Source organism: Mesoplodon mirus (genome assembly GCF_964341445.2).
Source record: "Mesoplodon mirus genome assembly, chromosome: 12".
In the NCBI taxonomy this organism is placed as follows: Eukaryota; Metazoa; Chordata; class Mammalia; order Artiodactyla; family Ziphiidae; genus Mesoplodon; species Mesoplodon mirus.
The window spans coordinates 21,478,693-21,550,781 of NC_138988.1; the positions used below are offsets into that span (position 1 = coordinate 21,478,693).

The 72,089-nt window shown below is 41.5% G+C and overlaps 1 protein-coding gene across 2 annotated transcripts; it reads left to right on the forward strand.

Moving 5' to 3' along the window:
* The first annotated feature begins 4,651 nt into the window (after nt 1–4,651).
* On the forward strand, nt 4,652–41,328 carry EOGT (EGF domain specific O-linked N-acetylglucosamine transferase). Of its 2 annotated transcripts, none has more exons than XM_082637930.1 (16): nt 4,652–4,813; nt 8,381–8,604; nt 9,983–10,083; nt 10,676–10,784; nt 12,939–13,033; nt 13,392–13,496; nt 17,399–17,505; nt 20,393–20,496; nt 27,189–27,281; nt 27,630–27,701; nt 27,848–27,934; nt 28,694–28,762; nt 31,342–31,403; nt 33,968–34,087; nt 38,465–38,567; nt 39,150–41,328. In XM_082637930.1, exons 1-16 carry the CDS (start codon nt 4,741–4,743, stop codon nt 39,294–39,296), a joined length of 1,671 nt encoding a protein of 556 aa, XP_082494056.1. In that variant the 5' UTR covers nt 4,652–4,740; the 3' UTR covers nt 39,297–41,328. The 2 variants fall into 2 exon arrangements, with proteins under 2 accessions (XP_082494056.1, XP_082494057.1); XM_082637931.1 differs by lacking the exon at nt 4,652–4,813 and adding an exon at nt 6,458–6,502.
* Nucleotides 41,329–72,089: the final 30,761 nt, after the last annotated feature.

The following is a 72,089-nucleotide window of genomic DNA, read 5'->3' on the forward strand; positions in this document are numbered from 1 at the left end:
GCACACAGGCGTCTTGGTGGCGGCAGCAGCAGCTCCAGCGTCCCACGCCTGTCTCTGGGGTCCGCGCTTTCAGCCGCGGCTCACGCCCGTCTCTGCAGCTCCTTTAAGCAGCGCTCTTAATCCCCTCTCCTCGCGCACCAGGAAACAAAGAGGGAAGAAAAAGTCTCTTGCCTCTTCGGCAGGTCCAGACCTTTTTCCGGACTCCCTCCCGGCCAGCTGTGACGCATTAGCCCCTTCAGGCTGTGTTCACGCCGACAGCCCCAGTCCTCTCCCTGCGCTCTGACCGAAGCCCGAGCCTCAGCTCCCAGCCCCGCCCGTCCCGGCGGCTGAGCAGACAAGCCTCTCGGGCTGGTGAGTGCCGGTCGGCACCGATCCTCTGTGCCGGAATCTCTCCGCTTTGCCTTACCCAGGTATGTGGGGGAGTTTCTTGCCTTTTGGGAGGTCTGAGGTCTTCTGCCAGCGTTCAGTAGGTGTTCTGTAGGAGTTGTTCCACGTGTAGCTGTATTTCTGGTGTATCTGTGGGGAGGAAAGTGACCTCCGCGTCTTACTCTTCCGCCATCTTCCCCGGAAATCAATACTTTTTTTTTTTAAAGCAAACAAAACCTCACAATGCTTCAGTAATCCAGAATTGTGATACAGAGAATTTACTCTTATTGCTGTCCAGAATTTATTCCCCATATTGACCTACTGCCAAGTAAGGTAAATTTCATTTTCAGTCCTCAAATAGTACTAAGCAAGGGATCATGGGAGGTTTTTCTGTTTGCTTAACATTAAACTCTTCTTTGACAGGTAGTGATGGGCAGAGCATGGTGGATAGAGGTGTTCCTTTCAGTTTTAGACAATGCCATGCCCATTTGTCTCTTTTGAAATGACAATCTTAATTTTTACAAAACATTATTTTTAAAAAATCTGTGGTCATAGGTGATAATAGGAAACAGTGCTTACTTTGCTATTGTTAAGGAATCCACTTATATGGGAACATAATCACTCATCCACTGTTCTGAAATCTAGAAAGCTCTGAAAACCAAATGTTTCTTTAATAAGGTTGTTGTCAAATCTGCTTTGGTAGTAAAGCCTGACCTTCACTGACTTGAGGCTATTACAGGCTTTACCTCACTTAGTGTGAGTATTCATGCATTTTGTCGCATTTTGTGTGAGAGTATGGGGTGCTGATCCAGGACACAATGAGGGTGTTAGGTGGTAAGATGGTGTGCATACCCTGTTCTGTTAAAAAAAAATCAGGAACACATACGGTACCAAGGATTTTGGAAAAGGGATTGTATGCTTGCACTTTATTTTCAAATAAGCTTTTTAAAGTGGATACCATTATTATCTCCATTTTTAAAATGAACAAAGGTTAAGTAATTGCTCAAGGTCGTATTGCAAATAAGTGGCAAAGTTGAGACTCTAATTTGTGCAGTTTGGCTCCAGAGTCCATGCTCTGAACCATTAACTATACAATGCTGTTTCTCTTACTGCTCTTCTGTAAAACCATAAGCATATAGATCAACTGTAGCATAAGATAAAATTTAGTCAAAATTTGCCTGCTTAAAATTTTAATACCTTTGATTTATGGTTTAAGAAGTTGGATATATCAGAGAACCAATAAGCTATATTCTGCCGAGAGTTCAGCATTTTGCTAACACTGTGAGGTATCCAAAATGCCAATATGTGAGTGGCAAACTTACAACCCATTTAGCAAACTTGTAGTGCAATGTAAAAATTATGATTATTCAAAATTTCAAAGTTACATAAAAGAGACAGTAGATAATGAATGCCATATACTTACTAACGTTTACTCTTTAACAGCATTCAATTTATGGTCCATTTTGTTTCATTTATACTTCACGTGTGCTTCCTCTCAACCCATACTATTTTGAAGCAAATTTCAGACATAGGACTTGATTATTATATTTAAGTCTGAAATGTTTCTGTAAAAAGTAACTTTACCTCATCAGCTATTTGGTTACTTGCATCATAATTCATATAGGAAAGACAGGATAAATCTGCTTCATTCTTTTCCTTTATTTACCAGTTCTCACAATTAAAGTTGGTTCCTTTCTATCATCCAAGATGAACAGCGAGGTTTTTTGGCTTGTGTATTTGATCGATTAGTTGGATCTTTTTGAATTTAATATTTAAATATGTTTGTGCTTCAATCCATTACAGTTACCCTATTGATGCTTTAAATTATTCTAGCTTTGGCCAGAGGGAACCTTCTCAAACTGGTTCCTGAGTCCTTTTGGTATGACCCTCATAGCCTTTGATTGCTTCCTTGCTTCCTCCTGTAAAATCTTCCAGGTTCTTCTAGTACATTTCCTGTCCCATATCTAAGATCAGTTTTCTATGGATACCCCAAATTAATCAATTTTTCTATGGAGCCCATGTTCCTTAAATGGGAAAGGGTGTACCGAGATCACAGTCTGGGCACAAGGGGTGCTTCTTGCTACAAGGTTGGTTGTTTCTAGACCTTTTCAACGGATGATGAAGGGAAGATTTGGGGGGTTTTTTGTTTGTTTTTAATTTATTTTTGGCTGCGTTGGGTCTTTGTTGCTGCGCGTGGGCTTTCTCTAGTTGCGGCGAGTGGGGGCTTGCGGTGCGCGGGCTTCTCATTGCGGTGGCTTCTTGTTGTGGAGCACGGGCTCTAGGCTCGCGGGCTCAGTAGCTGTGGCTCGTGGGCTCTAGAGCGCAGGCTCAGTAGTTGTGGAGCACGGGCTTAGTTGCTCTGCGGCATGTGAGATCTTCCCTGACCAGGGCTCGAACTCGTGTCCTCTGCAATGGCAGGCAGATTATTAACCACTGCGCCACCAGGGAAGTCCCTAGTTTTGGTTTATAATGTAAAATATTTACATGATTCTAAAGTCACAAGTATATAATGTATAGTCAGAGAACTTATCTTCTTTGTCCCCTATACCTATATTCCCTCCTTCCCCCATAGGTAATCATTTTAATGTTGTTATTCTATTTGTAAATAACAATTTATATACATAAATATATACAGATATATTCCCTTTCCTCAATAAATGATAGCATATTGCACATTCTTCTTCTCCTGTGCTTTTTCCACTCAATAATATATCCTGCAGTGTATAGTCATATTTCTCAAACCTCTTTTATGCCTGCATAGCTCTACATTGTGTGAATATACCACAGTTTATTCATCAGTCTCCTGTTAATAGACATTTGAGTTTATTGTTTAAAACTAAATTTTAACATTAATATTTAGGGAGGGAAATTCTATGTTAAGAATGGCTGTTACAGTACGATAGAACACAACCTCATGTTCTTAAAGCCCCATCACATTTTGTCTCCCCTGAGCCAGAATGACCACAACTTAATATTTAGCCATTTAAAATAGCACCATGTGCACCTCCCAACAGTTGGATTGGTTTGTCTGCTCTTGGAATGAGACTAACATATTTTTAGAAGCCTTTCTCATATATTGTTCTCATGCGTTCTTTAAAAAAAATCTATGTATCTATCTCTATATCTTTATCGCATATCCTTCAGGGGCAAACCAGCTTGTTTATTCATTTTGAATCAACTAAGAGGAAAGCTCTATTTCCTGTATGTGGCAAAATAGATTGGTGGCAAGTAAGCTGAGAAAGCACTTTTTAAAGTTGCTGTGCTTATTGGTAAGGGGTGGCAAAGTATGAAATAATAGAACAGTACTTCCTTTAGAGGCAGAGTCTTTTACATGAAGAGTAAACGAGTTAATACTGCACAGTGCTTTAGAATAATCCTTGGCACATGTCAAGTACCGTGTGTTTTTGCATTGCTATTATTTGAAAGAAAAAATCCAGATAATGTTACTCATTTAGCAAGTTACTAATGGAACTTGTTCTCATAACGGTATCTGAAAAATTATTTGAAGATTATGTAAGCCTTTGGAAACAAACTGTTGTATTTTCTTATGATCATAGCACTTAATACCGGTGATTTTATGTGTCTGAGCGTAAGTTTATTTTGATGATACCAACTTTGATCAGTTGAAGTTGAATCAATAATGCTCACCTTAACTGTGCTCTTACTACGCAGCATACTATGAGAACCGAGGGCGCCAAGAGTAGAAGTATGGGAGATGGGCGTTCAAATAATTATGATAAAATAATTAAGCAATTGCAGTTTAAATAATTATAAAATAATAAAACGATAAAAATCCAACTCCACAAAGCGGCATTTGATCTTGGTGAGTTTTCGGATAGTTACGAAGAGAGGCAAGAATATTACTACATAATATTCAAGGACTCCAAAGAATCCTCCATCCTCCGGTTGGCCACCATAAAGTGCTGCCAACTACGGGCAGGCCCCACGTATGAAAGTGAGAGCGGCAACTTCGGCTCTAATTAAGAAAACAGTAAAACTCCGCCTCAATGCAACGCAATGAGAAGGAAGAAGGGAAGGAGAGTCAGGCTTTCTACCCAACCCGTCCCAGGGTCCTTTAAGCGCCTTATCCCTTCCTCCCAAGGAGGACAGTTCAGTCTGGTTCTCTGGCCCTGGCGGGAGAACGCAGGGAACCGCAGACGGTGCCCCTCGAGCCCGGTCCCCGCGGACCTGCCATCGGGCCCCGCGCTCCCAGCCCCCGCCCGGCCCGCGTGGCCCGGCTTCTGCCCCGGCGGCCCCCGGCGCGGCGGGGGTCCGCCTCCCCGCGCAGGCCAGCCTAGGTGTCCCGGCGGCTCCCGGGCGCCCCCTGGCCCGGCTCCGGCGCCCGAGGTTTCCGGTGAGCTGCAGTCGCCGGTTATGACGACTCCCTCCTCCGGAGCAGCCGCCGCCGCCGCCGCCTTCTCCGCAGCCCCGGTTCGCCCGGCTCCAGGTGGGACTCGCCCCGGGGTCCGCGGAGCCTTCACCCGCGCCCCTCTGTACCGCGGCAGGCTGAGCGGGTCTCGGGGCCGGGCGCGCGGTGGGCGCTTCTGCCCGCTCCCGGCGCGGCTTCCCGGAGGGCTGGCGCCTTTCCATGAGTCCGCCTGCGCCTTCCCATCGCCCGCGGGCCGAAGAGGCGGACGTGGGGAAGCTGATCCTGACTCTCCCGACCCCGAGCGCTCTGCCTCTTCATGGCGACTGCAGCGGCGCACGGGACCCCGGGGGCCCTCTGGGCGCGGGGAAGAACGCCGGCTCCCCGGCCGGCGCCCCCTTGAACCGGGTTTCCCAGGCCAGGGCGGAGCCGCTCTCCAGGCCCCTCCCAGGCGCGCCAGGGACCGGGGGTGGGCAGTGCGGTGTTGGGTGTTGGGCGGCCCCCGGGGATCTCTGCGCCCCAAATCCCAGCGCAGCATCGAGGCCGCGGAAGGGCGCTCGCTGCTGACCCGGCCGCCCTGGTTTCACTGACGTTCTAGCAGACAGCTGGTGGACCTCACCTGGGCATCTCAGACAGACAAGCCCTTTCTAACCTCCTGCCGTGGAAAACTTCTAGCACTTGTCGGGGCGAGCAGTTTTAGGAGTCCTTGTGGGTGTCAGATGCGTTTAACTTTTCACCTGTCCACTGCCTTCTTTAAACTTTCGCAAGCTCTGTCACAGAACATCATCCCCTCTCACCCGTAGTGTTCCCTATCAGCCTCGGGCTTTCATGTCTCATCATCTTTCAGGCTTTTCCCTTTCCCCTTCTTAGGCCGGTGGAAACAGCTGTTTTGTGCTGAAGGAAAAAGTAGCTCAGCTGCTAAAGCTTCTATCTGCTGGGGAAGTGCGCCCTCCCATCCCTCAGAGGCTCTCGCAAGAGGACTCAACAGCAGAAGGGCTCTGCCAGGCCCCGAGGTTGTGCTTTCAAGCAGTAGCAGCCACTCCTAGTTTATGCAAGCGGCTGCATGCTCTCTGCAAAAGCCAGGTTTCTGATCTGAGTCTTTAGATTTTTCCCTTGACCTAAGCGTTACTCCTTCATGGATCAGTGGATTTAGTTATGGCTAGAGCTCAGTCCAGGACAATGGATTTGGATAACCAAAGGTCAAGACCTGGTCATAGCAGTGACCTATTTCCTGAAGGGATGAGCAAAGGATTGGCCATTCTGCCTGTTGAGTCTGAAAGCTCAGGTTGTAGTAGAGCCTAGGGAGCAGTTTGATTCGGTGAGTCGGATTACTTTGGTGAGAACCAGGCAGATTGTTTTCTCCTAGGAATGTTTTATCTGCTGAGTGTCCTGTTGGCCTGTGCCAGTTGGTGCCTGTAGAAAGTGGGTCATCTCCTTCCTGCTCACTGTTAGAATCTGTTCTGTTAAGTTGCTGTCTTGAGGGTTATGACCTGCAACCTTGCTTTCAGCAGTATGTATTTGTTAAGGCAAGGAAAGGGCACCTGAGCCAGGCCTTCTGCTTAAGGCGTGTCTCATTAAATGCCAGTCCCTCTGCTTACAGGTATATCTTGTTAAATTATCTTCTCTCTTAATATTTCCTTTAATTCAAAATATCAGCTGGATGTGAAAGTCTATTTTAACATCCTTTTAAGGTAATATGTTTCATTTCTGACAGATTTTAGATATCTGAAACATCACAACAGCTTCTTGGTGGTTCTCCGGATTAAAGAGGTAAATATTTTCATTATAATTAGAGTCACTGTTGCTATTAATATGTATTTTTAAATTTTGTGAAATTGCTATCAACTCACGGTTGGATAAAAGTCCCAACTAACAATATTAATTCAGGTGACCTTTATAACAAATAACAATATACTCCTTTTAGGGTTACCTAAAAGAGGCGCTGTATTTCCCACTCCAGAGGGGAAAGGGATTTCTTCTTGGTGTCCCAACTGTTTAGTTATGATTACTTGGCTTTGGGACTTGAGACCTGATTGAACATAGCAGTCTATTACTAAAGGCTCCATCTTCATCGCCCATAGTCAGTGAAGACTGATTTTGAACGCTGGGTTTTCCAGTGTTTTCCAGTGACAGCAGAACCTGCTGGGGAGCTGCTCATGTGTACCAGGGCTCTATCATCTGGTGGGAAGACCACTTTAAAAAAAATAGAGCAAATAAACCACTAAAGTGAACCCAAAATGGCACAATTATTATCTGTGAAATACAAGTGAAATCTGGTCTAAGAGACTTAGTCTTTCTAGGGTGAGTTAGAAATGCAGTAAGGTCCGTGACCATCGTCTCTTTTCACACTACTAAGGCGGGGCAGGGCGGGTTTAAGGGCACAGCCCTGAGGCAGACTAGGAAAACTCACTCCTGGAGTTTTCTTAGTTTTAGTCTTAGTTGTTAATAACGTAGATGTTATTATTTTTTTAAATATTTATTTATTTATTTATTTGGCTGTGCTGGGTCTTAGTTGCGACATGTGAGATCTAGTTCCGTGATCAGGGATCAAACCTGGGCCCCCTGCATTGGCAGCACAGAGTCTTAGCCACTGGACCACCAGGGAAGTCCCCATAGACGCTATTATACCCCCTAGAATGTAAGCTCCGCGAGGGCTTAGGAGTTTAGTTTTCAACTGTACGTTCCTTGCTGCATCCTGGTACTTAGAAAAGTAGCATATTCTCACATACTGCAGTGATTGTTAGTTTTTATTCAGCAGGTACACACTTGCTCGGAACCATTGTACTTCCTTTCTTCTCTCTTCCTGGCATGTTTTCACTGCTCCTCATCTGGCAGGTCTCAGCTCAAACGTTACTTAGCAACCCCACCCCATCCCATGTAGCTTTAAACATTTATTTAATAAACACTTAACGTAGCATTTAACGTGCCAGGCACATCTAGACACGTTACCAGTATTTAACTCACAACAGCCCTATGGGGAAGGGTTATTCTGATTTCCATTTTACAGATGGAAAAGCTGAGACACAGAAAGATTAAATAACTTGCTCCAGGTCAAACAGCTTAGGCTGCAGCCACACTCCAACCTCAGTGGACTAGCTTCAAAGTCTATATGCTTAACCAGCCTACTGTGTTGTGTATCACGTTACCTTACTTACTCAGACAGAGTCCTATCAAGGTCCTCCTCCCATCTTTGTAAATAAAGTTTTATTAGAACACAGCCCCCCCTTTCCTCTAGCATAGCTATGGCTGCTTTCCTGATAAAGGCCCTGTTGAGGAGTTGTCTCAAACACTGCCTGGCCTGCAAAGCCAAAAATATTTACTACCTGGCCCTTTCCAGAAAAAGTTTGCCAGCCCTCGGTTTATTTGATTCACAGCCTTTGTCATCATCTGAACTTATTTATTTGATTGTTTATGACTACTGCACTAGCTTGTAAGCTCCGTGAGAGCAGGGGTCCTTCCTGCTTTGTTCACCTCTGTATACCTAGCTCCCAACACAGTGCCTGGCAACAAGTGCACAATCAATATTTGTAGAGTAAAGGAACATTATTCAGTGAAATAGCGAAGTTCACTGTTATTGTGCTTAGCCCTTGACCCCTTCGGCTTTGAAAGGGTATGTCTTAATGAGGATGTTGTCAACTTGACCTTTAGGTTTGGAGGTTGCTATGTTCATGCTGCTTGTCTTTGGAGCATTGCTTCATGAAGTTCCCCTGAGTGGCCAAGACGAGGTTCCTCCCCAGGCTGATGGCATTCTGGGCGCCCCTCTGTTCAACTATGCCAGCCTCCGCCTGCCAGAAGAGCATATTCCCTTCTTTTTGCACAATAATAGGCATATTGCCATGGTCTGTAAGAAAGACTCGCATTGTCCTTATAAGGTAAATACTATTCTCTCCTTGTATATTTTTAAAAGGAAGCAATTTAGGCTGGTTCACTAGTTCCTCATTGTAACTTGAACCTGAAAGTAGACTTTAGTCTCTTGGTTGCAACTGTGGGTCAATCAGTGTTTGTATTTCATCTAATGCTTCTTAGTGACTCAACTTTGCTAAGAATTATGTCCCACTCACAAAGGTGAGATTTTAAATCTAAATCACTAGTAAAATAAATAGGCAGCCTATACTATGTGTATACTCTGTAAATGAAGTGAATTAGATTTGATGCAGCAAAGAATATCTAGTTAAAAGTAACTGGAGGATTTCACACCTCTCCTTAATCTGCACTTCAGAGGCTCTCTCAGCACTTCATTTTGGTAATAACACCTCCACCTCTGTCTCCAAATAATTAAGACTATTACTGCGGCCTTCCTTCTGTTTTAGAGTTGTTGGAAAGGTTTCAGATTGGAGCCCATTCAGACATCTCACGAGGCCTCAGAGATCAAAGCAGGGCATTGTGAGCCATTTCCTTTCCCATGGTGCTGGCACAGGAAGCATGCGGAGAGGCAGGGCTGGGAGTCAGATCAGGACTGCTCCCGGGGCCTCGCAGAACAGCATCCTAAGATCCCTGGCCGGCAGCAGCTGCTGTATCCCCCGAGGGCTGCAGAGGTGTGACATCTTCCGGAATCTCTGCTGATCCCTTCGGTTTAGTTGTGATTCTTCTGGTGATAGAAATTCCAATTTTTGTGACTCTCTAGGGACTGATTTTAGGATCAGTTTCCTCACTGATTTTATTAAGCTACTTCAAGAAACTCCAGTTCAGGGGAGGAGGTTAGGGGATGGATGGAGTGGGAGGTTGGGGTCAGCAGATGTAAGCTTTTATATATAGAGTGGATACATAAGGTCCTACTGTAGAGCACAGAGAACTATATTCAGTATCCTATGGCAAATCTTCATGGAAAAGAATAAATAAAAAAAAGGATGTGGGTATACATATATATATATGTATAATTGAATCACTTTGCTGTATGGCAGTAATTAACACAACATTGTAAATCAACTATATTTCAATAAAAAATTAACTAATTAATTAAGTTATAAAAACGGCAATTCAAATGATCTGTGGTAGTCTAGCTAAAACCCAGATTTTTGGTGGGAGGACAGACCTGGTGGGGGAGGGGTTGGTGATTAAGGATAATTGTTGTTAAGAAACTTGAAACTGCTTTTTTTAGAATTTACTTATTTCTATTACATGAATAAGTGTTATAAAACATGAAGGTTAAAGTTCTATAAAGATTTGTTTTCCTCATGGAAAAAAATCTGAGTCCTCTCTAAATGTCAGAAGAAGGTAGACAAGTCTAAACATATACCTCTTATGTTCCAGAAACACTTAGAAAATTTAAAGTACTGCTGGGGTTATGAGAAATCCTGCAGACCAGAGTTCAGGTTTAGTTACCCTGTTTGCACCTACGTGGATATGGGATGGTAAGTTTCTGGATGGAATACCTCTTCCCCTGTACTTTGTCTCCTTTCTCCGCAGTGTACGCTGAGGCTCCAATCCCCAGCTAGACTCTTTTGGTATTAGATAGTAATTCCTTTAGATATTAATTTGCTTACACAGTCATGAGTTCAACTGTCTCCCACTGGGACAGGAATATCTCTCATTTCCTCTGCCAGAGAGAGAAAACAGTATGGATCACAGAAAATATTTTCCCCCAGCATATGCTAAGAAGATAAATGGATGGTTTCCCTTGGTTCTGGAGAAGAGAGTTAAGTATAATCAGTATTTCCAACACACGCAGGGTTCACGGGGTAAAGCAAATACAGTAATTAACAGTTCATTGTCTTCAGCTCCAGATGATCTTAACTTCATACCTTTCCATTTTGTATTTTTATTATATGGGAGTAAGTCTATAAATAACTTATTTTGGTTACTTCATGTAGTGAGGGATAGATTTTTAAATTACGATAGTTTACTTAAAAAAAATGACTGACTTCTAGCAATTTAACACTTAGAAAATTTAAGGTCCGAAAAAGTAAAAAGATGAATATCACAGAATTTTTTGTTTTCTAACAGGACGGACACTCTTGAATCAGCCCAGGAAATATTCTGGAAGCAAGCTGACTTTGGGTATTCTGGAGAGCGGCTGGAGGAACTCCATGTGCTCTGCCAGCCAAAGGGAATGGTGGGTGTTTAACCCCTTCATAAACGAGTGTGTTTATTCAGAAACACCCGTAGTATTTATTTATTTATTCATTTATTTATTGAAGTATAGTTGATGTACAATATTATATAAGTTACAGATATACAATATAGTGATTCACATTCACACTTTTAAAAGTTATATTCCATTTTTAGTGATTATAAAATATTGGCTATATTCCCTGTGTTATACAAGATATCCTTATAGCTTATTTTATACGTAATAATTTGTATCTCTTAATCCCCTACACTCATAGTGGTTAGATCATAATATAAAAACAAGATAGATGGCACTGTGAAAGGAATCCCTCCCTCTCTGGTCCATTGGCATCGATAATACCTGCCCTGCCTATCTGCTATACTGTTTGTGAGAATCAAGCCAGCAAACATACAGAAAAGCGTTTTGCAAGCTGCAAAGTGCTAACAAACACAGAATGGTGAGGGTGTATCATGTGTCCCAAACTACTTGCAAGGGCATTTATAAAGATGTAATTTATCAACCTATCTTCTTTAGTATATGTTGGGGGGAATAATTCTAAACCCAGAAATATTTTAATTGCCTCAAACTATGACAATCTGATATATGTTTGAAAGGAGGACATGGCTTCCAACTGCTTTCAAAAACTGAATAGATGCTGTATAGCGCTTTTGGAGGGTGTCGCGTGAAAGAACTTCAAGCGATTCTAGCAAGGTGGCTGAACCGGAAGATGGAGGCAAGGCGTTAACCTGCACTGCTGAGGGGTGTCTTTCACAGACGACGTTTTACACTTTGTCTGGAGTTTAGCTGTTCATGTGGAAAGGGCAGGGAAGGGCCCCATCTCCACCTCGCACACCTCTTCCAAGGCAGTTTGCAGAATGCTTTCCTCACCAAGATCTGCCTTGTTAGGTTTTATGCTATCAGGTTATGACTCCTTACCAACTCCAGATTCCAAAACACCATTCAGGGGCTTCCCTGGTGGCACAGTGGTTAAGAATCCGCCTGCCAATGCAGGGGACACGGGTTCCAACCCGGGTCCGGGAAGATCCCACATGCCACGGAGCAACTAAGCCCGTGCTCCACAACTACTGAGCCTGCGCTCTAGGGCCCGCGAGCCACAACTACTGAAGTCCGTGCACCTAGAGCCCGTGCTCCACAATGGAAGAGGCCACCGCAATGAGAAGCCTGCGCACCGCAATGAAGAGTAGCCCCCGCTCGCCACAACGAGAGAAAGCCCGCGCAGCAACGAAGACCCAATGCAGCCAAAAATAAAAATAAATAAATTTGTAAAAAAAAACCCAAAACAAACAAAAACTCCTTTACCTCAGTGAGTTAGAAAACATGGCTCTCACGCTGCTGTGGAGACAGAGACTCTCACAGGTTTTTTTTTTTAATTTATTTATTATTTTTGGCTGTGTTGGGTCTTCGTTGCTGCACGTGAGCTTTCTTTAGTTGCAGCGAGCGGGGGCCACTCTTCGCTGCAGTGTGCAGGCTTCTCATTTCAGTGGCTTCTCTTGTTGTGGAGCACAGGCACCAGGCCCGGGGGCTTCAGCAGTTGTGGCACACGGGCCTAGTCGCTCTGCGGCATGTGGGATCCTCCCGGACCAGGGCTCGAACCCGTGTCGCCTGCATTGGCAGGCAGATTCTTAACCACTGAGCCACCAGGGAAGCCCTCCCACAGGTTTTAAGGTTTGCAGAAAGTACCTCCAATTCAAATTGGCAAACTGCCCTTCCCGCCTTGCATTTTAATGACTCTGACGTGTGCATTCTTCCTTGTTTCCTTTGGCTGGTCTTTGGAAAATGCTTTTTCACATAGCTGCGGGCTTAGTGAGGGTTCTGAGTGCATTATTTTTTTTCCAGGAGGGTGAAATGAACCACAAATACAGCTGCTGACTCTCTAACGTTTGAAGGTGATAGAACATTTAAGGGTGCGTCGTAGTAACCTAAAAGTGTACAAATTGGTAAAAATATGCTTGGCCAATGTCTGCCGGGGAGAAGAATCCTTCAACAGAAGTGGTCATCAGGAAGCACTTTTCATCACATCGTGTGGTTGGAACCTGAAGGCAACATGCTGTCAGCATGGTGTCAAGCAAGTCTGGTCTGTCCTGGAATTGTTAATAATTGCAGTTATTTTTTTCTTTTTTCTCAACCTTATTTCAGAGTGACTCAAGTCTAGTGTGTTCCCGTTACCTTCAGTACTGCAGAGCGACCAATCTCTACCTTGATTTAAGAAACATCAAGAGAAACCACGACAGGTACTTCAGTGGGAGATGTTAAAATCTAAGGGAAATCCTGAAATATCTGCAGTTTCAGGATTTGCAAGCCTTGGATTTGCTTCCTAATAATATGGTGATGAGGTTGGGGAATGGGGGAGGGGATGGATGACCCGCATTGGTCATAATGAGTTGATCATTATGAAACTGGGTGATGGGTACATTAGATTCCTTATACCATTTTGCTACTTTTGTGTATGTTTGAGATATTCTATTATAAAGAGTTAACTTCTGATGAAAAACTGATTTTGGAAATTGGCAAACCACTTTAGTTACAACCCACGTGTCTGAGTCATGAAAAAATTTTCCAAGCTTAACTTAATTTTTTGTTGTACACCAGATTTAAGGAAGATTTTTTCCAGAGTGGGGAAATTGGAGGACACTGTAAACTTGACATTCGTATGTTGATGTCTCAAGGCCAGCGCAAAAGCCCTCTGCAGTCTTGGTAAGATTTTTTTTTTGGAAAATATGTTTCTGAAATATTTGTCTTTATTATTGGTACTTGCAGATTTTGGTAGGGACTCTCAAATGGAAAATGTTACTCTATTTGTAGATAATTTGGCCTGAGCTTCTGGGGAGTGGTGGCTCCAGAGTGAATCATCAGTTGTATCTGAATTAAATATATATTGATAAAATATTCGGAAGTGTGATATAGTACTTACTATTTGCTAATGAAAGAAAAAAGTTCAAAACTGAATTTTTTTTTTTTTTTTTTTTTTTTTTTTTGTGGTACACGGGCCTCTCACTGTTGTGGCCTCTCCCGTTGTGGAGCACAGGCTCTGGACGCGCAGGCTCAGTGGCCATGGCTCACGGGCCCAGCCGCTCCGCGGCATGTGGGATCTTCCCAGACTGGGGCACGAACCCGTGTCCCCTGCATTGGCAGGCGGACTCTCAACCACTGCGCCACCAGGGAAGCCCAAAACTGAACTTTTTAAACTCATAATTTCTGCATGTGTTTTGGGGAACATTTTTTTAAAAATATACATTTATTGAAGTACATACCAAGCATATAGAGAAATGTACAGTTTGGATTATGAAAAAATGAACCCACTTGAGTAACTCTTACCTGGGTCAAAAATAGACCATCATCCACCCAGGCTCCCTTCCAGACACAACCTCCACCCCCCTTTCCAAAGGTAAACACTACCCGGACTTTAAGCACCTTTGAGAAGCTTTCTGAACTTTATATAAAGATTGGAGAACACATTTTGATTTAAAACATTTTGAATACTAAACTAGTCTATCAAGAAATTTACCATCTTTAGATATTAAAGAATTAGGGTACTTTAAAAGCTTTTTATTTTAAGATAACTTGAGATTTGTAGACATTTAAAAATAGTTTAAAGATGGTACAAGAAGTTTAAAAAATAGTACAAGGAGTTTCCATTGTACCCTTACCCCAGCTTCCTCTAATGATAACATCTTACATAACCATAGCACAATGATCCAAACCAGGAAATTGACATTGGTACAATATTATTAACTAAACACATTTGGATTTCATCAGTGCTTACATGCATTCTTTATTTTTTAGGGGCATGTATAGCTCTATAAAATTTATATCATATGCTTAGGTACATGTAACCACTATTACCATCACGCTACAGAACTGCTCTGTCATCCTAGAAATTGTCATGCTCCCCTTTACAGTCAGGACACTTACAGGACACTCATATAATGTTCATTTTTTTCTTTTTATTGAGGTATTGTTGATGTACAATATTATATAAGTTTCAGGTATATAACATAGGGATTCACAGTTTTTAAAGGTTATACTCCATTCATAGGTACTATAAAATATTGGCTGTATTCCCTCTGTTGTACAATATATCCTTGTAGCTTATTTATTTTATACCTAATTGTTTGAACCTCTTAATCCCCTACCCCTATCTTGCCCCTCCGCAATTCCCTCTCCCCATTGGTAACTGCTGCACCAATTTACATTCCTGGCAATGGTGTATGAGGGTTCACTTTTCTCCACATCCTTGCCAACATTTGTTATTTGTGTTTTTTTGATGATAGCTATTCTGACAGGTGTGGTTTTGACTTGCATTTCCGTAATGATTAGCGATGTTGAGCATCTTTTCATGTGCCTGTTGGCTCTCTGCATGTCTTCTTTGGAAAAATGTCTACTCAGTTCTTTTGCCCATCTTTTAATGGAGTTGTTTTTTTTTTTGATGTTGAATTGTATGAGCTCTTTATATATTTTGGATATTAACCTCTTATCTGTCATATCATTTGCAAATATAGTCTCCCATTCTGTAGATTGTCTTTTCATTTCGTCAACCGTTTCCTTTGCTTACAACTGCTTTTAAGTTTACTTAGGTCCTGGGACTTCCCTGGCAGTCCAGTGGTTAAGACTCCGTGCTTCCACTGCAGGGGACACGGGTTTGATTCCTGGTCAGGGAACTAAGTTCCCACATGCCGCACCACTTGGAGTGGCCAAAAATAAAAATAAAAAAAGGTTACTTAGGTCCTATTTGTTTATTTTTGCTTTTATTTCCTTTGCTTTAGGAAACAGATCAAAAAATATTGCTATGATTTATGTCAAAGAGAGTTCATTTTTGAGGTCAAACATTCATGCTAAGTAAACCATTCAGGATAACAGTCTATCATTTTACTCTCTGCAAAGCAGGATCTTACTTAACAGACTTTTGCAGTAGGAGTTCCTGTTTTCTCGTGGGCATTTTGATTCCTAGCACACTTTGATATCTGAGATCCAAAATAAATGTTTGATATTTGCTTCCCACTACCTTTTGACATCATGATAGTTCCCTAGGGTGTATTTGTATTAGTTATTGCTGTATATTAAATTACTCAGACATTTAGCAGCTTAAAACGATAAACATTTATTATCTCACGAAGTTTCTGACAGCCAGGATTTGGAGGCAGCTTAGCTGGGTGGCTCTGGCCAGGGTCTCTGAGGATGCTACAGTCAAGCTGTTGACCAGGGCTGTGGCCCTCTCTGGGCTCAGCTGGGCCTGCAGAATCTGCTTCCTAAGCTCGCATGTCATCTTTGGGTTTTCTTGTCTGGCTGTTGGCCAGAGGTGTCATTTCTTTACCATATGTGCCTCTCCGTAGGGCTACTGACAGCATGGCAGCCAGCTTCCCCAAGAGCATGTTGTCTGAGAAAGAGAGAGAGAGAGAGAGAGAGAGAGAGCGAGAGAGAGCGAGCACAAGCATGTCCCAAGATGGAGGCCTTGATCTTTGTATATCCTAATCTAGGAAGTGACCACCATCACTTCTGCCATATTCTGCTCATTAGAAGTGAATCACCAGGGCTTCCCTGGTGGCGCAGTGGTTAAGAATCCGCCTGCCAATACAGGGGACATGGGTTCGAGCTCTGGTCTGGGAAGATGCCACATGCTGCGGAGCAACTAAGCCCGTGCGCCGCAACTACTGAGCCTGCGCTCTAGAGTTCGTGAGCCACAACTACTGAAGCCCGTGCGCCTAGAGCCTGTGCTCTGCAACAAGAGAAGCCACCACAATGAGAAGCCTGTGCAGCGCAACAGAGAGTAGCCCCCGCTCGCCACAACTAGAGAAAGCCTGTGAGCAGCAACAAAGACCCAATGCAGCCAAAAAATAAATAAATTAAATTAAAAAAAAAAGAAGAAGTGAATCACTAAGTCCAACTCACCCTCCATGGGAGGATATTCACCTCTACCTCCTGAAGGAAGAAGTATCACAGAATTTGTGGACCTATTTTTGAAGCCACTACAATAAATATTTCAGCATTATGTGTGTTTTAAAAGGCTCTATTTGATATTTGTCTTACCTCAGACATGGTCTCAAAGATGAAGAGTTACAGCGATCTTTAGGTTAACTTGTGATTGTCTTCTTTTGTATGGAAGAAAATTGTACCAAGTGGCTTCCAAAGTTGTTTTCCGAGAAACAGACGTTCCTTTCCTCTGGGAAGCATAGCTGTCTGCTGTTTTTTCTAGGCACTTGGTAATTCTAGGAATGCCATGTTTCTCAGAATCCAAGAAGGTTCTCTGGGTCAGTGTTACTTCTGAGCCTCGTCAGACTGCAAGAAACCTTTTTAAATCTTCCCACTTTACTGGTAGAGTTTTTTGGTCAACTCTATGTGTAAATTTTTTCTTTGTCAGCAAAGTTCCCAGTTGGTCTTGCACATTAGGCTGAAATTTAAAATCGTTTTTGCTTTTTGTCTCAACATTAAAATCGATATCAAGTTGCATAAATGTTAGTAAGTTTGAGAAGTTCCACATGTCTTTATAAGAGTGTTTTCTAGAAATAAAATCTGCTTAATGAACAGATCCTAAGTTACAAGGTTTCAGTAGGAAGTCCAGGAGGATCCCTTTGAAAGTATCTCTTGATTCTTAATTCCAGGTTTGCTGAGCTACAAAGCTATACTCAGCTCAACTTCAGACCAGTAGAAGATGCTAAGTGTGACATTGTTATTGAGAAACCAACCTACTTCATGAAATTAGATGCAGGTGAGAAGTTAATTTGTCTGTTATTTATTTATTGGTTAATGTGGTTTTGTTCCTTTTTTTGATATATGTCTTCCTATAATTTGGGGGCAAGCAGTGTGACATTAAACAATAGATTTGCTTTTTGCTTTCTTCTTGTGAAGAAGTGAACTAATTTGAACTTCCCACTGTTTTATATTTTTGGCATGCTAGAAGAAACTTTCACATTGATATCAAATGACTCAATCAAAATCAAAAGATGAGAGGAGAAAGACTGGGTACCCCTTTTGTAACTACATTTACCTCATGTGGTTTCCCTAATCGCTTGATTTAGCTGGTGCTTCAGTAGAACTCTTTAAAAATTAAAAGCCATGTATATAGTGCAGGTGGGAAAGGAAGGCCTATGACCTCTTCTGGCAAACTTTCTGGTATCATCTCCATGACTAAAGTTAACTTAAAATTCTTTTGGAAGTTAGCTCTGCCATATATTCTTGAAAAAAAAGTTAAAATTATTTTCCTACTTAAGGTTATAGCTTCTAATTCTCCACATGCAAGCACAGCTTTTGCTTTGTGAACTCATTGCCCTGGAGGGGAGCAACACAAATCATACTCCGTTATCTCTCTCATTACAAGAAGTGGAGGTTTCTAGGCCACACCACATCCAAATTCATGAGAGGCTGGGCTCAAGGTGAAATACAGAGAGCCGCCTGTCACAAATATTTCAGAATTCCTCTAATTTATTGATCTTTTTTTTTTTTTTTTTTTTTTTTTTTTGCGGCACGCGGGCCTCTCACTGTTGTGGCCTCTCCCGTTGCGGAGCACAGGCTCCGGACGCTCAGGCTCAGCGGCCATGGCTCACGGGCCCAGCCGCTCCGCGGCATGTGGGATCTTCCCAGACCGGGGCACGAACCCGTGTTCCCTGCATCGGCAGGCGGACTCTCAACCACTGCGCCACCAGGGAAGCCCTATTGATCATATTTTTAATGTGCTCTGCCTTCTGAAGTCCTAAGTGTTATATTACAAAGTATGGGGTTCAGAAGTCAGACAAGTTTAGGTTTTGGAAATGAGAGCAGGTAAAACTGCTGTGTTCAAGGTCCTGACTCATTTCTAAAATATGCAGATTAAAATGGGGCAAAGAAAACACTGATCTGCCTGAAAAAGGGTTGAACATGTGTGAACAGTTAAATTTATGTAGCTACTTATGCAATAAAGGATGTAAAGTAGGAATAATAGGCCAGGGTAGACATGTGTCATTTCTTTCCTATATTCATAACTCTGCCTTTTTCTTCTACCTTACGCTGTCATCCAGCGTTCCTTTTCACATTAACTCTTACCTTGAGAGAATGAGTATTCCGCAGAACAAGACTCATTTGGGGCCCATTTCTTGAGGACAGAGCCTGTGTTTTCTCCCTCTTTTATAAATTCTCCTGGTACCAAGTGCTATTTTGTGCATTCAGTATCCCTCAATAAATGTTGTAAACTTGCTGAACAATTCATGAGAGAGCTAACGTGTGCTGTGTGCTAACCTGGGAAAAGGGGATGGGTTGCCCTAGAACTTTCTTTTTCTTATTTATTTGAAAATATGCTCTTTGGCAAGATTTTTCTGGGTGAAAGAGAAAAGTCCCTCTAAACATTCAGCTAAGATACCAGTCTGAAAAGAAGGGAGTATTATTTTCCTTTTTCTTGTCTTTGTTGAGTTATAATTGACATCCAGCACTTTATACGTTAAAGGTGTATAGCATAATGACTTGACTTTCATAAATGGAGTGCTTTTCACTCTTATTTTCTGGCACACAACGTTATTATTCACTGTAGGAATGAAGTCAGAATATTTTATGATTTCTGCTTTTGAGAGTCACTGTTTTTCTTTTAATCAGCATTTTCCCTTCTTCAAAGTGCATATTTTAAATGTTCTTGGAATTTTATCCCATTTAGGTTTGTACATTTCCAGGTTGAATATTGGGTCCTCCATACCTAAGTGGAGAGAAAAAGAGACAGGGGAGAGAGAGAGGGCAGAAGACAGAGAGAGAGAGAGAGAGAGAGAGAGAGAGACTGAGAAAGAGAAAGAGAGAGAGAGAGAGATTGAGAAAATTTTCAGTTTCTTATGAATGCCGGACTTAGGAACTTAAAAATACCAGCACTGCCCTCCCCTTTCCTCTGACCCAGCAGGATCCAGCTGGTCTTCACTAAGTTTTCACTTAGTTCCAGGTGCTGGGCTGGGTACTTTAGGTACATTACCTAAAAGCTGGCACCTAAGTATATTGATTTCCTATTTCTGGTAGGAAAGCTAAAGCTTTGGAATTTACAAACTTGCCTGAGTACTTGCTCATAATTCGACTCAGTTCTTCTGACTCCAGAGTTTATGCTCTTTTAATTAGGACATGAGACATTCAGCTCTTTTCAATGATAGTTGGTTAATGTTTTCCCAAGAAGCAATATAAGTAGTGATTAAATAGGAGAAAAAGAGACAGGAATGAAAAATACCAAAATGTTAATAGTTGTCAATACTTTGTCAATACTTCCATGATGACCAGGTGTCCATTGATTTAAAAACAATAAATGATCATAAAAATAGTGATTAGTCTTCACAGTTCTATAGTTCTACCCCATATTGAGTTAAATAGGCTTCTGTTATTTTTTCTGGGAATGTAATGACCATTTGTTTCTTAGTGTATATGGGAAAATTTATTCCTAATTTCCAATTTGAAAGTGAATTTTTGAACACAGTCAGTCTGTCAACTGAGAACTACCTGTGTCCTGATCATTTTAGGTTTGGAAAAACTCTTAATCTTCCCCCCACTGGTTTCAGCTAAAAGTCTATCATACGATAAGTAGACGGGGTAGAATAAAAATTGTGTGATCGTTTGTTCTTCGGGGTTAATTAACATGGATTTCTTTTTTCCAATCCTAGGTGTTAACATGTATCACCACTTCTGTGATTTCATCAATCTTTATATTACTCAGCACATTAATAATTCCTTCAGCACAGATGTGCACGTTGTGATGTGGGACACAGTAAGTAAAAACAGGCTCCCTGCTTCGGCGCTGTCTTTGCCTTGCTCAATACCTGTGTGACTCTGATCTTGTGCAGTGGAATTTTCTAAGACACACACATTTACATATACTCATGTACAGACATACATCCACACGTGTGCAGTTGTGTGTGAACGCCTCTGTGTGGCTGAATTTACGTGTAGGTGTAATATATGGGCAGATACAGGTATATGCATATACCTTTATTCCTGGAATTTTAGAAAGAGGTTGTAGAAGATTTCTTTCCCTCTTTGGGCAGGTGGAGCTCAAGTTTCCTCTGAGATGGGCATAAAAGACTGTCATTCACTTAACCTCCGTGACTCCCCACATGACCCATGAGAGGAGAGCTTGCCTCTGGTTACAGTTTGGCCTCTTGTCATTACCATCCGTTTTGCTTCATTGCAGCTTCCTTGTTATTTCCTGCTTTATGCCAGGTTGTGCCATGTGTATCTGCACATAAATACACATGTTGAATCCCACCTGCTGTGGGCTTATTTGTTTTTAGTGCAGTCTTTTCTTCCCTCCTCTCTTTCTTTGCCTGCCTTTCCCCTGCTTTTCCCCATAGCTGGCCCCTCCACCATCCCAGGTAACCCGGGGAGTTGCCCCAGTGCTCTCACCTGTGAAATGGGATTATTACAGTATCTCCCTCAGTGTCATTTTGAGGACGAAGCATATCGTGTGTGAACAGTCACAATGCCTGGTCCATAGCACATGGGCTCTGAATGTGAACCATGACAGTGACAGTGGGCAGGAGAACACATGGTGTGTATAGTGTACACGAAAAAGGCTGCCTAACCTGGGCAGTGAGAACACCCACGGAGAACTCATCTCAGGGTCAGCCAGACATTCCAAGCGCCCAGGGCGCTTATAGGCCCCCTTTTTGTCCTGAGTCTCTTTGGAAGGCTAGTGCAGGGGAACCATGGCTTGCTGGCAGGGCAGCATCAGGCATTGCTTCCGGGAAGTCTTAGCAGCCCACATAGCACAGTTCAGATGCGAGGAGACGGGATCCACCTGGGGCAGGTATAGATCCCATGGGGGCCAATATCTTCTGGAACAACTGCGTTGGCCAAGCCCCCAGGATCCTGAGAGACACAACCGGTTACAGGAGTCCTTGTACTCTTTCCCAGTCCACATGCAATGTACCCATCGAGTGTCTTTTAAAATTATAAACAGTGCTACCTAGAGCATAGGGGAGACGTACTGTCTTGTTTCCAGAGAGCAGAGCTAGAGCATTAACTGAACGTCAGGTTCTTGTGCAAAAGGGCAACTGATTTTGCTAATGCTTTTTTTGCTAATGCTTTTTAATGCTAATGCTAATGATTTTGCTAATGCTGATAGGAGGCTGGTAGCAGAGCTGTGTGGAGAGGTTTTCATGACCATGGCTTCCTAGGCCTGTAGTAGTTTGACTTCATGTCTCTTATCGATGGGAATGGGTTCTGATATCCCTGGCGTGCTAACGCTCCCTTTTAGTTTCCTTCTTTGTACGGACTTTCGTTTCCCTCTTGTGTTCCAGTTCTGCCGCCACCTCAGTTCCATTTCTTGGCAATGTTTCAGGGAACAAAGGGATCAGAAGTTCCTTCCCTTTCCTCTTTTTGCGTAAGTCTGTGGCCTCCAGGCCACGGTACCAGCTGTTGGCAGCTCTCATTTAATGCGCATACCCTTCGTGGACTAGGGTTTCTGTTCGTTTATCTTACAGATCAGGAAGCTGAGGCTTTGAGTGGCAGGCAGTGTCTCTAGGATGACACAGTCAGCCAGGGGTTGAGACAAGGGTGCCCGTGCAGGCAGTCTGCCCCCAGACCTGTGCCCTGCAACCACAGTGCTTTATCGCCTCCCTGTACTTCCCTGCAGAACTTGTTAAGTAGATGGAAAGTTTTCCAGAAGCTTCCTTGTATCTTGTTGCATGCTTTTCTGTGGCTTCCTTTAGTGGATTGAGTTAAACCGAGCCAGCTCCTACAAACTCCCCCTTCTTGGTGCCTGCTGGGGTGGAGTGAAGAGAATGCATGGCCACCACAGGGCTCCCTGGTTGCTCAGTTCACTGGGTGTGTGATGTTAGTGCAGCCTGACCTCGACTGCCCTGGCCGTGCAGGATGCATTTAGCCGAGCAGGTTGGCCTGCCTGGTGTGACCTCCCTCCTCTCCTCCTCTCTGGGCGTCCATTTTAAACCTGTTTTCTTGGTCAGAGAGGCCTTTGCTAGTTGCTCAGTCAGGGTCTCAGGACAGGCGAGGGCCAGGTTGTTCCAGAACTGAGGCCCACGGAATCCTGTAGGTTGGATGGGGTGGGGGGGTGAGGTGTTGTGTGGCCGCCGACCGGTTCTCTTTGGCTGGTGAGGCACTGAAGGAAGCAACCCTGCCTCCCCGAGGCTGATGGTGCTTCAAACCCCCCACGGTGTGCTGGAGTCCAGCTCCAGCTAGTCCAGGGATACCCAAGGGATGGATAGCGTCGGCGAAGGAAATAATTCTATTACACTTCTTAAAGTATCAGCATTGCATGTTTCTCTTTCTCATGTCTTTATTCTTCATTCTTCTTCTATTGTTTACAATCACAGGTTTATATATTGTAGTTGATTACATTACCAGGTACGCGGCCAAACAATCTTAGCACAATCAAACCTCAAAATGTTCTATAAAGATTTTTTAAAACAAATATCCCCTAGTTTCTAGATGTCCTATTAAAAATATTTCCCCAAGTTCCCATTAATCACAGGTTGTTTCTTAGTAACCAAGCCAAGCAGTTATATGATTATTTCAGTTGTAAAAGTTGGAGCTACTCGTTCCTATTTCTCTTCTTGCATGGGCAACCTTTTACAATGGTTCCATGAAAATATTTACAATATACCCTGCATGCTCTTTCTCGTTGTTTCCTTCAACTGAGACAGTGTTTTCTCCCTACCCTAGCAACCAATTCTGCTCTAGTCATTTGCTTTTCTATAATTAATCTTCCTTTATAATAGAACCATAAATTTCCTATGTCGTCATCAGGAACTCCGGCCCATGGCCATAACTCCATACTAGAGGGTGTTTTTCATAAGAACATCCCCTTAGTTCCAGGCTCTTAATTCTTTACCCATTTCCACGGGGCTTTAGTGGGTACTTCCCATTCTGTGGTAGTTTCAGGAGGGGGAGTCCCAGAGGAATTTTTCTTTCACGTGGAGCAACATCCCCCCAAAATTGCCCCTGTATGTAAATTTATTATCATAAAACATAACAACAGAGCTGTAGTCCACCTCCCTGGCATGGCGCTGCCTTGCAGTTTCGCCTTCCGTTGCTCATGACTTTGTCATGGTGCAATGGCTCCAGGATGGCTTCCAACAACGGTGGACGGTGTTGCCATAGAGCCAGTCCTGAAGGCCTCGGAGGAGCTATGCACCCAGGGGAAGAACAGGGAGGTGGCAGTGGCCGCAGGTCAGATCCTAGTGACATTTTACGAACTGTCCCACAAGGAAGCCTCTGAGGCCTCCCCTTCTCGTCCACACAAAGGTCAGCAGTCTGGCTGCCCTTCAGGCACGTGGCTTCCTCAGCAGGATTGGGTAGGGCCTCCAACCTCGAGCCATATGCAATGAGGGACGCTCCTGCAGATGCATTTCTGGGCACAGCAGGGTTGCACACAAGGAACAGTAGTATAGCTTTATTATTGCCATTTTTAATTATGCAAGTAAGACCAGGTTATAATGAGTTCAAACAACACAGAAGTATGTAAAGTTGAAAAAAAATTCTCCTTTGTCTTCTCCAATTCCATTTCCGTTGAAGGTAACTGTGGTTAACATGTGTGAGAGTCCCTTGGGAGACTTTATTTTAATAAGTGTAAATATATCCTTTTACAACATTTAGGTAAGGATTTATATAAGGATATATATGTTATGTAAAATTTGTATAAGGATATGTTTATATCCTTATAGAAAATAAAATATGTTCTCTTATATTGCTAACTTAATATCATATGGTGGGCATCTTTCCAAGTCAGCACATTTAGGATTGTCCTTTCTTTCGTGGTTGCACGCTATTCCATTTGCTGGATGTCATGGATGTTTGGTGGAAGCCTTAATGTGTGTATTTACCTCTATCCCCACCCTGATCACATTTAATTTGTTTCCAGTTCTTTGCTCTTTACGGAAATGCTGTCCTGAACATCCTTTTCATATACGTATGTCTTTACGTAGTCATCCTAGCATTTCTGCAGGGCAGATTCCTATAACTGGAATTTCTAAGTCATAGGTTGTTCAAGTTTGAGATATACACAACAGGAAATTTTATGTCATCTTTAAGAATATCCAGCTATTCTTCCTCATAAGACTGGAAAACCCTTCCTTCCCCTGTGGCAGATAATTTGAATTTCAGGGACTTCTAGGGAAGAAGCTTCTAGAGGTAGTTATTCCTGAATACTACATGATTTCTCTGAAAAGGGACCAGTCAGGATTACTTTATTTTATTATTAAATTTTCCTTTCAAAGGTATCTTATTTTATCCCAAGTATTTTTTTCTCAGGAAACTGTCTAGAATCACTTCTTTTAATCGTCCTTTATTTATTATTGAACCAAAACTGGGACATTCAATTTTTGATGGTGTTGAGAAGGGCCTTTATTAGAACAGCACTGGAGAAACATCGAGGGAAAGAATTTTTATTTTTTATCACCACATCTAACAGTTCTCAATAACTTTGAAATAACTCTAATAGGTGCAACATAAAATTTTCAAAATCTGAAAAAAAGAATGCTGTAAAGATAAAAAGACATGAACATAGGGGCTTCCCTGGTGGCACAGTGGTTGAGAGTCCGCCTGCCGATGCAGGGGACATGGGTTCGTGCCCTGGTCCGGGAAGATGCCACATGCCGTGGAGCGGCTGGGCCCATGAGCCATGGCCGCTGAGCCTGCACGTCCAGAGCCTGTGCTCCACAACAGGGGAGGTCACAACAGTGAGAGGCCCGTGTACCGCAAAAAAAAAAAAAAAAAAAAAGACATGAACATAATGAAAGTCACGTATAACCAACTGTAGACCTTGAATGTAACCCTACAATACATATTTCTTACTTCTTTTGGCTGAATTTTTCCGTCTAAGTTCTACCATTTTGAAATAAATTGACCTTCCTTCAGCTGATGGAGCACGTAATTAATTTCTACTTTTCAAAAATGAAATGCATTTGGTAAATGTGCCAGAAAAAACTGGTTCTCATCAAAAGGCAACTGCCATATAGAGGTTACAATCATGGAGTCTGGAACCAAAGAGACTGGATTTAATCCCAGCCCTGTAAATGCAGCAGTTCTACAGTTGAGGAAAATTACTTAAACTTTGTCTCAGTTTCCTCATCTGTAAAATGGGGATAATGGTATTCCCTGGCTCATTAAGTTAGTGGGGTGGTTTAATGTGTTAATAATGTCAAGTTCTTAGAACAGTGCCTGAGCTGTAGGAAGTATGCAGGATACTATTAATATTATTATTATTGGGACTTCTCTGGTGGCACAGTGGTTAAGAATCCACCTGCCAGTGCAGGGGACACGGGTTCGAGCCCTGGTCTGGGAAGATCCCACATGCCATGGAACTACAAAGCCCCTGCGCCACAACTACTGAGCCTATGCTCTAGAGCCCGTGAGCCACAACTACTGAGCCCGTGTGCCACAACTACTGAAGCCCGTGTGCCTAGAGCCCATGATCCGCAACAAGAGAAGCCACCGCAATGAGAAGCCCGCGCACTGCAATGAAAAGTAGCCCCTGCTCGCCGCAACTAGAGAAAGCCCATGTGCAGCAACGAAAACCCAACGCAGCCAATAAATAAATAAATTTAAAAAGTATATTATTATTATTATCACTCATTAATGTCAATGGGGAATTATGTTATTCATTAATCAATAGGGACATCATTTCCTAGAGTTACATTCATTATGGTTTTTTTTAATAAACTTACAAAGGGTCTAATCAGGTTTTTTTGTTTTTTTCTATTAATTAATTAATTAATTAATTTCTGGCTGTGTTGGGTCTTCGTTTCTGTGCGAGGGCTTTCTCTAGTTGCAGCAAGCGGGGGCCACTCTTCATCGCCGTGCGCGCGCCTGTCACTATCGCGGCCTCTCCCGTTGCGGAGCACAGGCTCCAGACGTGCAGGCTCAGTAGTTTTGGCTCGCGGGCCTAGCTGCTCTGCAGCAAGTGGGATCTTCCCAGACCAGGGCTCGAACCCGTGTCCCCTGCATTGGCAGGCAGATTCTCAACCACTGCGCCACCAAGGAAGCCCCCATTATGTTTTTAATGTTAAAACTGTCAAGGCGTTTTCTTGCTCTCAGATTTCTTTCCAAAAGTGTATTCTGTCTGCTCTGATGGGTTTTGCTCCCTGAGCATATCACAGTGTGTACAAAAGGTGGTGTACATATGTGTTGTGTGTATCTGTGATTTGGATAGAAAATTCATGGGGGAAAATCCCCCACAATGACTGCAGTTTTAAGGACATGAGAATAAAAAGGGCTAGGATGGAAAACTAAGATTATAATTGTGGTGATTATTTCTGATGATATTACATCAGATTAGGGACTTGCTCAGGCCCAAGATGGAAATCCATTTTTTTTCTATGGATTTTATGAGCTTATTTCAGACTGCTGGTTCTTAATACTAAGAAGCTAATTCGGGTATTTTCTCACATTTTTGAAAAGCCAAGTTTAGCCAAATTCCCTAACTTATTTTGTTTCCATTTTCAGAGCTCCTACGGATATGGTGACCTGTTCTCCGATACATGGAAAGCATTTACTGATTATGATGTTATACATTTGAAAACTTACGATTCCAAAAGGGTACTGGAAACTTTACTGAAATGTCTGTAAATAACTGTCATTACAGATGACTCACTCATCAAATAAATATTTAATCTGAGTTTCTATGAGCTATTACCTTTGATTTCTAACTCAGTTTCTTTTGTAATAACTAGAATCATCATGGTTATTAACCATGTAGCTTTTAAAACCTTTTGTTCATAACTTTTTCAAGAATATGAATTTCACTTGAGTGAAATAATTGGCTATGCAAAATATTTTGATGCAAAATAGAGATTAATTAAATTATTTTCTGTAATTATTAGTGCTGTTTTGGTGTGAAGGGTGCAAACTGTGTTCTCTTACCTTTTAAAATATCTTCATTCTTAGGTATGTTTTAAAGAAGCTATTTTTTCCTTACTCCCCCGGATGAGATATGGGCTGTTCTATAATACCCCTCTGGTAAGCATGTCATCTGTGGTTAACATTCCTATTCAGATAATTTATTCGTGATGGATTTTAAGATAACACTTACATATAACTTGAGAACATCTTAAATAGTAATGCAGATATTATTCATTGTAATAGGAAATATTTTTTTATTTTAGATATCTGGCTGTCAAAATACTGGATTATTCCGGGCATTTTCTCAGCATGTACTGCACAGACTGAACATCACACAAGAGGGTCCCAAGGTAATGACTACATTATGGGTTCTGAGGTGGTCTTGACTTTCCACCCCGAATAAAAATCAATACCAGCTTTGCAGAAAAAGGAGATCATCAGCAGACAGTGTTTTCTGGGTTGTTTTCTGACCTGGAGTGATTTGAAATCAGATGTCAACAACCGAGGAAATTTCGACAAACTAAGAGATAGTGGAAGAATGTGTTTTTTTCTCTTTTTCTTTTCCTTTTCTTTTCCTTTTCTTTTCCCTATATCTCTTCATCCTTCCCCAAACCCCTACCCAGCCCACATAAACTCTGCCCCCAAATCCACCCAACCAACCAGAAAGAAGTAGTGTAATGAACGGGTTTTGCCTTCTGTGGCTAAAGTGGATGCATTTTTATCCCCTGAGAGAACTGTGAAGAAATCAGGCTAAAAAAAAAAAAAAAGTTTCTGGGCCTCCCTGGTGGCGCAGTGGTTGAGAGTCCGCCTGCCGATGCAGGGGAAACGGGTTCGTGCCCCGGTCTGGGAGGATCCCATATGCCGCGGAGCGGCTGGGCCCGTGAGCCATGGCCGCTGGGCCTGCGCGTCCGGAGCCTGTGCTCCGCAACGGGAGAGGCCACAACAGTGAGAGGCCCGCATACCGCAAAAAAAAAAAAAAAAAAAAAAAAAAAAAAAGTTTCATAAAAGTGTCCTTATTGAGTTTCATCTCTCGGTGAAAATCACATTTTAAGTTCAGTTGTTCATTTATCTGTCCAGGCATACACAGCATTATTTTGCCTTTTCCACAGGATGGAAAAATTCGAGTCACCATTCTCGCACGGAGCACAGAATACCGGAAAATACTCAACCAAAATGAGGTTAGTTTTGGGGATGCATTTTTAATAGCGTCATATTGAATTTCACTTCCTATGACTGATGTGCTTTATTTTTTTCACATCATACTAAATGCTTTGATTTGAAATTATTAGCTTTTAGAAAAGTCTGATGGCTGTGCCCAGTTTATTTATTGGATTTCTACTGCAAGTCATCAAACCATCCATTGCTGAATGAGCTTTGCCTTACTGTAGACATTCATCTGCACCACCTCAATGTGGAAACAGAGACAAAACTGCCTGAGTCCTGCCTTTGCTGCTATGGATTGCCAAACTTTTTGTCTCTGGGCAAACTAGCAGCAAAACAATGGGAGAGTATCTTTGGGGAGATGGCTGATGGACTGTGGCAGGACTGTGGCATCCAGCAGCAGACTAAGTTGGAAAAGTCTCCATCCTTTTCATGGGTGTCTTAGGAATTGTTCACCTCTTATCCTCCCTGACTCATTTCAACAACATCAATTCATAAATTATACTTAATCTCAAGGAGATCACCATGGAAGCCTCCCTACAACAGCATAACTGGACGATGTCCTTGCAATAGTAAGGTTTACTCGAATGTGGATGGCCTCTAGAAGCTGGAAAAGGCAAGGATTCTCCCCTAGAGACTCCAGAAGGGGTGCAGCTCTGCCTACACCTTGATTTCATCCCAGTGAGGCTTCTATCTCATTGTGTAGGACTTCTATCCTACAGAACCATAAGAGGATAAATTGTGTTGTTTTAAGATGATACGTCTGTAGTAATTTGTCACAGCAGCAAATAGAAAATGAAGACAGAGAGAGAGAGATGAAACAGACTTATTTATTTGTAAATGACCCTGGCTGCAAGAGTAGGAGTGGGGAGATTGATTAAGAGCTGTTGTCCCGATAAGAGTTTAGATGAAGGGGGTGACAGTAGGGATGACAAAATAAGTGGTTTCAGGATATATCTTGGAGATGAAGCCTATGATACTTATTGTGGAAATGTACAGTTATAGACTCAGGTACAGCCAGGAGAGGTAGTGAGAATCAAGCGCGAACTCCTGGGCTTTTAGCTTAAGCAGTTCAGTGGACTTGAGATGGGAGGGCAACTGGGGGCAGGTTTTGATGGGTAAAATGTTTCACACAGATTAATTTGGATGCCTAACAGGCTGATCCAAATTATGTAATTAGCATCTCTTCTCGAGGTGCATATGGATTATGGAGGACATGAACATAGGGTGTAATGAGGCATTGATTGTGAGCCGTGTGGATGGAAGAAATGAACAGTGTATGTATGTGTGTTTTAAACACTTGGAAATAAAAGTATCACGTAATGCAGTGTTGGGGTAGACAGGTGAGAAGCCTCATTAGCAGGCAGATCAATAGTATGTATCGATAGAGGTAACAGGTATTGGCTGCAATTAGGTACCAAGTATATTGCTATGTGCTCCCCATGCCTGTACTGCAACTTTCCCAGCAAACCGAAAATATAGGTATTTTATTATTATTCTCTATTCTGGACAAGGACACTGAGGCTTATAGGTTAAAAAACATGCCCAAGGTCACCCAGCTAATGAGCAGAGTAATGAGGGGTGAGCCAAGTTCGTCAGGGTCTGAGCCTGCTTCTTCAGCAGAGCGCTCCACTGCTCTAACACAATTTGACCTTGGAAGAGACCGACCCACCTTGCCTCCCAGTCCATCGGGAAGGGGCAGGCTGAGGAACAGCATCGGCTGCTGGAAAGAAGTCCAGTGGAAGGGTAGCATCAGTGGGTGCTACAGTGCAGCCATCGACATTTTCAGATCCAGCTCCGCAGATCGCCCAGATGCTCTTGCCCAAAGGTGGGATTTGGTAATTCAGCTCCAATACCAAGCCAAAGAGCGCCCAACTGGCTGCTTTTCTCCCAGGATTGGCGTCTCTTGGACAGGCAGCTCCCAGGCAGAAAGCACCTTTCTCTTTTGCTTGGCTCGTGAATAGATAGCAAAACCCAGATGCTCTCATTAAATGATGGTTCATGCAGTCCTGCCCTACTTCAAGATTAGAATTGTGAGGGACATAGAGAACCATGGCGGTACATTTGATGATCGATCAATTGTGCTTTGTTGTTTTCTCTTCGCTAAAAGTATAGTTGTTTTCCTGCGTAGAGATGTTGAAAATGTTTTTCTGCCCGGAATTTAGTATTTTCGGTGGATGAGGTCCCAAAGCACTAGGGGTTTGTCTGAAATGAGATAATGGGTAGGAAGAAAGTTCTGGAACAAAGTAGGTACCCAACGAATATATGTTGAAAGTTGAGGGACTAACTATTGGAATAACCATAGCTAACACTTCATGTGCATCTATGTGAAGCCCTTTGCTCTTATGAATTGTCACCCTCCAGCCTCATAGCAACTCAGAGCAGTGCAGTTTTAGGGAGGTAGCATATCCTCCCTAAAATGCAGGCGTGGAGCCTGCACTTGAACTCAGTTAAGGGTTAAACACAATAGACCTGAAGGATATTTAACGCTTGGAAAATACTGGGTATGAAAAATAAAAATTTGGGGACTCCAAGGTAAGTGAAACAGAAGAGAAAGAAGGAAAAGAAATTCTAAAGGTTTCTCTTATTTTCCCAGCTTGTAAATGCACTGAAAACGGTATCTACCTTTGAGGTCCAGATTGTCGATTATAAGTATAAGTAAGTAATAACCCACTCTTGGGCAGACACTGTCGTCTTTGGCTTTGATGAGTTAATGGGGGAGAGGAAGGACTTTGAGAATGGGAGTTGCTGGCGCATGTAGACCTGGAAGGGCCAAGCGGACGCCATCGGTGAATGAAATGGGCAGGTGAGGACCCCGGGCGTAGCGGGCAGAAGCTCTTCAGCTGTGAGGGGCCTGATGTTGCCGCACCATCCCTTTTTTAAAGAGAAGTGATGTATCCTGAGTTTCATTTGAAATTTCTGAATTTCTAAAAGTCGGCAACTAATTCCGAATTAGAAAAAAAATGTTGTAGGCTTCATTTGCCTGCTAGCTGCTGGGTTTCAACTTCTGACCTACAATATGGGAATAATTAAGGGAATAATTTGAGGTTCATCAAATAATATGAGGCTTCTAAAAATCTTTTCAAATATTACTTTTAAAATTCTGATACAAGTAAACAGCTTGGAAAGACAGAATCTGCCTATCATTTACTGTCTAGGTAACCTGTGTTGACATGAAAACAATAATACTATAAAGATAATACATGTTCCTGGTAGAAAAGGTCAAGCAGTATAGAAAAGTTCCAAAGGAAAGTGAAAGCTTTTTTCTCCCTCCTTTGCGCCCCCACAATCATAGTCTTCTTTTCCAAACAGTTTTGTTCTATGTAAAAAAAAAAAGTATACATATTACCAGCATAGGGTGCCTGACACAGCTAGGTTTAAACTTATTGGTAAGTGTGGGTGTTTTGCACCTCATTCATTATACATTTGTTCATGTATACAACACATCTTTATCAGGTACCTGCCATGGGCCGGTCACCAGGCTTCGCAGTAGGAATGCAGTTATGGAGGAAGCATGGCTCTTGTCTTGAGGACCTCAGACACTGAGTATGAATAAATAGCAGTTGCAAGAACAGCTGTCATTTGTTGAGACTTACTCTTACGCTTCCCTAGCTGTGTCTCATCTTCCTCTTCTGAGAGTCTTGTGAGGTTGGCGAAGCTATTCCTATTGGACGGGTGACACTTCACCACGGTGACTCCCCTCATTGCCACCTGAGGAAAAATGTGGAGGTAGAAGAGGGCCTGGGGTCAGGATGAAAGAACTGGTGGGGGGACACCTCTGAGGCTGTGTCGCTGACTGGCTTTGAAGAATACCTAGGGGTTTCCCAGGTGAAGGAAGAGTGACAGTAAATTCAGACCTTGCCAATGGGAGGGACACAGTAGTAACCTAACAGCATCGAGGTTTGTGAGTCCTGATCTTCGGGCCTTTCCCAGAAATAATAACTCCACGGATATATTCCCCCGGACGAACGCCCCTCCTTGCCTCGGTATCGGTTGGCATTCCTGGAGAAACTGAGGCACGTGTACCTCGTGTGAGACACACTTGGTGTCTTTGTCTCCCTTCCCTTGTGCAGAGTGTGGGGTTTCTGTTCTGCTGGGAGAGGAAGCTCTTTAAAGAGGTGAAGCTGATTAAGAGGAAATTTGCTTTCCCTTCTTAGATGCCAGCGGATCTATTTATTTTTCTTCACTTTGAGTGGGTGGGACTGGGAGATCGGATTCCATTATGTTTATTCAGAGTGTTAGCCTCTGTCCATCGTTTCTTCCCAGCCTCACTGACTTTCGGTTCAGAGTTTGCACATCTTTTAGTGTCTTGAATTCAAAGACTACTTTTACAGTCCCAAGGTGCATAAAATGGTGGATTTATCCCTCATAAATCCACAAAGACAGGAAAATACCCTCATGGCATCCAAGACAATCTTAGGAGTACCCAGATGGTAACTGAATGACTCAAATCACACAAGGAAGAATTTATTTTATTTTTAAAAAATTCCTATATGGGGCTTCCCTGGTGGCGCAGTGGTTGAGAGTCCGCCTGCCGATGCAGGGGACGCGGGTTCGTGCCCCGATCCCGGAGGATCCCGCGTGCCGCGGGGCGGCTGGGCCCGCGAGCCATGGCCGCGGGGCCTGTGTGTCCGGGGCCTGTGCTCCGCAACGGGAGAGGCCACAGCAGTGAGAGGCCCGCGTACAGCAAAAAAAAAAAAAAAAAAAAAAAAAAAAAAAAAAAAAAAAAAAAAAAAAATTCCTATATGATTTTAAGGAAATAGTTTTCAATTTGGTGCAAATATATCATAACATCACTTTAATGCTTGCTGATTTCATTTTTCATAAAGAGGGAGCAAGCCTCAGGCTCAGAGCTCTGCCTTGCAATGTTATCTACCTAGATTGGAAGAATGCTTTTTAGTTTCATTATATCTATTTTTACAGTTTTGTTCACGTCATGAGTTACTGGTTTTCCATTTAAGACAGGTATAAAAGTTTTCTTCTAAAATAAGAAAATGTAAGTTTAAAAAAAAGTGAGCTTAACTTAGAGAAAATGTTATTAAGGAATTAAGTTGTTAATTTCTGCAGTAGATTTGAAATTGGCAAAAAAATATCATGGCAGAATGTGCTTTAAATTGGGAAAGATACTTGTATGAATGCTGTTACCATGAATCATGAACTTACTGAACTTAATACCTTCCCTCTCCTCCCCTTTTTTCTTTTGTTGTTCTTTATGTTCACAGGGAACTTGGGTTTTTAGAGCAGCTAAGGATCACACATAACACGGACATATTTATTGGAATGCATGGAGCTGGTCTTACCCATTTACTTTTCCTTCCAGACTGGGCTGCTGTGTTTGAACTGTAAGTGTTTGGGGACAGTTTTACATTGAGTCAGCTGATAATGCTTTTTCTGCCAGCTGAGGCTTTCATTCAGAGCATCAAAAGGCTTACTATTTAATCATCACAAAGAAGCCACATCATGTAGGCATCTAAAAAGAAAAAAAGACCTAAAACTAAAAATGTGACGTCTGCAGCCTGCCATTGCCCTTAGCAAGCAAATATCTCTTTCCTTCCCCATCTCAGCAGGATTCGGGAGATGTGAGTCTACGGTTTCCTTCCTCTGAGTGCATTTCTGTGTTCCTGTCAAACTGAAAGCATCTCCCTGCAATCAGCGTAATTATTGTGTTAAGAGAGAACCTGTGTGTTGCCCACCCACGTTCATAGCTGCGTTTTTCCATTAGCCAAGAGGTGGAGGCAACTCAGTTGTCCACTGACTGTTGAATGGATAAACAAAATGTGATACACACACATCCAATAGAATATTATTCAGCTTTAAAAAATAAAGAAATCCTATCTCATGCTGTATGACAGGGATGAACCTTGAGGACATTATGTTACGTGAAATAAGTTACTCTCAAAAGCACAAATACCATATGATTTCACTTATATGAGGTACATAGAGTAGTCAGATTCATAGAGACAGAAAGTACAAGAGCGGTTGCCAGGAACTGGGGGGAGATGTGAACGGGGACTTAGTGTTTAATGGGGACAGAGTTTCACTTTTGCAAAATGAAAGCATTCTGGAGATTGGTCACATAACAATAAGGTATACTTACCCCTGAACTGTACACTTATAAGTGGTTAAGATGGTAAATTGTATGTCATGTGTTTTCTACCACAATTTAAAAAAAGAGAGATAGAGAGTTTGAGTACCTGTATGCCTGGTGAAGAGCACAGCTCCAAAACATAAGCCCATCACTTTGCCTAGTGCTCACTGATTCCATACACAGGGAGACTGAGGCCTCAAGGGGAAAGTAATTTTCCCAGAGTGTTCCTTTAACTCGGTGGTTGGTTATGGAGACATGGACTTCTCTCCTTTAATAATTCTACTCTGGATACCAATAGTGATTACTGTTAGCTGATTTCCCCTCCTTGCATCTAAATATTTTGATTTTATGGTCGCATTTTAAAAATGACTTGACTTGGCATTTAAATGAGAGACTAATTAGAAAAAAGTTGTCATGAACTTCCAACACCCTGAAAAACATTTTAAAATATATATATGTTAGACAAATAGCCAGGTAATTGTAGATTCTATTTCAATTCTTCATTTCTTCCAGAGAGGAAGGGAGGGAAGAAAGGAGGGAAAGAAATGTCGTTGAGAAATCTCAGGCCTTGGAGGTCAACAGACCTGGGATCAATTTCTGCTTTGGAGGATATGTTACCTACCCCAAGGCCATGTTCATATGTACAAAGATAGGGGTATTAGGAGTTAATATCAAGTTCACAGTCCTATTGATAAAGGTCCCCTCCATTCTTTAATCCGATTCTGCTTTTGGAAAGTTAAGATAATTTAGTTATGGGAACATTTTAAAAATAATCTCTCCCACTCTATTGTGTGTGCGTGTTTCTATAAACAGTTTTATTGGGACATAATTTACACAGCATACAATTCACTCATTTAAATCGTATAATTCAGTGGTTTTAATATATTGACAGAGTTGTGCAACCACCACCATAACTTTTTTTTTTAACATCTTTATTGGAGTATAATTGCTTTACAATGGTTTGTTAGTTTCTGCTTTATAACAAAGTGAATCAGTTATACATATACATATGTTCCCATATCTCTTCCCTCTTGCGTCTCCCTCCCTCCCACCCTCCCTATCCCACCCTTCTAGGTGGTCACACAGCGCCGAGCTGATCTCCCTGTGCTATGCGGCTGCTTCCCACTAGCTATCTATTTTATGTTTGGAAGTGTGTATATGTCCATGCCACTCTCTCACTTTGTCACAGCTTATCCTTCCCCCTCCCCATATCCTCAAGTCCATTCTCTAGTAGGTCTGTGTCTTTATTCCCGTCTTACCCCTAGGTTCTTCATGACCTTTTTTTTTTTTCTTAGATTCCATATATATGTGTTAGCATACGGTATTTGTTTTTCTCTTTCTGACTTACTTCACTCTGTATGACAGACTCTAGGTCCCTCCACCTCACTACAAATAACTCAATTTCATTTCTTTTTATGGCTGAGTAATATTCCATTGTATATATGTGCCACATCTTCTTTATCCATTCATCCGGTGATGGACACTTAGGTTACTTCCATCTCCTGGCTATTGTAAATAGAGCTGCAATGAACATTTTGGTACATGACTCTTTTTGAATTATGGTTTCCTTGGAATATATGCCCAGGAGTGGGATTGCTGGGTCGTATGGTAGTTCTATTTGTAGTTTTTTAAGGACCCTCCATACTGTTCTCCATAGTGGCTGTACCAATTCACATTCCCACCAGCAGTGCAAGAGTGTTCCCTTTTCTCCACACCCTCTCCAGCACTTATTGTTTCTAGACTTTTTGATGATGGCCATTCTGACTGGTGTGAGATGATATCTCATTGTAGTTTTTTTTTTTTAATTTTTCTCATTGTAGTTTTGATTTGCATTTCTCTAATGATTAATGATGTTGAGCATTCTTTCATGTGTTTGTTGGCAATCTGTATATCTTCTTTGGAGAAATGTCTATTTAGGTCTTCTCCCCATTTTTGGATTGGGTTGTTTGTTTTTTTGTTATTGAGCTGCATGAGCTGCTTATACATTTTGGAGATTAATCCTTTGTCAGTTGCTTCATTTGCAAATATTTGCTCCCATTCTGAGGGTTGTCTTTTCGTCTTGTTTATGGTTTCCTTTGCTGTGCAAAAGCTTTTGAGTTTCATTAGATCCCATTTGTTTATTTTTGGTTTTATTTCCATTTTTCTAGGAGGTGGGTCCAAAAGGATCTTGCTGTGATTTATGTCATAGAGTGTTCTGCCTATGTTTTCCTCTAAGAGTTTGATAGTTTCTGGCCTTACATTTAAGTCTTTAATCCATTTTGAGCTTATTTTTGTGTATGGTGTTAGGGAGTGTTCTAATCTCATACTTTTACGTGTACCTGTCCAGTTTTCCCACCACCACTTATTGAAGAGGCTGTCTTTTCACCATTGTATATTCTTGCCTCCTTTATCAAAGATAAGGTGACCATATGTGCGTGGGTTTATCTCTGGGCTTTCTATCCTGTTCCATTGATCTATATTTCTGTTTTTGTGCCAGTACCATATTGTCTTGATTACCATAGCTTTGTATTATAGTCTGAAGTCAGGGAGCCTGATTCCTCCAGCTCCATTTTTTGTTCTCAAGATTGCTTTGGCTACTCAGGGTCTTTTGTGTTTCCGTACAAATTGTGAAATTTTTTGTTCCAGTTCTGTGAAAAATGCCATTGGTGGTTTGATAGGGATTGCATTGAATCTGTAGATTGCTTTGGGTAGTAGAGTCATTTTCACAATGTTGATTCTTCCAATCCAAGAACATGGTATATCTCTCCATCTATTTGTATCATCTTTAATTTCTTTCATCAGTGTCTTATAATTTTCTGCATACAGGTCTTTTGTCTCCTTAGGTAGGTTTATTCCTAGATATTTTATTATTTTTGTTGCAGTGGTAAATGGGAGTGTTTTCTTAATTTCACTTTCAGATTTTTCATCATTAGTGTATAGGAATGCCAGAGATTTCTGTGCATTAATTTTGTATCCTGCTACTTTACCAAATTCATTGATTAGCTCTAGTAGTTTTCTGGTAGCATCTTTGGGATTCTCTATGTATAGTGTCATGTCAACTGCAAACAGTGACAGCTTTACTTCTTCTTTTCCAATTTGGATTCCTTTTATTTCTTTTTCTTCTCTGACTGTTGCCACCACCATAATTTTATAAAATTTTCATTATCCCCCCAAAGAAACTCAGTACTCTTCAGCAGTTACTCTCATTCCATCCTCCTCCCAGCCCCTGGAAACCACGAAGCTACTTTCTGTCTCTATAGATTTGTCTATTATGGACATTTCACATAAGTGAAATCATACCATATGTGGGCTTTTATGACTGGCTTCTTTCACTTAGCATCATGTTTTCAAGGTTCATCCATGTTGTAGCATGGATCAGTACTCATTCCTTTTTATTGTCAATAATTATTCCTTGTATGGATATACCACATTTTATTTATCCATTCATCAGTTGGTAGACATTCAGGTCGTTTGTACCTTTCGGCTATTGTGAACGCTGCTGCTATGAACACGAATCTCTCTCACTCTTGTTTACCGTTTATAAAACGTTTTGTAAGAACATATTTGGGAGATGAGCTTTCTCCCCAGAGAATTGCGTATTGGCCAGCAATCCCAGGCAAAAGCCCCATGTGTGGATGCCCTTGTGTTTTAGATACAACTGTGGAGATGAACGCTGTTACTTGGACCTGGCCAGGCTGAGAGGCGTCCACTACATCACTTGGCAAAGGCAGAGCAAAGTATTTCCTCAAGATAAGGTAAAGTTCAAGGACAAAACTCATCCTGTTTTCTTTTTAATTGGTTTAAAGTGTCTGGTTAACGTGACAAACTATCTTTGAACTTCAATCCAAAGATAAAACGGTTCTTCTCTGGAATCGTGAGTTGTTGTGCTTTATATTTGCAAACTGGGGGAAAGGAGAAATTAATTACTCTCTCTCTTTATGTGGAAAAGAGAACTTCATGAAATTTGGGCCTAGAGAGATCTATTAAATTATTTAGAGACAGGATCAGGAAACTACAGACCAGTGGGCTAAATCTGGCCCTCCAGTTGTTTTTATAAATAAAGTTTTATTGGGACATGGTCCTGCTCCTCTGTTTATGTGTTGTCTATGGCTGCTTGAGCACTTCATTGGCAGGGCTGAATAATTGTGGTGGAGACTTTGTGGTCCATGGAGCTGAAAATATATGTTATCTGGCCTGTTACTGAAAAAATTTGCCAACCTCTGATGTAGAGCATAAACTAAAATAGTTCCTTTGGCCAAAGTAAAATAACTTTCTTCTTGTTCAGAAAACCACATCCTCAACACCTTACAAATTTGTCTTTTGCTTCGTTTTTGCAGGGCCACCACCCAACTCTGGGGGAACATCCAAAGTTTACCAACTACTCTTTTGATGTAGAAGAATTTATGTACCTTGTCCTTCAGGCTGCAGACCATGTATTGCAACACCCGAAGTGGCCATTTAAGAAAAAACATGATGAGCTATAAATGTGTTGAGTCTTTTTGCCAAAAGGGAGTGTTTAAACGGTCCTCCACCCAGACTCACCTCACAGTTAAATAGGTAAAACAGCCTGTTTTCTCCTAGCCCCAAAGTACCTTTTTTTAATACCAAAACATGCCTTCACGGTATTACTTATATGTTTTATAGTCTTTAACTGTTTCATGTGATTGTTATGTCATTGCTATTTATCAAGATACTCTTTTTGCACTGAAAACTTTACTTTTTATAGTTCAGAAATTGGGCCTGGGCTCACTGCCGTAATTGAGCTTTTTTCTTAGGGATACCAAAGTTTGCAACTTTCTTAGCTTTAGAATTTGTAAATGTTTTTATAGAATACCATGAGCTCGTCATTCAAGAGGATTCCAACTTGTTAATGATATATTTGAGCAAATTCACAACTCATTTATTTGCCATGATTTGTTCACAGCACTGTTTGTAGTAGGAAAGGAAAACATGCAAACACACACACACACACACACACACACACACACACACACACAGTTGTGGTTCTCAGTACCAAGCTATAGGCTCGTGTTATAGATTAAACAGTATTATAAACAGATCTGTTTAACTGTATCAGAGTCTAAACTAACTCCTGCTGAATTCTCTGTTGTATCTTTTTAGTCAATGCCAGGTTATATTCATCAAGAACCTGAATTAACCATGCTGTTGCATTAGTTCATATTCACATTTCATATGCAAATCATGTTTTCCTCACATGTAACAACCACATATGATAAAAAGAAATGAGGACGTCCTTTAGGACTGTTTTGTGTACCTTCTAGCTGGTTTCCACTGGTTCCTTCTTAGCCGTGGAGAGCATTTATAAATCAAATAGTGGTTTTGTTGCACACGTGCTTGTAAGTGCATATACCTATGTGTATGCGTCTACCTCTTTTAGCATGGAAGTATTCCAGCCTTTGATTTTGCAAACTTTAAATTAGTCACAAGAGGAGATTTTTTTCCCTATGAAAAAAGTAAAGACACACACACCTAAAAGGTAAAGACATGCCTGAATTGTCCATTTCAAAATGAATAAGAAGCCATAAGAAAGTGCCATTGATTAAACAGGATATCTGAAATGCAGTCCCACTCTTTGAATGGGCTTCATTTCCTATTGTCTATGAACTTTCAATTTAGTGGTCAGAAACCATGGATTTATTTTACTGTAAAATGTGAAGTTTACATTTTATTAACACTTGAGCAGTCTAATTTAGAGACTAGCAACTTCTATTTTTTTAAGTAGGGGATTAACAGAGTACAGCAGAGCTAAACATTTAAAAAAAAATATTTTAGAGTTGTAACAAAAAAAATATGCAGCAGAGAAGTGACCTGAGAAATCTAAAATATTTATTATCTGGACCTTTACAGAACATGTTTGCTGACTCCTGCTTTAAAGGATTATGAACAGTTTTCTAGAGTTGAGGAATATTTATTAAAATATCTGTCAAGGAATTAGTGAATCACTGTAGCAATAGCTTTGATTTGAGATCTTAACATTGTTTTAAAAGACTTACAACATATGAATTTTGAAATGAGTGGTGTTGCTGCTGTCCTTTGTCCAGTATACTGAGTAACCACTGAGATTGCTCACGTAAAAGGAGCTGTCAAGACCACGTTGCACTTCTAGTCAGAGAGGTGTAAACATCTGAAAAAATGGCCTCAAAAAAGGTACCAACAGTTTGTCTTCTTACCTCATTTTAAAAACTATATGGCAATGTGATTCTGTAGATGATCAAGAATTTCAGACACTGAGAACAATTTCATAATAAAATGTTACATTTGCATATTTCACATTTAAAGAGACAATATGTTTTATAGAAACAAGAAAATACATTAGATACTTTATGGAACTCAGTTTTATCAGACTTTTGATGGGAGCAAAAGAAGGTCTTCAAACTGTTATAAAATTTAAAATGTAAAGACTGCTCTTTTTATTAAGTCTTTGAAGAGGTGCATGTCATTGTTTGTACATGTGGAGTATGGCCTTGGAATAAATCGTTTTACAATTTATTTGAATACCGGACTATTTTCAGGGTTTTCTGTGTCTGAATGTCAGATGCTTACTTTTTTTTTTGGCACTTACTTTTTTTTTCGGCAATCTGGCAGCTCTAGATTATACAAATTGAGTAGCTCACTGATGAAGAATTCAGTTTAATGAAAAATTGTACCTTACAATTATTTAGCAGTTTATTATATGATGCTTTCACAAATGTTATATTGCATGATCTTTTAAAAATGACATAAGAGTTGTTCCCATTTTTATTTATTTATTTATTTGTTTATTTATTTAGTTATTTGGCTGCTCCAGGTCTTAGTTGCAGCACGCGGGATCTTCATTGCTGGATCTAGTTCCCCCGAACAGGGATTGAACCTGCGCCCCCTGCATTGGGAGCATGGAGTCTTAACCACTGGACCACCAGGGAAGTCCCAGAATTGTTCCCATTTTTAACGTGAAAAGAGTCAGATGCTGTTTAAAGGACTTCTCTAAAGATCACAGGTCTTCTGAATCCATGTCCATAGTTCTCCATTTATTCACTCAGTTATTTACTATTGATGGAGCAACTACTGGGTACCATCGCTACTCTAGGTTCTGGGGATACAGCAGTGAGCAGAACAGAAAAAAGTCCTTGCCTTCATGGACCTTGCGTTCCGGTGGAGGAGACAAATATTAACATACATAAGGAAGATATACTGTGTGCTGGATGTTGATACATAGTATGGACAAAACTAAAACGGGGACGAGGGATGTGGCGCTCTGGGGTGGGGTGGAGTTGGGCACACTTAGGTAGAGGGTAAGGAAATCCTCGCTGAGGTCACCTTTGAGTCAGGATTTAAAGCAGCTAAAGGAGGAGGAAAACAGACAGCGGGGCAAAGAGCATCCCAGGAAGACCGGATGGTGCGTGCCAAGGTCTTGAGGCAGGAGGATGCCTGGTGTGTTTGAGGAACAGCAAGGAAGCCAGTGTAGCTGGAGTGATCGAGGGGCAGAGGAGTAGGAGATGAGGTCAAAGAGGCAATGGGCCTGGGGTGCACATGGCCAGGCTCTTTTCCTTTGATGCCTATGAGCTGGGAGTCATTGAAGGGATCTCAAACAGGAGGAATGACCCGACTTACTTTGAAGAGGCTAACTCTAGCTGTTATGCTGGGAATAGACTGTGGAGGGATGTCTTAGGTCGTGTTCCCTGGGAAATAGACTCTGGGATGGAGATTCATACACAGGTGGTTCATTGGGGAGGAGGCTCATGATTATCACCTGTGAGGAAGGGGACCAGTCTTGGGTGGAGGGAGGAATGGCGCTGCAATGCAGTAGCAGGTGAGGCCTCAGGGGGGCGCTGTAGAGCTCATTATAGAGGCAAGAGATCCTCATAGCGACGAATGCCTGAATACTGGCCTTTCCCTGGAGGGGAGTAGCCTTAGGCAGGGCAGGTCTCTTCAGCTGAGGGCAGTCCGGCCGTAATCCATTAGTAGCCAACATGCCCAGCAATCAGGACACTGTGATGGGGGGACTTCCGAGACCCACTGCAGCATCCACAACGGGGCCAGGGTGATGCCCTTCATCTTGTTCCACTCGCCCTTCTACTGCTTGCCAGCAGGCTTCTAAGGCTTTATTCGATTCAGATTTTTTTTTTTTTTTTTTGTGCGGTATGTGGGCCTCTCACTGTTGTGGCCTTTCCCATTGCGGAGCACAGGCTCCGGACACGCAGGCTCAGCGGCCATGGCTCACGGGCCTAGCTGCTCTGCGGCATGTGGGATCTTTCCCGACCGGGGCACGAACCCGCGTCCCCTGCATCGGCAGGCGGACTCTCAACCACTGCACCACCAGGGAAGCCCTCAGATTTTATTTGTTTTAAAGACTCCCTATAGATGATCCCGTGTACTTCATATGGTAGAAGGCGAGACTGGGCTTTGTGGGCCATATGAGTTCTTTGTCCCATATTAATATTCGTTGGTCCCCACCCCCAATCTTTTAAAAAATGTAAAAACCATTCTTTGGGATGTTTAACAGAGAGATTAAGGAACTTGCCCAAAGCCACACAGCTAATAAGTAATAGATGGATTGGATATAGGGCTTTCTTTATGAAGGAATTTAAACAGGGAGGTAATGTAGGAAGTAAAGGAAGGAAAGGAGGAAGAAAGGAAGGGAGGGAAGGCGGGAGGGAGGGAAGGAGGGAAGGGAAAAGAAGAGGGAAATTGGGTGGAAAAGAAAATAGAGAACGAAGTCCTGGAGTTAGGCTTTTCCTTGCAGTTACAATATAGTTTTCTTTGAAACATAGTCAGTGGAGAGAGAATTAGAAAAATACTCGCTTTTTTGAAACTAGGAGCATATAAGCAAATCAACTCAGGTATGGTTGCCTTGGAGAAACCAGTCATTCAAAATACCATATTCCCAGCCAAAGGCTATTGCCAGACACTTTAATGCTGTCCTCCTCTGTTAGCTTATTGGCGCATGGCAAAAGATGTCATAAGCCCTCGTGTCATGGAAGAAGTGGCTTGGAGCCAGGTACAGGTTATGTGGGCCCTCACTTTGAACGGTAATGCACATTTTAGTCACAAGGTGGCAGCCAAACCCTTCCAAATGGCCTCTGTGCCCAGAAGCCTGAGTGTAATTATCTCGTAAATTCCAGACACCTGAGCGCCAGGAGTAGGGCCTTGCTTCTGTGTATGTTGGATTTTTTTCATCCCTGATTTGAGGGAAAGTGGGAAAATTATCCTAGACAGTTTTCAGGTTTAAGTGTGTCATTTCTTAGCTGCAGCCAATTCCTGAATCCTCTGTAATATCTCCTGATCATCTTGTGCAAAGAGCATTTGGTCCCGGGAAGATGATTTCTAGTGAGAGAAGCTGTTTAGTGGAATGCATTCTCATTGATGCAAAGGAATTTTCTTGGAAGGAGAGCTCTACTGTAGGATCTCGAGATAGCCCGTTAGTTCCTCAATCCTTAGGAGCTAAATTCTTTCTTATATTGGCTTTATAGTTTATTGCATATGCAAGTGCTGTTATCATTTAGTTTGAGAAGAATGAGACTGTAAGTGGAGGAGTTCATTTAAGTCTAGATGCCAAAAAATGGTGGCATGTTAATTAAGGAGGGCTTTTCAGCACAAAGGGTGTTCATATCGAGTTTTTACGTGGATCTGATCTAATGCAGTGCTCCAGGTATTTCCTCTCATTTATTTTTCACAGCCATGAGTTGCAGAATTTGGGGATGTTTTTGCTGAAAAGGAAGTTGGAGATCCTTCATGGCATTGTTCATTCCACAATGTTTGTTGACTGCCCACCATTAACAGGCACTTTCAGACCAAGAGAGAAGATTCCTGGGAGAGGCATGTTGTGTAGACCCAAGAATTCAGTTACAGAAATCAGAAGGGCCTGATTCCTCATCCTTGTAGCACAGAAGCTGTGCGACCACGGGTTCGTTGCTTAGCCTCAGGAAACTTCAATTTTCTCCTAAATTGGCGGCAATATCTATTAGGTAGGGTAGATTTAAGGATAAAATTTAAAAATTAAGTCCCACTTGTTTAAGGCCTGGCACATAGCATCTGTTCAGTAAATGCTATTATTATACTATGACACATAGGACTATTATCATTTAAAGCTGTAGTACCTGGGTAGCATTTAAATTCTGATCTCCAGACCTCTCCCCAATCCAAGTTAATCAGAATCTCAGGGGTACCATCGGCTGACTGTGTTTGGTCAAATGTCCCCAGATGTTCTGATGCACAGGGGTTGGGAGCTGCTGCTCTAGGAGAGAGTGACAGCTGATGACACTAGACAGCTCATGAGGTCCAAGCCAGCACTCGGCAAAGTGTCTTCCACTGGGTTACCTTAAGATGTTACATAAAAAACGGTTTACTAGGGAAATGCTGCCTCAAGCCGAGTAGAGGTGTTTTTTGCAGGGTTTCTCCCTACTTTTGATACACTAATGTACACCGTGAATTTCTAAATAGGAAGAGGTAATATGCACCGTTTCTAAATTCATTTGACCACTGGACCTCTTTCTCAGGGAGCATGAGGATTAGTGTTGCAAAAATCCCCCTCCAGGCAGGCTGCTGTAAACTGGCCACGGCTGTATCTGCCTTCTGGGGAATGGGTACCAGGCAGTGCTTTTAGTGTGAAGTCACTCTGGCCGGTTGCATCTTGTTTGTGAGTTAAATCAACAGCGCTACCAGATCACAGTTGATTGGACCAGGGATCGATAAGTGAGCTGCATTCAATCCATTCGGGCAGTTGTAAGATAAAGGGTAAAGAAATGACCCACGCAGATCCCTTCAGCAGGGACATTTGGATGTGAGACGTGAGGAGGATGCCAAGGTTTCTGGTACCAAGACATCAGATCTGAGCTACTGGCGCTTCTTTTGCATCAAGTACAATTATGAGCTACTCTCCAGGTATCCACGAGGCCACGTGTACATTCAGGTCATGCATTGGATGACCGCTTCCTTCCAGCCTGAAAGAACCCAACTAACGTAGCCATGCCAGTCTCCAGGTGTGATTTTCCCCACACTACACCATGGCAGTGGAAGGACGTGGACTCAGGCCTTCGTATTCCAAGTTTAATGCCATCCAGCTACCCTGACACATTCCTGACTCTCAGGTCGAGGGCATCAGCAGGACAAGTGGAGGTAATATACAATGGTAGTTAAAAAAAAAAATCTGGAAAGTAAATCGCAAGGACACAAATCTGTAGAAATACCTATGGTCTTAGGGGGAAATAGGAGCTGGGCACAGGGTTAAATAAAGGTGCCGGAGAAATCAGGCCAGTTTGCTGTGAGGTGATTGGATGAGGAATCAGCCAGCAGGTGATGAAGTTAAAGGTCAAGGTTCCAAGTCCCAGAAGAAAACCCACCCTTAAGGTGGAATAGACAGTAAATAAAGGCGAGGACAAGAGTGAAATGAGGGAAGTACCAGACACACTGAACAGGCCAAAGGAAAGGCAGGGAGAGGCCAGCATGAACGTTGGAAAGCTTGAGGAAAAGGAGGCAGAGGAAGACGATGCAAACGCTGAGGAAACCGGCAGCAACTGCTTCCTGCAGCAAATGCTCCAGCCCCTAGGGCCGGCAGAAAATGGAGAGCAAAGCAAGAAAGCACTGATTGACAGTGAGAGCAATTCTACACCCGATAGAAAAATGTAAATCCTCCAGAGAAATATCTTTATCTACATATCACTTTTCAAAAATGCAGGGAATATTCAGCAACGTTCAGCTAGAGAATTTACACAAGATGTTTTTCGAAGTGTTTATGGTTCACTTGGTGGAAATGGGACTGGGAGTTTTTCCTCCTCCGGTTCACAAGGATGTCAATGCATCCTCTTGCCTGTGAAATTAAAAGAAAGATGTGACGGTGGAGCATCTGTACTGCCATCACCACACCGAGACACGGAGCCCAGATGGGATTTCGGTTCTGCCCGGCGGGTATCTCTATGCAAATAAACCGCCTCTCAAGAAATCGCTCGGTGATACTATCGTATTGACTTTGTCCTGGATTATATGTTCTCGGATAGTCTTGCTTTTGCAATTCAAATAGCAGTCTGTTGAAAAGGGTTTTATGGTGACTGCTACTTGGTGCAGGCAGTAAATCTGGGGGACAAGGAATAAAAGTAATATGCAGAAAAAGGCACCCATTCTTTTACGACTTTGCTTTGAGATTAGTGAGAAGCGCCAACAGCTGGGAAGGATCTTGTAGTCTGCTCTTGTCTTTTTGCTGCTTCTACCTTAGTTCTCCTTTTTCTTCTTCCTATTCCTCCCCCTCTTCTTCTCCACCCTCCTCCTCCCAATATTAGCATTTACAAGTCGGCTTTCTTGGTGGAAGTAAATACGGCTGGTCAGGAACGCTGCAGAAAGGTCTGGACTAACAACATCGTGGTCTGGGTGGTCACGCACGTTGGTAAGACCTTGGAGCAGATTTTGCACTTACTCTGTTGGGCTGTCCCTTGGGAGGAGGACCCATGGTACACGCGGATAACGTCCACTTCCCCCACTCAGGCTTCCTGAGACCCTCCGAGGGTCTTCTGTAGGGTAATGATGCTGGGCAAGTGCAAACACGTGAAGGCTTAGGGGAAATGAGAGAGGCTTCGCAGAGCCGCGATGAGGAGGGGCTGGGTGGTGAGCGTTACAGGTTCTGGCCTGCCCCTTACCGCCCGAGTGACCTCAGGCAAGCCACTGACACCCACGGAGCCTCAGTTTTCTCATCTGTAAATGCAGGCTATTAAGGGAACCAACCTGAAGGTTGTCGTGAAGCTTTATTTGGTCCTCCTACCCGCAAGGCACTCTGCCGAGCAAACAATTGTGAGGAACGGCGGAGGCTGATCTTAATCAGGTAATCACGCAGGTGAGGTATATAAGGATAAACTGCGGGGCTGCGGGGAAGGGAAGGAGCGTGTTGTAACCGAGGGAGATGCTGTGCGCGTCGGAGCTGGAGCTGGGGCGTAGAGGGGCCGCGGAAGGTCCCTCCCAAGCAAATATAAGATAACACACCTCGTGTCTGGCACACAGAGAGGCCTCCTAAGCAGGCAGAGGAGCTGGGAGGTGGAAAAAGAAAGAAGACGAGGTGGCTGACACGGAGGAAGAAGATGCAGACCCACAGGAAGCTAGAGTCCTAGGCGTGTGAGCACCAGAGAAGCTTCCGTGGCTGACAGCTTTAGCCTGAGATGCCCTGAGGACCGTGGCCACGGAGGTCTGCTCGATTCAGCCATGGGCTGACAGTCCAAGAGGTGGAAAACTTCACGGAGACCAAGATGGGCCCCAGACAAAAGTTTTGGAGGCTCTAGGGCTGTAGGAGTCGAACTCGGCTTCCCACTGAGTGCGTTTGTCAGTATCACCTGAGGATTTCAGCAACCATAAAGGCCTGAGCGCCCACCTGCCTTCTCCTCGCCTCAGCGTTCTCGGCTGCCACGTGAGGGGTACCCGCATCTCAGCTTTGCCTCTCCTCCTTACGTCTGTGATGAAACGGCACATGGTACGTGATCTGTGCAAATATATGCACATATGTAAACTCACGGGTCAGTTATGTAAGGTAGTTGCAAGGTGGCTGTGACGGGAAGGAGGTTCTTCTGGGCTTCACGCTTAAGTGTTTTTCCAAAATGTGCGTTCTTAATCCTGGGGGGAGGGGGGATTCATTTATTTGCTAAAGTGTTTAAGGATGGGCTGAAACGTCAAGAAATCCTGGTATAGCCCAGAGTTTTCAATTATATGTAGGAAAATGACTACCAGGAAGGGGGGGAAAGCAAAGCTGTGTTTATTTTACTTTTTTAAAGAAATACAGTGAATTGCTCTTTGGTGGAGGGAGCGGGGAACTCTTGAGGCAGGTATTATTAATGATGCTAATTGCTCGGGGGAACGTGGTTGAGAAGGGCTCTGCCTGGAAATTAGAGTTTGTCTCAATGAAGCTCCAAGCCTGACGCCACCGCTTTTATTGAAAAAATTGAGGTACAGTTGCTGTACAATATGTTTCAGGTACACAACATAGTGATTCACAGTTTTAAAGGTTATGTTTCATTTACAGTTATTACAAAATGTTGGCTATATTCCCCATGTTGTACAATATATCCTTGCAGCTTGTTTATTTTATACATAGTAGTTTGTACCTCTTAACCCCCTACCCCTATCTTGCCCCCCCACTTCCCTCTCCCCATTGATAACCGCTGGTTTGTTCTCTAATATCTGTGAGTCTGTTTTTTTTTGTTATATTCATTAGTTTGTTCTATTCTTTAGATTCCACATGTAGGTGATATCATACAGTATTTATCTTTCTCTGTCTGACTTAATTTACTAAGCACAATACCCTCTGAGTCCATCCATGTCGCTGCAAATGGAAAAATTTCTTTCTTTTTTATGACCGAGTGGTATTCTGCTGTAAACCACACCTGCTTTATCCATTCATCTGTTATTGGACACTCAGGTTACTTCCATGTCTTGGCTCTTGTAAATAATACTGCTATGAACATTGGGGTACATATATCTTTTCGAATTAATATTTTCATTTTCTTCGGAAATATACCCAGGAGTGGAATTGCTTGGTCGTATGGTAGTTCGGGTTTTAGTTTTATGGAAAAATCTCCATACTGTTTTCCACTGTGGCTGCACCAGTTTATAGTCCCACCAATAGTGGATGAAGGTTCCCTTTTCTCCACCTCCTTGCCAACATTTGTTATTTGTGGACATTTTGATGATGGCCATTCTGACACACGTGAGGTGATATCTCATTGTGGTTTTTTTAATTTAATTTTTTTTAATAAGCAGGTTCTTATTAGTTATCTATTTTATACATATTAGTGTATATATGTCAATCCCAATCTCCCAGTTAATCCCACCATGCCCCCACCCCGCTTTTCCTGCTTGATGTCCATACGTTTGTTCTCTACATCTGTGTCTCTATTTCTGCCCTGCAAACCAGTTCATCTGTACCATTTTTCTAGATTCCACATATATGCGTTAATATACAATATTTGTTTTTCTCTTTCTGACTTACTTCACTCTGTAGGGCAGTCTCTAGGTCCATCCACGTCTTTACAAATGACCCAATTTCGTTCCTTTTTATGGCTGAGTAATATTCCATTGTATATTTGTACCACATCTTCTTTATCCATTCGTCTGTCAGTGAGCATTTAGGTTGCTTCCATGACCTGGCTATTGTAAATAGTGCTGCAGTGAACATTGGGGGTGCATGTGTCTTTTTGAATTATGGTTTTCTCTGAGTATATGCCCTCCTGGTGGTTTTGATTTGCATTTCCCTGATGATTAGTGATATGGAGCATCTTTTCATGTGCTTGTTGGCCATCTGTATGTCGTCTTGGGAAAAATGACTCTTCAGGTCTCCTGCCCATCTTTTAATCAGGTTTTTTTTTTTATGTCAAGTTGTATGAACTAGTGATAAATTTGGATAGTCACCCATTATCAGTCCTATCATTTGCAAATATGATAGAGAAAGTAGAGATTTGTCTCAATGAATATCCAAGCCTGCCTTTGAAACACAGAAAAAAGAAGTTCTTTACATGAATGGGAAGTGCCTAATGCATTACTGCCTATGTGGACGGAGACCTTTGTCAGTATTCAGCATTTTGTCCGTCTGCCCCTTAACATCACCAAGGGCTCCTGACGTGTCTGCTCAGTGGGTCTTCAGGCTTTCAGAAGGTGTTCCCTTGGCTAGAAAGGTTTAGATTTGGCCTACTCTAGAGATACAGGGATGGATGATGATACCTCAGGAGCAGAGTGTATCTTGGGAATATGTACAGGACCTGTGCTGAGGATAATGCTCGAATGGTTTTGGTCTGGGTGCCTTCTTTTGGCTTGCTCGACTCTGAGTCAGAGGAATTGAGTTTCTGAGTTGAATGCAGTAGCAGCAAATAGATTGCAAGTCAGAAAAAAAAAGGAGAAAAAAAAAAAAACCTTTCCGAGCAAGAAAGCAGAATACTACTTGGAACGTGCTATTTTGCTGCAATCCTGTAGAAATGTGGACTTGTGTATATTTTTAATTGAGAAGTGTAGAACATGTACCACCATCATGGCTGACATTATGTCCCTGGTCCTCTCCCCACGCTTCCCTCCATCCCTAAACCCCCATCCCCTCCTTCGGCAAGTCCCTGTACCTGACCTTACCTTCTCAGTTTGATCCACCACGGAAACAGTGGCAGTGTTATTCATCAACCTGAAAAATGCTACACCGAGTCCAAGGGTTGAATGCCATGGTCATGTCAGTGGGAACAATTCATTATTCCATCAAGCACTTGACATGTCAGTCTATGAAAAAATAGGTGCTTTAGGCCTGACAGCTCAAAATAGTCTTTTCAGCAACTGGCATGCCAAGATCTTGTTAGTATAATGAATTATTCTTTAAACCTATCATTTTAGGCCATCAATTTGGCCATATAGACTTTTCTTTTGGGGGGGTAGGACTAAATTATAGAAGTTATCTAAAATAGCAAGCAAAATAACTTTGCAACCTGGGAAGCAAAGACTGGAGCTTTGACAAGTAGAATTAGAAAAATGTTCCTTGGGGAAGATAGTGAGGTAAACACAATTACAACTCACAAAAGTATAAGAAAAGTTCCCTGATGTTCTACGAATCTTGGGCATGAAAAATAGTTCATTCTCATTGACCACTGGAATTTCATCCTCATTTTCCATAATAAGGCACTGGGAACCTATGAGATCGTTTATTATTCTGTTTGCATCGTGGTGCAAGCTTGCTGAGCAATATAGTTCCTGATTATTTAGGACGTGTGGGTATTGATGGCAGTCTTGGATTGAATTTTGAGTTCACTTGGAAGGTCAGTTTTTCCCAGTTAATCTGTATATGTAGATTCCTTTTCCCACACTTGATGTATGGTTTTTCTTATACTCCTGTGGCTAATTAATTCCATTCATTTGCAAGTCTGAGCTCTTCAAAGATCTGCACCCATCTCCTCTCTGAGTATTTTGAAACCAGGGCTGAGAAATTGCACAGCCTGCTACTGGCTTTATGGGGAATGTTTAAGGCCTTGGCATGTATTTTGGGTGACTTCTGGACATGGCACAAAGCACGTCGAGGTTTCAGCTGGTCAAATTGCTTTCATCCTAAAATGTCAGCTTTTTTTCTAGGAGCAGCAGCTGCCACAGACATTTTTTTCCCCTCAGATATCTCCACTGAATTGCTTGATGTCAATGGTTATTTTTCTGTCCTGTTAAATAATGCCCTGATGCTCCAGCGATGGTCATTTTAATACTGTCACAAAATAACAGCAATGTCAATTTGTTTTCAGGATTGGGTCTTAATTGTCCACCATTGTTTGAAAATAGAGAACAGCCTCATTAATTCACTGCAGAATATTAAGCATTTCATTAAAATATTGCCTGGAAAGGAGAGTTACTTCAAATCCCCTTTACATGTCCTTCACGGCCAGCAAAATGATCTATTCTGCATTCTTAACTCTCAACCTGGAGAAAAATTGGGGCATCCATGACCTTTTAATTTGTGCTTCAAAGAAAACATTTCTTAATGTTATGTAATAAATCAATCATCACTTGCTTAATAATCTTAATGCATATCTTTGAAGTCAGCAACCGACCAGAGAGGCTGGGATTTTTAAAAATTGACAACTCTCTGGTCATTTGATGTAAACCGTGTTTTATTGATCAGCTGTGGAACAGTACTTGATAATCAGCTGCAAGTAAAGGCATGTGATCATGGGGAACAATGAAAAATGAAGACTGTTTTATTTATGTGTATATATTGATGCACATGCATTTTTATATATAGTCTCTGAAGTACATGGGAAATAAGACTTTTTAATATTTTAGTATTTGAAATTTGTCAGATAATACCAACTCCCCTTAAGTCTATCTTACCTTTGTACATGAACATCCTAACATACACAGTATTTGTATATTACATGGTTTCTATAATCTTGAAGTGACAGTTTTTACAACCATATTTTTTATGTGTTCTAGAGAGCCATTGTTTAAAATGCAAATTTACCCATGTTCCTTCAATCCTCTTTTGTCTATTTGCCTTGATTTCTTTTTTTACCTGAAGAATTTTTCAGTTTAGACATTTTTCAACTTAGAAATCATATACTCGTTACTTATTATTAATGCTCTATTTATCATGCCAAAAAAACCAACTGTGAATTTTTGTTTCATTTTGTAGATGAGCTTCAGATAACACAGTTGCAGATCCGCTGCTACTTTAATGACTAACTGCTGAATTATAGGTTTCCTGATTTGAAGTGCATTTAGAAAGAGCAACAAAATGCAATTAATCTGATAGTAATAGGAACAGAAGTCAATATTGGCCAGAAGCTAGACTGCTCATTGTAAACATCTAGCCTGAATAATTGACAGTCACAAAGGCTCACTTCTTGTTCCTAAAACGGTCCTCTCATTACTGCCTGCACGACTCAGCTTGACCCCATTCCTCTTCAGAGAATTCTACCCGGACGTTATCAAGGTCCTATCTTGGTCACTAACACAACAGTGACCATGCCTCTCTCTGAGCTTTCCTAGTTCTCTCTTCTGTCTGTCCTAGAGAGCCCCTGAAGGGTAGTGTAAAGGGAATATGTGGGTTCATAACCTCAGCTCAAGGCTCCCAGCTCTATGACCTTGGACAAGGCCATCGGACCCCCGGGGCTACCCTTTAGGAATGCCTACCTTCAGGGCTTGCTGTAAGGATCAGCAAATCATGCCTGGCTTATTATGGGAGCTCCAAAGAGCTCTGACAACACCCACCCCCCAAAAAAAGGGAGGGAAGATGTGCTACAATATTTCACGTGTGTTTTTTTTTTTTTTTTTGATGGGGGCAGCACGTCCCATTCCCAGCTCCCAGCCTTGAGTTGGGCTATTGTTGCCTTGAGTTGAGCTATTGTTACCAGTTGCAAGGTAAATCTTCGCTTTTCTCTCTGCTCCCTTCCACATTACCTTTTCCATCATTTCTATTCAATAATTAATACTGAAATGTTTTCTTTATTGAAGCAGTGCTCGCAAAAGGTTTTTTACATCTTCTCTGGGTTATTTCATTTTCCTTTTATCTGAACTCTTGAAAGACCTTGTCTGTTATTTTTGTTTCTTTTTTGTTTCTTATGTAGCTGCTAATGTTGATTGGAGAAATATATGAAAATACAGATAGGGGAAATATCACTTAAAGGAAATCATAGTATTTATCAATGCAGACCTAGGCTGTACGCACACCGCCAACACTCCCTCAAACACATACACACAAATTGTACACACACAGGAATATAGATATAACTTTATTCAATATAAATTATAAATACATACATATTCATGCTATGTGTATTTCTGGATAACCTATTGTTTACTAACAGGATTTAAAGGACACCTCCCCATTACCATAAAAATATTTACATCAACATTTTTAATGTCTGCAGGTAATTTCATGAAGCCAATCTTCATATTGCTGAGCAATGAAACTCTTTCTAGCTGCTTAATATCATTAAGGAAAAAAATTGCCATGCCTTGAATATCCTTACACATACATCTTTATGCATCTGTCCAACTCTTAGGATAAATTCGTAGACACAGCACTGCTGAATGTCAGGACATACTCATTTTTAGCGATGTGATAACATACTGATAACTTTCCATCCAGAAATGTGGCACTTTTCATCTAACCCTTCAGCAGATATCTGAATGTGCAACTACCCCACATATTCCAACGCTGGATAAGTTGGCAGAAGGGTTTTTAAGTAGAGTTGCAGAATAGCTTTTACACAAAAACACTGAGAGACGAGAACATATTGGATCACTCTGTGTTTCATATATTGAAACAATTCTGAGCACTCTGGTTAGGAAGACAGGTTACAATCCTGATGTTTGTAAAAGAAGGACCATGGCTGAATAGAAAGTGTCTCCAGTTTTGGAGAGCTGGACCACGCACCAGGAACTATTGTTTTGATTGAATAGACCCGATAAAGGAGCAGTGGCGAACACTATTTAGACAGCCTCGGTGGCTGTCACTTCTCAAAGTAGGTTAAGTAAAAGGAAGGCTACACAGGTTAATTAAAAGGTAACACCATGCAGTTGGACACAGCATTAGGTAATTGTTTCTTCCACTTGGACAAGTATGCAATGCATATTACAGGGGTCTAGGAAAAAAATAAACTTGTGTGACAAAGATGAGACACTTGTACCTAAAGCTGGAGTGCCCTTCCGATATCCCCATATTAAGGTATTCATAAGCCTGGATGCATAATGGAACATTTTGAAATTACCTACAAACACTGAATGGCTATCCTGGTAGGCTTGGGTTGTTTTTAATTGTATGAAAAAGATGACATTTACAAAGCCCTTTTTATTTGATAAGTTTCAAATATACACAGAAGTAGAGTAGAACAATGAATGCCCACGTACCCGTGACCCACTTACAATGATCATCAGCCACTCTTGTTTCATTTAAATTCTACCTACTTCAGCACCGAATTATATTGAAGCCAATCTTTGACATCATATCGTTTTACTCGTAAATATTTCAGTGTATAAAAAGGTGATTTGGGGTGATGGGTCCTAATCAATTAAAATTTCTGATTTAGCATTATCAGAATATCTTTGTAAAATACTCATCCTCAGCAAAATGACTTCTCTGAGCCGCAGATCCCTGTTCTGTAAAAGGGATACTAATAAGACTTGGACACAGTAGTGGTATTGGGAGGATTACAGAAGATAGTTCAAGATAACATAACATCAAAAACTGAAAAACTGTTAACTAATCATCATCGCCATTGTCATCACTGGAATTCCGGTTTTACAAGCAAATGACATGGGAGCTTTGGAAAGCTGAGCGATGAGATATAGAGGCTTAAGAGGCTGCTGGGAAAGGAGATGATGGAAAATGTGACAAGTATGTCAGAAAAAAAGAAAAGCAGATCAATGAAGAGGGATCATCAGCAGGAACAACCAGTAGCCCAGGCATGTGGGACAGTGAGGGCGTGGGTCTTCTGATCACTGTGGCCACATGTCTGTGTTCCATTTTTTGGCACCAGGATAGAAACTGGGAGAAGTGAAACAGCAGTGAAAGGTGGACAAGGATGAGCCAGAGAACTTGAGTTTTTAAAATGTTAAATTCTGTTAAAGGTCAAGTCAGACCATAGTAATAAATACTATTACAATGTAGAAGTTGAGCTATGTATGGAAATAATTTTTAAGTCTTGCCTGATGGGTCCCTAATTTCCAGAAATGATTGATACTGCAAGTTTATGTGTGAACAACATATGTAAGTCATCCCATGGAATTTAGTTTTGGGGGATTTGATTGACTTTCTAGCTATGCCAATCTTATTAAGTGAAAATGGTTGGATGATTCTCCACGTGATTTTGAAATTTTGGATCAAAAATGGCTATCTCCACTGTTCCATTCATCAAACACTTACTTTTTGACTAATACTGATCACTAATTTCTTCATCCAAAAAATAGCATACAGGATAATTTCACAATACAGCATCTCTCCAGATGTTTGATTTTTTAAAAATGTACATCAGTAAGTTATTTTAATTGTTATGCATTAGAAATGACTCCAGGCAAACTCTGACAATGCTTGCTTTTTCCAGAACTTACCTATCCTGTGACCCATTCCCAAAGAATTGAATAGCCACAGAGATACTTTGATGAGTGAACCCCAGTAGAGGAGTTAATGGCTGATATGATGTTAATTGGGGCCCCTCCTCTTAGATACCATTTGCAATTAACAGACACTCCAGATGCCTTGACTGGAAGGAATGGATGTTTGGGACCTTTTACTGGCAATGCCAGAGAGAGAAATATTTGGGGGTAGGATGGCATTTGGTGTCCTCAAATTGAATCACACAAGAACAAAATTTGTAAATCACATTAAAGAGTTTGGATTTTATCCTTAACCGTATGTCTCCCAACTAAAGTGGGAAGTGACCTAATCGTATTTGTATTTTAGAAAGGTCAATCAGGATTGTATGGAAGCAAGATGGGGATGGGGGCAGGGGAAATAGGAGACAAGTATAGATAGGATACTATCTATAGTGACAGTGTGGATGGAGGGAAGTGGGCCCATATTAGGCATTAGAATCCATAGACCTTGATTGTCAATTTAATGAAGAAACTGAGGGTGAAGAGGTTAAGGATGATACTAAGGATGCCGATTTGGAAAACAGCCTGGATGATCGTGTCACTTGCTGCATCAGCGAAGCAGGGAGAGAGGCTGGTTGTAGAGGAAAGATGATGAGTTCCATTTTGGATGTGCTGAGTTTGAGGTGCCTGTGACGTAGAGGTATCCTGTGGGTATAGGAGTCTTGCAGCTTGGCAGAATAGATGCTCCCAGCATAGAAATGGTGGTTGAAGCCTTGGGAATAAATAGGATCCAAGACAGCCGTCAATCCGCAGAGAATAGAAACAAGCACATAGGTGCTGAGCCCCGCTTGCATCTGCCCTCTCAGGTTGGTGAGTGAAGCTGCTTTGGATCCTGCAACCCAGCAAACAGCTGAATATCAAGAGCGACACTTGTGAGCCCAGTGAGTACCACACAGAGCAGAATTGCTCAACAAGCTCCCCCCGGAGTCCTGTCCCACTAAATTGTGAGGTACAGTGCAGTGTTTACTGCTTTAAGTCACCGAGTCTGGGGTTGTTTATTCGGCAGTAGAACACTGGAAGAGTTGTCTGTGCCACACTGCCTCCTAATCCAGCTTTGAAACATGATGCTATCAGTTGAGTATTCTCTTAAGCCAAAGGGACCTATACATTGGTCTAAAACCTATGTTTTCACCTGTAAATCTAGGATGATAATACCTGCAATCCCTTTTGCTCAGAATTATTTTAGGGCCCAAGTGAAATAATATACGTGAATGCACTTCATAAATTATAAAGCATTCTACAAATATGGATGAATTTAAATAGAACTGTAAAGCACTCTATCAATACAGTTTAAATAGATTTTTATTGTGGAAAGAAAGTTCTAAACTGATATTACAAAAATTAAAAATGGTATTAAATATTCAATGTTAATGAGTGTACTTATAATTTGAAGTTACATTAGGATCATCAGAATGACTAAGTTACATTAGGATCATCAGAATGACTTTGACTTTTCCATAAATTGATCTGGAAGCTTTGTAACAGTTCTCTTTGTCTATTTAGTATTTTGGTTCTTTGTAAAAGGATGGGAGTTGATTTTCAGCTCTCCTTTCATCTTGTGTTGGTCTAAAAGGACTTTATTTACTTAAGAAAATTGAGCAGGTTCATTTTGGTCGAGAACAAGTAGTAAGATTGGATCCAAATTGATACCCAGAAGGAAGAGGCTTCCTTGGATGGCTTGATACTCAGTGCAGCTGACTAGCTTTTAAATATTTGTCAATTACCTCTGTAGTAAATTGAATTACCAAATTAGCATCAGTTGCTCAGCAATCTGGTGATCTGGTACCAGTTTTCTTCAGGGTAATTGAATTAATTTGTGTAATTTAAATGAACACCAATCTTGCAATTTTTCCATCATGATGACGTTGAGAAAGTGGGTGGATGGAGAGTTCACATTGAATTGTGGTCCTTAATAGAAACACAGGGACGGATGCTTTCCTGGGTTTATCTTTAGTTATTTGACATATGCCTGTAATAGCCAATTCAAAGTCAAAGCAAAATAAAATCAGATGTGTGGTGGGGGTCAGCCGGGGTGATTCCTGTAGACCAGAGTTTCTTAATATTGGCACTACTGACCATCTGGGGTCAGATAATTCTTTGTGTGTGTGACGGGGGGCAGGGTGGGCTATGCTGTACCTTTGCAGGATGTTTAACAGCGTCCCTGGCTGCTACCCATTAGATGCTATAGCCATTCCCACCCCTCACGGCAGTCACGGCAACCAAAAGAGTCTACACATATTGCCACAGGTCTCCTAGGGACCCAGTTGCCCCCTTTGAGAACCAGTGCCGTAGACAATAGAGTGTGTTTCTCATAGTAGGAAGCAAAAATATTTTGCTCCGTACTCCTCCCTACCTCTCATCCCCAGCTCCCCAGCCCCAACCGACAGCTTTGTGCATCACATACATTTCTGTTAAATCGGCCCATCTCCAGGGGTGCTTTCCAGGGCAGCGATCTCATGTTTATCTCCTTGATGTTTGACAATGGACTGCTCTTCATCAGACCTGCCCGTAAACTGACATCCACATTTGAAGATGATTTTTTAAAGAAACCATCCTTTAAAAGGTCATAAAACACTTGGCATTAGGTTCTTAGAATATGTGATGAATATTTTAATAGTTAAAACGTAGCCAGGCAGCAAGGAAATGATTTAATGTTGTAAATAAATCTCTTTGTGGGATTTAATGTGCAAAAATGGACAGCAATGGCTTTAAAAAATCACTCCCCAAATGATGGGATCTATACAATGGCGCACTCTGTATGTTGGATCCATATCTGGAGACAGTGTTCACTATATCTTTCTTAGATATGGGAGGAAGACACTAAGATCATTTTCTCTCTTAGGACCTCTATTTCTTTTTCTCAAAAGGAGAAGCCCATAAGGTCAACTTTCTGGGAAATAGTACTGACATCAGACCCCTGGAGAATGTACTCTCCATTGCACTAATCACATTCTAATAGATAATAATCACAAATCATAACACGGAAGTAGTGATAATGATGTGCTAGGCACTGATGTAAGAGCTGTATATGTGTTAATAGTCTAACAACCCTGTGAGCTAATTCAGGAGTTGGTCAACTATGGCCCCATTGGCCACATTTGGCTGCTGCCTATTTTTGTACAGCCTGTGAACTAAGAATATCATTTACATTTTTAAGTGGTTGAAACAAGAAAATCAAAGGAAGAAGAATATTTCTTCACCCCTTAAAATGATATGAGATTCAAATTTCAGTGTCCATAAATAAAGTTTTATTGGGACAGCCACACCCATTCATTTGCATACGGTCTGGGGCTGCTTTGACAGAGCGGAGCAATTGTGACAGAGACCATGGTACCCACAAAGCCTAAAGGACTTAGTATCCAGCCTTGGATGGAAAAAGTTCACTGAACCCTGAGGTGGGTGCCATTACTGCCCTCATTTTACAGAGGTGGAGACGGAAGTACAGAGAAGTAAATCATTTGTTCAAAGTTACGTATCATATATGTGAGAGTCAGAACTTGAACTTGGATATTCTGGTACCACAGTGCGGTGACAGTAAAACTTGCCAGGACAGAACTCCTTTTTTTTTTTAATTTTTATTTTATATTTATATTTATTTTATATTGGACTATAGCTGACTTACAATGTTTTGTTAGTTTCATATGCACAGCAAAGTGATTGTTATACATATACATGTATCTATTCTTTTTCAAATTCTTTTCCCATTTAGGTTATTACAGAATATTAAGCAGAGTTCCCTGTGCTATACAATAGGTCCTTGTTGGTTATCTATTTTAAATTTTTAAAAATTTTTATTTATTTATTTTTGGCTGCGTCAGTTCTTCGTGGCTGTGTGCGGGCTTTCTCTAGTTGCGGCGAGTGGGCGCTACTCTTTGTTGCGGTACGTGGGCTTCTCATTGCGGTGGCTTCTCTTGTTGTGGAGCACAGGCTTTAGGCATGCGGGCTCAGTAGTTGTGGCTCGTGGGCTCTGGAGCGCAGGCTCAGTCGTTGTGGCTCCCGGGCTTAGTTGCTCTGCGGCACGTGGGATCTTCCTGGACCTGGCCTCGAACCTGTGTCCTCTGCACTGGCAGGCAGATTCTTAACCATTGTACCACCAGGGAAGTCCCTCTATTATATATATAGTAGTGTGTATATGTCAATCCCAGACTCCCAATTTATCCTTCCCCCCAGCCTTTCCCCTTTGGTAACCCAGAACTCCTCGTTTTAAACAAACTAGCAGAAACAACTTCCCAGAATTCAGCTCTTTTTTATTATACTTTACAGTCTGTTCATACTTTATTTTTGTATGTAAGTCCCCAAGCAGCAATTCCTGAATGAACTGAAGAGCATTTTGCGCTCCTTAGGCTGTGCCTATACAATATTCCCTTCAAACTTTCTAAGGATAGCTGTTTATACTTTTATGCAGCAGGATTCCTGTCATACAAGGAAGCGCCCCTGAGGGCAGGGTTCTGAGGTCTGGGGATCTAGGTGGGTAACTGATTTCCTGCTACACAGAAACTTGTGTGGAAGGAGGAAATGTCAAGGGCAGGAGGGCAGTTTCTAGGTCTGCAGTAATTGAAGTTTTAATGTCTATGCAGAACAGTTAGGAACTTAAAAAAAAAAAAAGAATCTCATCCAACAGTCTGGCCCAGAATTGGCCTTGCTTCATTCAATTTCTGCATTTCAGAAGGTGAAAGGCTGCATCGTCTGCCAGGATTTAGCGTCCAGTCCCAGGGAATCATTGTGTTTCTAATCTGATGTTTGGGCTGTGATGCCATCCCCTCTGCCTGCCAGTCAAGATCAGTTCCCGTTTTTTGTTATATTGTTCAAAGGCCCTGGACATGGACCAGTTTCAAACAGCTTTTGGCTCCATAGGGAACCAGCTCACAGGTCTTTGGTTTTATTTTATCCCTTTTGGATTTTAGAGTGGAGTTCATTCCTAGTGGCAGAGGGCTGTAATCATCCTCATTTTAAAAACACAGCCCCACACACAAAAATTAAGAGTGGGGCATGTTCTAGATCTTGATTGGAGTGATGGTTCTATGAGTGTGTACATTTATCAAAACGATCCAACTGTATACTGAAGATCTGAGCATTGTAACCTCAACCAAAAGGGCATTAGAGTGGAAAAAAAAAGTGTGGAAACCAGATTTTTTTTAAAAGTGAGAATAGTTAATTATAGCACCTGTGTAAGGCTGGGTAAACCCAGAATTACTCTCTAGTAATCACTTCTAATTCTTCAGATTTCTTGAATCCCAGATCAAGGTATGTCCTTGTGGGAGGCTTAAATTCATTCCCTCTAATTTGTGTTCTGCATTCCTTTGAAGGCAGTCATTCTAAGGCCACATAAGGATAACTGATATTTGTCCCTATAAACAGTCAGTGTCAGAAAGGTAATCTTTATCTTTGAATTTCTTTATTACGCCACATTGGATTTACAATTAAATAAAGATAGAAAATCTACCTGGGATAGGGGGCAGTGAGTGTGTTTAGTGCTTATTTCCTCCAGCTTGTGAGGAAAGTGAAGTGTAAAGATAAATACGACTTTAAAATAAAAAGTCTTTGGGTGGCATCATTCATCATGCCTCCGATACAGATTTCCAGCCTTAGATATCAATATTTCAGGATCAAGATGCTTTCATCTTTCTCTGCCTTGCAAGAAGGGAAGATTGGAAACAATCTTCCTTAAAATAAGCAGCTTTAATCATTGTTTCTAAATCAACTGAACTGTGTTGGAAAAAAAGAAGCTGTAAGAATCCTTTAATCCCTGGTTTAGTTGTAATGAAATTGTCCAGGCTGAGAAGGGAACAGATGGATTTTGATTAATTTCTACTAAGAACCAGCAAGTATCAACCTCAATATTCTTTATAAACTTGTCAGGGTAAATGTTATATAGGCCTAAGAGGATGAAGGAAAAGAAGATATAAAATATACATGAACTTATAACTGGGTTATGAATAGTTAAGGGGCATATGCTTAAAAACACCATCTTCAGCAACACATCAAAACTGAGATTCGTTGAATCAGGGCAGTTTTTTCAGAGACCTTTTCATATTTAATTCCTTAAAAATAAAAGAGTTTGGTTTTTTTATTTGTCTTTTTAATTTTTTCCAAGAGAGGATTCATGGCCCTAAGTATTCAGCAAAGTGAGCAATTGCATATCATGGGCTTAACAGTAAGAAGAATGCAAACAAGATTCAGAGAGCTGAGAAGTTGTACCTCAGATTCGACATTTATGATTCCAGGATGATAAGTGAAAACAAAAATGAACTTTACCAAGACATAATTTGGAATGAACTTAGACAATTCAGTTGCCACAGTTCATTAGTTTTATGGTTGATATTTAGGGTGCCGAGGGGCAAATTTTCAGCTTCCCCTGTCCTTTTCGGGACCTTCTCACTCCTCCAGTCTGTCAAAGAACTGACTGGCAAAGGGATACAGAGAGATCCAGAGGCTTAGAGGCTTAAATGTGTCATTCACTTGAAATTAGAAATGAAGATTAAATAAAGAGGCGAAGTGAATCTGAGGTGGCACTGGTCCCACATTCGAGTAGAGTATGAAGTGTTTACCTCCAACAGAAAATCAATAACTTGGTCTTAGATTTTAAAATCCTTCTGCTGGGACTTCCCTGGTGGCACAGCAGTTGAGAGTCTGCCTGCCAATGCAGGGGACACGGGTTTGAGCCCTGGTCTGGAAAGATCCCACATGCTGTGGAGCAACTAAGCCGCTGCACCACATCTACTGAGCCCGTGTGCCTAGAACCCGTGCTCCGCAACAAGAGAAGCCACCGTGATGAGAAGCCCGCGCACCGCAATGAAGAGTAGCCCACACTCACTGCAATTAGAGAAAGCCCGCACGCAGCAATGGAGACCCAATGTAGCCAAAAATAAATTAAAAAAAAAATCCTTCTGCTGTCTAGCTTTGTCTTCCCAGCATCATTTTACATGGTCCATTTCTCCCCCCTGGGCTGTGAGGTGGCCACAGACTGAGAGCCGGCTAAACAGATAGAATCCTAACTATAACCTTCAGTATCGTCAATACTTAACCAATGACCAATGAAAGGCGATTTGCACCATCCAAAAACTCTCAGTTCTCAATTAAAGAGAAAACAAGCTGTAATGTTGCTCTTCAGCAAAACAATGGGATCTTTCTGAGAACATATAGAAAAAGTTCTCTCCTTTACAACTATCAAGTGATAGATTTACATATGGGAATGTGAGGTTTATTGATAAAGTCTCTGATTGTTGTGTCTTCAGGCACTGGAATGTGGTGAGTAATAAATGAATTAGGAATTAATTCAACACTAGATATTCCATTTCTTTCTGTTATTATGTCATCATAGCTGTGACTTGGAAATAGGATCTGCTTAGGGACGAGGGTGCTGGGTTTACTGTAACAGAAGCAGGCTGTTTGGGAAACTTGACCCAAGGATCATTATTTTAACATGATAGATAGTAGCCTATCTACTTGGGAGCTTCTGTCCATTTTCTGCCTGTTAGGTCTGTAGGTAGAAGAGACTGCAGAAAACAACAAGGGCCAACTTCTCCATTAAACACAGCAAGCTCAGTGTCTGGGGCCCATGATACTTTTAGAAGCCCATGAAAATGTTTTAATTTCTTTTACAACCAGAAGAAAAAAAGTGGCTATAATCCAGCCTGGATTATATTCATCTTTATATCAATGTAGTCATAAAACAAAAATTTTTAATAGTTTTTTATGGAGAAAGGAATTCACAAAGGTGGAAATGCCAAGGTCCATAAAAGTCATTGTGTAGACCTGGAAACTGATGGCAGACTCAAAGATTTTTCACTGAAGAGAATGAGGTGAAGGGGCTCTTTGCAAAGGTGTGGTTTGGGTTAAGAAAACCAACAAGGGGGAACAAAGCACACAAGGACTAGTTACATAGAAGTCCATAAAAGGTCCATAAAAGTCATTGTGTAGACCTGGAAACTGATGGCAGACTCAAAGATTTTTCACTGAAGAGAATGAGGTGAAGGGGCTCTTTGCAAAGGTGTGATTTGGGTTAAGAAAACCAACAAGGGGGAACAAAGCACACAAGGACTAGTTACCATGGTAACCATCACCCCCTGTGGGCCTGAACTGACACAGGCAGGTGACCACTGGCCAAACCCAACGAGAAGCCAGAAGAAAAAGTAACCCAGAGGTCAGTCCACATAGGTCAGCCTTGTAGGGCACAGAGTAGGACAGGCGAAAGCAGAAAATAGATTGGGGATGGGAGATGGTGTTGTCAACAAAGAGTAACCAATACTAGGACTCATATTCCAACCACGTTCTGTCTCGAGAATTTTTAAGCGGATGTAACTCCTGCTTTTGTGTAGCAGTGACAGGATCCATGCGTGAATTATAGAAAAAGGGACTTATTTTGTGCTTCAAAAATAAACAGATTTGAAAGGGTAGTATCCCATCAAGTGGCAAGTGACCCAAACTTTCTTGTGCATTTGCTTTAACTAGAAGCACCTGTCTTTAGGGTTCCCATCCCTTTGCAATCAGGGCTCAACCTCCTTTTCCAGCCCAATGAGGGGGCAGTTTGGAGAAGTGGTCAAGAAAAGACCTTTGAATCAGACAGCCTGGCCCAGTTTAGTGGCTGAGTAGCTATCTGACCTCCCCGCGCCTCAGTTTCTTTATATACAAAAGTAGGATACTAGTGGTACATGTTTCAGAGGGTGGTAGGAAGATTAAATGAAATGATAGTAACAGATATTTATATTATGAGCCAAACACTATTCTAAGTGTGTTATGTATGCTAATTCACTCAACCACACAGAGAAAAGCAGAGATTAAAATATAAAGAGAGACACATTTGTGATGGTATTATTTGGGTCTCAGAATACAGCTGTACTTGAAATTCAGCCGTCACTGGACTTTTCATATATATGAATCAGCAAACAGTCTCTAATGTTTGGAAGGGTTCTAAGCCGGTGAAATTGAATTTATGTCACTTGCAACAAAGACCGTTCCAACAAAGTACATGCTGTATAGATATGTACGTGTATATATAGCTATGTATAGTCTATGTGTTTATGTATACATAAATATATATTTGTTGGCTAAATAAATCAATGAAGAAAAATGGTAGAATTCATAGTCATTGTCTTTAAACTTTGGGAGCTGTTGCTATAGAGAAACTTCCATTAGGAGACCTGATGAAAATGACCTCAAATTTATTCAATACCTATGGTGCCAGGTGATTGTGTGTATCTTATTTGAAATAGTTTTCACAACCACCCTACAAGGGCATTATTAAAACTATGCCCATTTTATAGAAGAAAATGCAAAGCACCAGAGAGCTGGAATAACTTTCTCAAAGTCAATTAACTGATGGGTTGATTGAGCTAGAATTCAAACCCAAAGCCATGCTCTTTTCTCATCATAGGCTGCCTCCCTGCTTTGTAGTCAGAATGCAGGGAGGGATGGACCATGGGTTTGAGCCAGTGTGGTTTCTTCCATCTTCTTTTGTTCCAGCAGAGAAGGCTGGGATACCACAAGCGCAAGGCAAAGGATGATGGGGTGAGAATGGTGGTGATGAATACAGTTCGTAATGATAAATGAACACCATGCATCCGCTTTGAAAAGGCAGCTATCTCTCCTACAGAATAACTGAACCGATGGAGGTTTTCCTCTACCTGTTGCCCACGCTGTGTGTGCACTACTCGCAAAGCTCTCTGTGTTTACTTCTGCGGCAAACCATCTTACTGTGTTACGTGCTTTGGCAACAATAGAAGGGTCTGAAGTGGTACCCACTGGCCCAAATCCAGAAGCTAATTCCTTCTTAATGATTTCCGTTTGTTAACAATCTTCCTGCCCTTATTGAAACAAAAAGCCAGTCCTAATGGTGGGTGGAGCTGAGTGGGTATCTGGGGGGAGTGAATCGTATTTCCCCAGGCCCAGAGCCTATAGCCCCTTGGTTCCCCCAGAGTGGGCCTGGGGTAGGGGTCAGGGGGCTGATGAGTCTTGTGGCCCACTGTAGCAGGCTCCAGACTCTGAAGGAGTCAGTCTTTCTCATGTCCTGCAAATCAGGAATGAAGAATGGAGAAACATCCTCAGACTTCTCCAAGCCCAAGATTCCCATCTCTTGGGACTAACACCAAGGATTGCCCGTCAAACTTTCTCTGATTTTCCTTAGCCCCAGCTCTTTTCTCCTTCCTCTGTATTTCCATAGCTTTAAGAGAGCACTTATATTTTTCTCTATTATTTTTCATTAAAAATTCTTTCCCTCTCTATATAATATAAAAAGTCATTATATGCTAGACCACTAAAAAAAGAAAATTCTTATAATTCCATCGTCTGAAAAGAATCATTTTTAACATTTGTACTCTCTTCCTTTATTTAAAAAAAATATGTTATTTTCTAGTCAAAAGCTTGTGACTTCACGAGGGCAGAGCTCTCTTTATTTTTTAGGTGGCTAGCACATAGTAGGTGCTAGGCAGTGTTTGCTGAATCTAGCTGGTTGAGATGAACACAGATCCAGTATTGATTTTATCTTGTTTTTTTTTTTTTTAAATTCCAATTAGTTATGTCAAAGTTGCCTGGAAACCTTATCAGTCAACTTACACCAATGAGGAAAGAAGCTTCTCTTAGTGACCGAGGTTCCTGCACCTCTCAGCCCTCTAGGTCTTTTCTTCTGACTCCTTTCTGTCTGCCTGTTTTTTGTTTTGTTTTGTTTTTTGGGGGTTTTGTTGTTTTTTTAAAAGCTTTATTGAGATAGAATTCATATACCATAAAATTCACCTGTTTAAACTATACAGTTCAGTGGTTTTAGTATATTGACAGAGTTATGCAATCATCACCACCACTTATTTGTAGAATATTTTCGCCACCTAAAAGGAAACCCTCTATCCATTTAGCAGTCACTTCCTGTTTCCTCTTCCCCCAGTCCTTGGGTACTAATCTACTTTCTCTTTTTATGGATTTACCTATTCTGAACACTTCAGATAAATAGAATCATACAGTATGTAGACTTTTGTAACTGGCTGGTTTCATTTAACAATAGAATCAAACAATGTTCTCAGTGTTCATTTGTGTTGTAGCATGTATCAGTACTTCATTCCTTTTTATTTTTGCTCTCCCTGCATTTTCCTGTCTGTTGATTCTTCACTTTTTTTGACAGCTCCCTCCCTAACGGTATATGCTATTTGATATTTGCCTTCTTTACCCAGGCAGTGTCACATCTAATGTATCGCTTTGTTCCAGACTCCAAGGATCAAGTAAAAACCATCTTAGAGTTTGCCAGACTGTAAGAAAATCTGTTTATTTCAGGTTTGTGTAATGTAAATATATTACATTATGTTAGACACAATTACATATCTAACTATTAGAAATCAAGTATGTTTGAAGGTAACAATCTTACACACACACACACACACAGAGACAGGCACATACAGAACAGCTCCTAGGACTAGATAGGTGACCAGGAAAAGTAAAATAAAATTTATAGATGAATCTGTTGAATACTTTGTTTAAAAAAAAAAGTACAAAGTTGCAAGAGAGTTTTAATTAGCTCGAGGGAGGATTGGCGTCAACCAGGTTTTAGAAAATAGAAAAGTTATATGACGTTCCAAATTGTGCTCATTTTCTAGGTATTATTAGAACGGAGGGAAATTGGTTCAAGTTTTATCTGGAGCTTTAAAGTCTAGCCCTCAAATCATTGAGTGTCAATTACCTCCCCATATACTGCCAAAATCACTTATTATTAATGGTAGTGAAATGGATCACTGGGATGGTAGGATAATTCTTTGTTAGGAGTTCTGTCTCTGAGTACAGTTGAGTTGTTTTCTTATCATATTTCAGAGGTCAGATATTTCTGTATCTAGAATCATCAGTTTTTTTCCTCTGCATATTATTAAGGCATTCATTAGCCTTCAGTGGCACTGCAGAAGTTGGCTTTGGTTTAAAATTGTGCCCATGGTAGAAGGAATGTTTCTACAAACCACTTAAAACATTATTAAGCTGTACTTTTCCCCCTCAGAATCTCATTAAACCTAAAAAATGGCTAGGCAGCGGGTAGCATTTTCCTTTTTCTTTTTTGTGAATCAAAACATGGAAAAGAATGCAAGCATTAAGAGGTAATGAACACTGGATGCACTCTCTATTCTAACTGTTCATAGTAAAAGCAATATAAAATACTTAGATATCATTATCTCAAATACTTATGATGGGGTTGTTTCTCCTCAATAAGAAATTAATTGGTAATAAATCTGTGTTAGAGTATAACTGGAAGTAAAAACAGACTGTACCAACATAATTTGGCTTCAGGGATAAAAAGGAAGCAGATGTTGGAATTAGCATCTTTAAATATTATCCCTCTAAGTCAGCATTGGGAGATGAGATGGGTTGTGGAATTTTGCATGGGAAGTGGTAGATTCATGCATCCAAGATTTCATAGCCTTGACTATGTTTTGGGACCTCTGGAATCTGCACAAAATTGTACTTAGAGACAGAACTCATAACCAAGAATTATTCTAACATCCTAGTGCTCACAGAATTGCACATCATCTGTGAATGGGGGACATTCTGATCTTCTCTGGATTATTTCAATTTTGGCGGTATATGTTTTACCAATGTGAGCAGTAACGAAAACCCAGGGCTCAGGTGAGATGGTGTTGCTAAATAATTGTGTTGCTGTGGGCAATTCATTTAATTTCCATGAACACCAGTTTTCATATCAGCAAAAAGGGACAATTGGTAGCTGCCTTGCATACTTGGAAAAGTGGAAAGCACTGTGGAAAGGTAAAAGCACTAGAGGAATAAAAGGTATATTTTAAATCAGTAAATTATAGCTTAAACCAGTGAAATAGTAAATATTATAGATACAACCCCCAAATATCAGTTTTCTCTGTTAAGAACATTCCTTAGGAATTTATCTTAAGAAAACAAAGGAAGATATGAAGATGTTCATCAGAGCATTACCAATGATGGTTAAATACTAGGAGTAACCTAAATGTCTGGAAATAGGGGATTGGCTAATTAGATTATGTTATGAGTATGTTAAGGAATGCTATACGTCTAAGAAAGTTCATGATATCTTGTTAAGTAAAAAAAGTGCTGATTACAAAACATATGTTTATATGGACCCACTTTGGGTTATGTGGAGATACATATATGTATATGAAAAATTGTATGTAGACAAAACATGAACAATAATGATTTCTCAGTGGGTAGAGTATAGATAATTTTTTGGGGGGGTGATTTTTTTGTGTGTTCTTACAGTTTTCCATATAAAGAATATACAACTTTCTTTTTTTATTAGAAAGATATGTGTGTGTATGTATGTGGAACCTCTCTCTCTTTCTCTATCTCATTGGTTCTCACCCAGGAGCAATTTTTCTCCACTCCCCCAGTAGAGTTTTGGCAATGTCTGGAGTTATTTTTGGCAGTCAGAACTTGGAGGTAGTACCAGCATCTAGCAGGTAGAGGCCAAGGATCCTGCTAAACATCCTACAGTGCCCAAGGCAGCCCCCCCAGCAAAGAATCTTCCAGCCAAAATGCCAATAGCAGCATGGTTGAGGAGCCCTGTGCATTTCCATTCTAGGTCAGACTTCTGGTTGACCTCACACAACTCAGGGGCAGCTGTCCACAGTGGTCTCTCGGTAACGCTCACCCTCATCTGACTTTCTTCTTTTCGAACTATCTTCTCTTCTATCTGGAAGCTAGAGGGGAGGCTATTTTTTCTCCAATCTATTGTTCACGGTGTGTTGTGGCTTTCTGATATTCAAAAACCTGGCTTCTGAGGCTCAGAAACCCTTTCACAACTATTATCTCTGGCATGGGTTTCAGCGGCCTATTTTGAAACTCACAAGCCATGGCTTTGTCTCTTTGTTCTCCGAGTTTGGCTTTGGTATGTTTTCCCCTAGGGTGGTAAGCATATTGTCTAGCTGCTCAAATTTGTTTTGGGCGGGGATGGAGGTTCATAGAGTAAAAGGAAGCAAAGGGAATATTTTAAAAATCATCTCAGAACATTTATTTATTCCTTAAAATTTATGTCACTGTGTGTTAATAACCTTACAAAATAAAGTGCTGACATGATGAATCATACTTTATTTTGTGTCGCTTTAAAAAAATCTTATTAAAATGCTAGAATATCCTCAATTCACCAGGGGCAAAATCAACTCAATGTGGAACCTTGTTTATTAAGATTGGGTGGAAGTGTTGCCTTGGGGGGGGGGTCTCCATATTCAACCTGACACCCACTTCTTGAAGTTCCACCTCATTCTCTGCCTTCTGGCCCTTTAGGCCTGTGGTAATTTGCAAGGCTTGCTTAGAAATTCATGTGTAAAAGGGAGATTCTCTTGAATTTTTCAGACTGGGCACATTGTGAGGATGAAACCACATAAGCATGGCAGAAAAATGACCAAGCCCTCAAAAACAAACTATTAGAAGTCCCTTTCATCTTATGGCACCTAGAAGCATGATCACTGTTATCACCCCCAATTCTGCCCCAAGCTCTCTTTTTCTGGTAGAGTGCAGAACATGCAGAACCTCAAGCAGTAAACTGAGTCAGCAACTCCCTGAACCTGTCATTCAGAAGTGATGTGGTCTCAGAGTCAATGTTTCTCTGTGCTCTGATCTCCAGTTCCTGTAGGCTGGCTTCTTCATAGCTTTGGCTGCACATTGCCTATAATTGTCTGTCATGTCATTTAGTTCAACTGCCCCATCTAAATGTTCAGTCTCTTGGGCTCCCATTTTCAAATTCCAGGGGAAAATCCTGATTAGCCCATGCCACTTTTCTAGCCAGGCCACACAAGTCAGAAGTATTGGATGGATGGACAGTTCTTGGTTTAGGAGCCCAAACTAATCTAATCAGCTGTTGTTGTATGGGTTGGTCCATCAGGGAAGCAGGTAGGGCAGATTCCTGCCTGGTCATTAGTTTTTATTGTCCAGCACTCTCTCTTTTGGAGGAATTTATAATATGATTATGGTGGGACTGCCATCTCCTCTGCTCAAACTGGGCATGTAGATGGGCTTATGAAACAAGCTGGTCCATATTTCTTTAACCTGAAGCCAAAGAAGAATTCTTGTTGCATTTTGGGTCATTTGGCTGGACAAATATGGCACAGAGCTGTTGAAGGACTTCTTCCCTGCCTTTGGGAAGAAGCCTCCTCTTGGTTGGGAAGAATGAGGTCCATCCATGCAAAAACAAAAACAAAACACAAACAAAACAAAGCCAAGAGATGGAGAAGATGTGCCCTCCCTTGAGTACCAGTATCCAGTAGCACTTCTGGAGCATCTCAGTTATGTAAACAGACAGTTACCCCTTTCAGCCTATGTCAGTTTGTGTTGAGTTTCTGTCACTTGCAATCAAGAGTTCTGGCTAGTATGCTTTCTCATAATGGGATGTTTGGCAGGCAGGCAAATGTCTAGTCCTTCACTGTCTTTAAATCCATGGGATTTGAGGTCTACTGATAGATTTGGCTTCCCTGATGGGTAAGTCTCTGATCAAGGATGTTCCAAATGTCAGATGTCCAAGTGAAGCCTTTTAAATCCTACTTTAACATTCATGACCTTTTACTAAATAATGTTCTTTTGAGGTAGAGGCGAAAAAATTCAAGTCCAAAAATAAAAGTCAACTGGTGTGTGGGTTTTTTTTTTTTTTTGCATGTATTAAAATAGGGCAGGTGAAAAGAAGGTTGGAATAAAACCCAATACTTATTTTTCTGCTTTGCCCAAAACTTTGCACTAGACGTCTAGGAGAGTAAATAAGA

Bases quoted from the DNA above. Each gene is read 5' to 3' on its own strand.
- EOGT (XM_082637930.1), top strand. From the start codon at position 4,741: ATGACGACTCCCTCCTCCGGAGCAGCCGCCGCCGCCGCCGCCTTCTCC. The intron at 28,763-31,341 runs GTTAGTTTTGGG...TTATTTTCCCAG, and splicing joins AAATACTCAACCAAAATGAG to CTTGTAAATGCACTGAAAAC. The intron at 38,568-39,149 runs GTAAAGTTCAAG...TCGTTTTTGCAG, and splicing joins AAGTATTTCCTCAAGATAAG to GGCCACCACCCAACTCTGGG.